General features: G+C 35.1%; 1 long non-coding RNA gene across 1 annotated transcript; it reads right to left on the bottom strand.

Moving 5' to 3' along the window:
• Window positions 1-40,014: 40,014 nt before the first annotated feature.
• Window positions 40,015-57,631, bottom strand: LOC118350756 (uncharacterized). Its single transcript, XR_007402270.1, has 5 exons — window positions 57,207-57,631; window positions 56,530-56,660; window positions 51,492-51,608; window positions 44,583-47,008; window positions 40,015-43,293 (listed from the first exon to the last, which is right to left on the bottom strand). It is a non-coding gene; the product is annotated as an uncharacterized LOC118350756 (long non-coding RNA).
• Window positions 57,632-72,089: the final 14,458 nt, after the last annotated feature.

Below are 72,089 nucleotides of genomic sequence, written 5' to 3'. Positions count from 1 at the left end.
TTCATGAGCGACACAGAGACAGAGGCAGAGGAAGAAGCAGGCTCCATGCGGGGAACCTGATGTGGGACTTGATCCCTTGTCTCCAGAAATACGCCCTTGGCTGAAGGCACGCGCTAAACCGCTGAGCCACCCAGGGATCCCCTTAAATGTGTTTTTAAAACAATGTAGGAAGGGTGCCTGGTGGCCCAGGTGCTTAAGTGTCTGACTTGATTTTGGCTCAGGTCATGGTATCAGGGTCGTGAGATTGGGATCCACTGGGTGTGCAGCATGCTTAGGATTCTCTCGCTCTCCCTCTCCCCCTGCCCACCTCCACCTCTCTCCCTCTGTAAACAACAATGTGGAAAGTGGTAAGCAAATATTCTTTTCAAGTGAACAATAACCCAGATGTAGGTTAACATTTCTTAAAAGAATAATTGGAAATCAAGTATCCTGCTAGGTTCAGCTATAAAAATAATTACTGCTATTAAGCCATTTTTCACTTAAGAGATTTGCAATTTCACTGCTCAAACCAACACTTGAACATGCATGAAATCAGAAAGTTAATCATTTACCATTAGAATATATCTGCTGAGTGGAGGGCTAGTTCCTGCGAAGAAAATAACATGAAGAAGGAAAATAAGTGTTTTTGCTCTTCAGGACTGAAAAGTCATTCTGTTGCTTTCTCTCTCCTATTTTCTTGTATTTTATGGTAAGGACTTCCAAGGACAAATAATTAATAGTTTGACTTGCATTATATTGAAGACACATAATTAAGCTCCAGGGTATAGTTATACATGGAGACATATCACTAAGTCATGGAGGAAAGAAATATAGTAGTTTTCTTTCAGGAATCCAGTGAGATGAAGGGTATTCCTTCAGGTTACAGCAAACCTTTAATTACATAGATGCAACTCACCGGTAGGAGAAAGGGGCAAGTAATTGCTTTCTTTCTAGCATGAGCCGATCCTAAAATCATGACTGTCTGTTTTCATTCCTCACCTGTTGAAAACTGAGTATATCTTACTTGATCCCATAAGCTCTTTTTCGTCAAGATATTGACCACCCACTGCTTTCATGGAGCTTTAGAGACAGAAATTTTAGGGTAATGATGCTAATTTGGTGACCTCTAAATTCCATTAGTTTTAGTTCCAGCCAATTCTTTTTCTCTAAGAAAAAACTCCTTTTGAGTTTCTTATTTTTACAAGTGACCTACTATTGTGTGGTAATCCAAAGGTGCTACCGTGGCTTTGTTGAAGTAGGACAGTAACCCCTAAAGCCTTGGAGGTCTTTGGTATTGTTTTTGTTGTTGTTCTTTGGGATATAAGGTCTTAATTACATAAAGTAAAAGAAAAAAAAGTTAATATATCACTCTGAGGGGAAAAAAATCCAGTAAATTAAAGGAAAACAAGGGTGAGTCAGAAAGAAAAAAAAAAAAAAAACAGTAGTCATAAAATTGAGAGATTGTGTAGGCAAAGACTAATCTCAATGATGTGCCAAAACCAAAAACAGAATAAACAATCAAAAAGGCTCTAGAAGAGATAAGAAATGGAAAGTCCCACAGATAAGCAATTTCTTTTAGAAACAATAAAATAGACTGTGTGGGAAACCAATTGAACACAATAAATAATTCAAAGCAATATTTAACCTTTACATGTAATAGGTGATGGAATAATTTATCTAACATTTCCTATTTTTCTAAAAAAAGAAAAAAACTTTTCAAGAAGTTTTGATTAGTCTTAGCTCTGGGTGATGATGCCTTTGAGGGTTAAGAAAAATTTATTTTGGAAGAAACTATACTTCACTAATGATAAATTGCTGAATGAATAAATGAATGAATGTGTTCAGGAAAACACCAGAAAAAATTTATTTTTCAAGTTCTATGCACAAATAAATTCATGCAAAATTACTTCATTTGATTAGTTATTGATTGCAGCATAACAAAGTATCTCAAAGCTTAGCAGCCTAAAAACAATACCGATTTATTATTTCACAGCCTCGGTGAGCAGCAGCCTGGGGAGCTAGGTCCTCCTCTCTTTCAGAAGCTCTCACAAAGCTGTAATCAACGTGATCTCTGCTGAAGGCTCAAATTGGAAAGGAAGCACTTTGAATCACTTGGTAACTTGGAAGAAATACAAATATATGTCATATTTACTTTAAAGTTACACATCTAACTCCAAGGTAGTCTTTGTCAAAATCATTTAAAATAAAAACAACAAACTTTGAAATGGAAATGATTGAAGTAATGACAATAATTAGGAAGTTATATTCTTAAATGCTCCATTAAAAATTACAGATGCTGCTCTTCTTTTCATTCATTCTTTCATCCAGTATATATTTTTGAGTCCTCATTTGTTTCTGAGGATATGGCAGTGAACAAAACAATGTCCCTGCCCTCATGAAGCTTATATTGTAGTAAATGGAGATGGAAAATAAACATTCAAAATATTAGCTGGCGATACTTGCCACGAGACAGTAAAGCATGTTACAGGAATGTGGCTAATATAAATGATGGTTAATCAGGGTCTCTATGAACAGGTGACATTTGTGCAGAAGGAAGCAAATAAGCAAGGTGTATAAATAATTGGGTGTAGAGCACTTCGGAGAGAAGAGACAGTACATACCCTGAATTGTAGGCATATGTGATGTGTTCCCAGAAGAGCCAAGAAGAGAAGAGTGGGTGGGGTGGAAGCATGGTGAAGGGTATTCAGTAACTGGGAATCTGAGAGGTAACTGTTAGGTTGTGCAGCCATGAAAGGTCACCATACAGGCTACAGTTTCTCTAAGTAAGTTGAGAAGACATAGGAAGGACAAAATCTAAGCTATGTTTTAATAGGATCCCAATGATACCATATGTTGAACAGAAAGCTGGAAGTGGGGTATACAGGGCAGTAAAACACAGTGACTAGGTAAGAATCCACGGAAATAATTCAAGTGAGAAATGGTGATTGACATAGGGATAGCCGTCAAGGTAATGAGGACTAGTCAAATGGGATATTCTTAGATGTTATGGTGAACTTTTTATTGAAAAACTAGAGGAGAGGGTACCTGGGTGGCTCGGTGGTTGAGTGTTTGCCTTCAGCTCAGGCAGACAGGGCGTGATCTTGGGGTCCTGGGATTGGATCCTGCATTGGACCCCCTGCGGGGAGCCTGCTTCTCCCTCTGCCTAAATCTCTGCTTCTCTGTGTCTCTCATGAATAAATAAATAAAATATTAAAAAAAAATTAGACGTGGTTCAGAGGTTAAACAAGGAGGGATTTTTTTGTTGTTGTCACTACAGTTTTTTGCAGATATTAAATTCAATAGATGAAATTAATGCCCAATTGTACTGAGGGAATTTTCATAAAAATAGGTTAAATTAGATGCTTTTTACTCAAAAATATTTTTTACTCAAAAAAACCCCCTGAATGTTGCCTTTTTTATTTCACACTCTTTATATGATTTAGAATTTGTTATAACTTTAAAATATTTACACATATTTTTGGAATATTTCCTTTCTCACGAAGTACTCTGAGAAGTATTCAGAGAAAGTGGTGTAAATCTGATTCACATTTATGTTCACTATTTCTAATAAAGGAAAAAAAATCTTTAAAAAGTCTCAGTGGATGATGCTCACAGTATACAATTATGGTAAATGTCAAAAGCTTAAGAATCAATTCTGTATCCTGGAATGTCATATTGAGACTCACTCTCTTTTTTACTATTGATTTATTCTCTGTTGGACAAACACAAATATATAAAAGAGAAAGATATCTATTTTTTACAGTGTTAAATTTATAGAATTTTAATTCCAGGGATTTATTGTTAAAAGCAGAAACAATAAATATGAATAATGGGGCAATCCCTGGTGGCCCAGCAGTTTAGAGCCTGCCATTGGCTCAGGGCATGATCCTGGAGACCCCAGATGGAGTCCCACGTCAGGCTCCCTGCATGGAGCCTGCTTCTCCCTCTGCCTGTGTCTCTGCCTCTCTCTCTCTCTCTCTGTGTTTCTCATGAATAAATAAATAAACAAAATCTTAAAAAAATATATGAACAATGGAACTTATACATAAATGGAAGCAATGACACTAATAAGATAATGAAGTAATTCTATGTAATTTAATTTATTATCTAATTTAATTTATTATTACTTTTGCTTGGATATTCCTTTTTTACTATTTTTGTTGTTGTTGCTAAGAAGGATGCCACAAACCAACTGTGTGATCTTGGTAAAATTTCATCATTTGGATACCTATACCATTCATCTGCAAAATGACAATATTGGGTTTTATGCACTGCGGTCAAACATAATTTATAATTTTATTATGAGAAAAAAGCTAAAAATATATTATTTTAAAGTTTATAATTGCATATTTGTTTAAATTTGCTTTATTTTAAAAGCTTGCTAGGACATCTATTAATGCATTTATTCAATTATTATATATTACTGTGTTAATATTTTGCAGAATCAGACATGAGGCACCATCGTCTCTCCTTCCCACCCCCCAACAAAACCCAATTTTCAGTCTTATTTGGGTAATAAAATAAATACAAGAGAAAATGAAAGTACTCTAATGGATGTGATCCAAAGGAGTCACTGTTATTCATTAGGGCTCTGTGGTTGTGAGTGACAGAAATGCAAGTAATTTACTTGTATGAAAAAAAAGTAGATATGTTGGAAAGACAAAAGAGAAGCTCTCACAACGGAAGGGAGATCTAGAGTAACACTGGTATCTCTGGGAACCTCAGTGTTTAGAGAGGAATTCAACTCTGAAAATACTATCTTTCTACTTGCCTTTCCTCTCTACTTGGTATCATTCTTTACCCTACAGACAAACTTTTTGTGATGGAGACTATGGGTACTGTCTGACTTAAATTCACATGTTTCCTGTCCTATGTGTCAGGAAAAATAGAGTTTTCTTGTTAGTACAGTAAGAAAAATATCGGAAAGGGACTCTGATTGGACAGGCTAAATCCATCCTAGACCAATAACCATTGTCAGTGCAGTGGGGATATTGTGACTGGCCAACTCGGGGCCATCTGGCTTTCTAGCTCTTGTGAGAGGTAAAGAAAGGGATCTGAGCAGGAAACAACAACAATAAAACAATAACTTTTCCAGTGGCTAATGCGGAATATGCAAATTCAGAGGAAGAAATATTTGACTCTTAGGGAATGAAGAGGAAGAAGAAAAGGAGATGGAAACATGAGGGCATGTTAGCACTTCCAGAGTTCAGGAAGCTGGACGCGGCACAGTGAAGAAGGCAGAGTGCTAGTGGAGGAGAGTAAGAAATAGGGTTGGAAATGTGGATTGGGGTACATTACATAATGCTTTTATATTTCAATGTAAAGTTTTAGAATTCATTGCTTTTGACAGAAGATAATTGAGAAAGGAGGCCAGGGGACAATTCACACAAAGCTGGTGAGAGCTTGAGGTGATGTAGAGATTGTGGAAAGAAAGGTGTAAGGAAGAGATGAAGTCTGAAGTATAATAATCGGGCTTTTTGCAAAGAGGTAGGGGCAAGAGAAAAAGTAAAGTCTAGAATAAATCCCTGGCTTGCCATTCATGCTGAGAGGATAATACCATTGATGTTGAGAGATAGAACATCAAAGGAGCTAACGTAATTGACTTAGGAAAACATGTTTTTGATGACTTCAGAATATGAAATTTTCTTAGGCATTTACATTATAAATCTTGTCCTGTGGTTTCAGCTTGGAAAGCATGGTAGTTTCCAGTACTAATTTCTTCGGTTTTTCTATAGTTCACACATTTCACTATTTTTTAAGTGTATCCTTGATTGGTTTGATATAATAGGATTTCAAATGGAAATATTTCAATCTTTGAATTTTACTAATCAAAACCTAAGGATGGGGAAAGGGTATACAATGGTATCAGAAGACTTACTAGTTGATTTTAACATGGGGTTAACTTGTGTGATTTAAGACCAATTAATCATTTTTAAATTGAGTAATTTTATCTGTAGAATGATAATTGAAATTACCTTGAAAATTTAAATATATTTGGAGTACAGCTGATCCTTAAATAGCATGGGTTTGGACTGCACAGGTCCATTTACACATGATTCTTTTTTTAATATAAATATAGCACAGTATTGTAAATGTATTTTCTCTTACAATTTTCTTGATAACATTTTCCTTTTTTTAAAGCTTTTTTGTAAGGATACAGTCTATAGTACACAGAACAAATACAATATGTGTTTATTGACTGTTTATGTTATCACTAGGACTTCTGAGCAACAGTAGGCTACTAGTAGTTTAGTTTTAGGTGGAGTCAAAGGTCAGTATGTGGATTTTCAAAGGCATGGGGCAGTGGTGGTGGACGGAGGGGTCAGAACTCCTAATCCCTGCATTGGTCAAGAGTCAAGTGTATTTGCTTGGAGCAGAGAATTGATAATATAAAACAAAACTACATTGAAAGTGGCCTCATACAATACTCTAAAAATAGGTGGGGAGGAGGAAAAAGAACAAGAAAATAAGAGTCTGGTCCTCAATCACTGTCTCCTTGCATGCTCCTAGAAGGTTGGATTTAGATGAGAATCACTACACTTACTAAGTCTATTTCCTTGAGATTCTCAAATTAACCATTAGTCACCCACATTTGTTTTCTCTCTGCTTCCGGCTTATGCCTTAAGCTTTATGTAAAAGCTTTCTTCCATTGAAAGATGCTCTGGACACCTGGACTAGGGATAAAAAATAGTATGACCACACAGTTCATAATATGAACCAGGTACTGTTTTAGAGTGGTTTTTGTTGTTGTTGTTTTTTAAAGATTTTATTTATTTGAGAGAGCACAAGCAGGAGGAGGGATGGAGGGAGAGTGAGAAGCAGACTCCCCGCTGAGCAGCAGGGAGTTAGATGGCTTGATCCCAGGACCCTAAGATCATGGCCTGAGTGCAAGTCAGATGCCTAAGGGACTGAGCCACACTTGTGCCCCTGCTTTAGAGTGTTTTGCATATACACAACTATTGGCCATTTCAGTAATGCTATGACGTAGGTTTTTATTTCATTTGTCTCAAGTCCTAAAGGCAGGGAGTGATAGAGTCAGTGTTTGAATCCAGGTAGCTGTCCCTAGAATCTGTGTGGCTAACTGATGTGGAATTCTGCTTCTGGACAGGCAAGAGTTCAATGCCACTGGGTTTCTGCAGGACACGAAAGGCTGGGGTATCCAGTGGCTTTGATACATTTAAATCTTTTATTTTTGGATGAAGCAATTAAGGTTACTCACCTACTACATTTATTTCTAGGAGGCTCTCAGCCAGAAGAGAAGAATATTTAAATTTACTCTTACAGGGAACTGACTCTTTGGTTCCAAGCTTACTAATTAAGATAATTTTTACTGTACATTTGAGATTTTTTTTTAAGATTTTATTTATTTATTCATAGAGATAGAGAGAGAGAGAGAGAGAGAGAGGCAGAGACACAGGCAGAGGGAGAAGCAGGCCCCCATGTAGGGAGCCTGATGTGAGACTCAATCCTGGGTCTCCAGGATCACACCCTGGACCCGAGGCAGTGCTAAACCGCTGCACCACCACCGGGGCTGCCCTTACTGTACATTTAAAAATTTGATCCAATGACTGACAGTTGTGTCTGAGTATACCTTAATTATTAGAATTAGAGAAATAGCTTCCTGTGCATTATAGGCATGATGGCACTGTGTATTACCTTAAGATTTGTCTAAAATACAGTTTTAAAGCACATATTGACAATGAATTATTAACAAGGTGAAACATGTAGGCTTCTCAGATTAGTCCAATGTTGTGGGAAAACTGAGGTAACTGATATATTTTAATTTTTTTGTTATTCTCATAACAGAGAGATTCTCAGTTGTGGTGACTGCACTTATTATTTATACAAACACTGTTTTCAAAACCAGTCTGACCCAAAGATAGGTGGGTCTAATGAACACACTGGGCATAGATAGGTATCTCTTGGTTTCTTTGCTTTTCCTTCCATGTTGTTTTGTGGTGATGACTGAGAACCTTCAAATGTCAGTTAAACCTGTTTTGTCACCATGTTAATACACTGAAATATCTAACAAACTGCTTTTTTTTTTAAAGGTTTTATTTATTTATTCATGAGGGACACAGAGAGGCAGAGACACGGGCAGAGAAAGAAGCAGGCTCCATGCAGGAAGTCTGACAAGGGCTCGATCCCAGGTTTCCAGGATCATGCCATGGGCATGCCACGGAAGGCAGATGCCCAACCACTGAGCCACCCAGGCATCCCTAACAAACTGCTTTAGATAACAATTTAATTAAAATGTATCCCAACAGTAATTTCAAATTAAGTTGATATGCTGAATTATTATCTGTTTATTATCTTGATACTAATACACAAGAAAGCCCACTATAAACCTGTTCAGCTTATTGTATGATGGACAGTACGATAGTGATGTATTATGAGAAAATGAATTTCCAAAATGAAGGTTATTCAGCTCCCACACATTTTCAGGGTCCCTCTTATATTGTTTCCACTAAACAGAATTATTGATATTATTTTCCAACTAATATATTTTAAAGGAAATGGAGATTTCAGATGATTAGCATTACATTAGGATACTACTTCACCCTTTTAACTATCATACTGCATTATGTATTATGACATTCATATATTAAGCAAGTTCTACACACCTATTATAATACAATTGGAGGTTATATTAGAACACACATCAAAGTTAAAGGGATATATTTAATTTTTTTAAGTGACAAAGAATAAAAGGATTTTTATTTTTTTTAGTTTGGTTTGGGTAGATTTGGTTTACGTTTCGGATTTTCATTAGGTAAATTACAAATAACTTATTTTTAAAAAGGAATTCTAAAAGCTAGATCTTCTTGCTAATACATAAGGTGACGTATTAATAGAGTTCTACTCAGATGCCATCTAGACAATGTCACCTAAACACAAGTGAGCCGGGAGGAGTCCATTCCCCCCTAAGCTAGAATAGAATTGTAAGGGACCTTGAAAGGCTAGTGACTTTCCATTGTGGCATTTGCATGTCCTTGTTGTCCAGGCTGTTTCCTCTCACCCTACTTCTCATGACCTTCGCCCCTCATCTTCCTCCTCACCATGCTTGAATTATTTGAATTGACCAACAAACAATGCTAACCTGCAGGAAAGTTTCTCCCTCTTTCAGAACTGATTTTGATCAACTATTCTCCAAATTAGCTCAATTTCATATAGCCCCTTACCAAACGCTCTGTCAAATTCCTCCTTCCTTCCTCAGGACAGAACCATCTTCCTGAGCATTCTGGTTTCTATCATTGTCAGAGGCCAACGGTATTTTGATTTTCTTCCACAAAAGGAACAGAAAATTGAGCGATGTGTTCACCGAACAGGGTTGGTATAAGAACCAGTATGACTTTGTTTCTTTTGATACAAGTTAGGAAATTAACCAAGAACAAGGCAGTCTTATAGTGAAATGGAATCACTGTCTCTAACTCTTCAAAAGGTAATTTATACATATTCATTGAAATGATTTTAGTGTATGTGCTGCTGAAATGAGCACTATTCATTGAAATGAATGTTAACATTTGGATTTTTATCTGTTTTGGGGCATGGTTGCTCTCAGAAGGCAGGCTAATGATCATACAGAAATTAAAATAACTAAAAGAAAGAACAAAAGAGAAAAAAAGAAAGAAAGAAATCAACCACAATTGGACCTGTTTAATAGATTTAAAAGATTTAAATACATTCAAGATTTTAAAACAAAGAAAAGAAAAATATGAATTTTGGTCTCAAACTCTGAAAGAGAATCTTTATTCACCTTGAATACTACCCAAACATCTCTAAATCTCAGGTTTCTCATTTGGAATAATTATGATTACAATTAATTGGACTAAATGTAGAAAACTATGTCCACTACAGTTTTGTGAATTAGGCCTCTCAAATACAAGTGAAAATATCCTACTTAAACTGCCTTTAGCAAATGCGATGATGACTGTGAAGAAACACTTTGCAACACTTTGCATGTTATCTATGCTCAGCTATTCCTGTGTGAATAGGAGAAAACTTTTAAAATTCTGCTTACTTTTGTGGGGAAGCTAAAATGTACCAGAAATCAAATCTGCCTATTTTGCTATTATATAGGATATGGAACACTTGTTGATTTGGTCTGCTCTTAAACCTCCCTCTTTGGGGAATATTTAAATTTCCAGTTCTTAAGGTAATGGTGAGGCTGTCAATCCTATCACCTACACCACTCCTGGATATATGAGGAGTCTGATCCGGGACCTCATTCAGATCTTCAGACTGGACTGACTTTTGTCCTATTGATGGTGTTTGTTTTCAAAGGTAGGCACATCATTTAAAGTGCTGAGATGTTTTGTCCTTGCAAGTGGGGCTAAAAGTTGCTCTCTTGCTTCTGAATTCCCAGTGCAGGAAGTATATGTTAGCTAAGTGTTGGCAGAGTCCATTTTCCCCACCAAATGGAGGAAGAGAATATGGTTAAAACACAGAGAGAACAGCGCAGGTAAGAAGAGTTCTAGGAATAATGTATGTGAGTCCTAGGCTCACATTTATTCCTCTCATCTCCATACCTGTCCTGCTTAGTTAATGTGAAATCCACCTTTTTTAGATTTCTCTACTTCAAGTTAATATTTGATACATATGAGATTAGGTAGACTGAATTCTCTAGTATAGTTTAGTAGTTCAGTACATCATTATTTAGTACACTTGATAATATTAATAATATCAATACTAATAAGAAAAATGTCTTTTGGGGTGCCTGGGTGGCTCAGTCGGTTAAATGTCTACCTTTGGCTCAGGTCATGATCTCATGACCTGGGATGGAGCCCTGCACCCAACTCTCTCCTTACTGGGCAGTCTGCTTCTCCCTTTCCCTCTCCCCCCACCACTCGTTCCCTCTCTGTCTCTCTCTGTCTCTCTCTCTGTGTTCCTTTCAAATGAATAAATAAAATCTTTAAAAAAATGTCTTTTATGGTATGTATAGGTGAAAGTGGGTGAAAACTGACATAAATTGAAATGGATTTACATAAAAACTAGAATCAAATAAGATCAATTAATGGGTATGTATACATAGTTAATAGATTCCTATGGCTGCCTTGCCTATTCATAAAATATCTACTTTCATCTTTCTGTTATTGTTAAATTACTAATATTATAATTAATTCATTTGGACATCCTAAGGAGAATAACCTTTAATAATCAATAGCATTGTATTATTTAGGAAGGGATGGGGTGACTGCATTTTTTACAATGTCTCTTTGGTATATCTGTCTTCCCAAAATTCATCCCCTTTTTGACACCTTTTTCCCAAGTATGTTACACAGTGTGTGCCATACTTATTCCGACTGACTTACAAAATACAAACTTTTAACCAGAGTATATATATTGTATGTCCTTTATCAATAAATAACCTATGGGATTGTTATCTTTGGAGCACTAATTTAGTAGTTCATCCTATTTCACTATGCAATTTGCCTTGAGGATTCCATGGAGCGGACACAAACAAAAGGAATTACAAAATTATTTCTTCACTATTAGTATACAGTGTTGATTTGTGGATCGCTGACTCTATGCATCAGTCAAGGGCATCTTGCAAAACCAGATTGCGTGGAGGCTGCCTAACAATGCAGCTTGTCTTTGTAGGGTTTTATAGGGCATCATTCTGTAGTGTTCTTTGAGGGCTGACTCAGTTCTGACTTTCTACTTTCTTAAAAGCAAATCAATATTTTCCACTGTGATGATCTCAGCAACCTATGATCTGTATCTTACAGAACATAGTAAATGATTTATAAGACTCACTTTGTTCTAGAACTATTCCACAACAGTCTTTTCTATGGCTCATCCCATCCTTCAAAAAAACGCCTAGCTTCTTTATTTGGAGAAGGATGAGTATAACCATTTTAGTGTAACCACGAACTTTTTAGTACAAGCTAGTTATTACACTGAAAACAATTTAAATGTTTTTTATTTTATTAAAGAGGGATTCTTTTTTTTAAATTTTTTTTAAATTTTTTTTTTTTTTTATTTATGATAGTCACAGAGAGAGAGAGAGAGGCAGAGACACAGGCAGAGGGAGAAGCAGGCTCCATGCACCGGGAGCCCGACGTGGGATTCGATCCCGGGTCTCCAGGATCATGCCCTGGGCCAAAGGCAGGCGCCAAACCGCTGCGCCACCCAGGGATCACTAAAGAGGGATTCTATTTCAGATCTTCACATTCCAATTCACATCTTCTTTTGTTTCCCTCGTTTGTTATTAAATTTTGAATGAAATTAAAAACAAGGCAGGCCCAAATTTTGATTGATTTCACTGTCTTCCCCTTTTCTTCCTCTCCACCTTCCTTCCTTTTCTTCTTCCTTTTTCTTCCCTCTTTTCCTTCCTTCCTTCCTTCCTTCCTTCCTTCCTTCCTTCCTTCCTTCCTTCCTGTTTCTCCCTTCAATGTACCCTCTTAGCTACGTGAAACAAGACTCAAACTCTAAGGGTTGAAGGTGAGGAAAGATGGGTAATTTTATAGGCAGTGATGTTCTAGTAAAAACAAAGCAAAACAAAAGCCTAATTTGTACCATTTGCTGATTTCTGTGGCATAAAACATACCTACCGAGGCTAATTTCGAACTACCAACTTGCTGTTCACTAAACACGGAACTGGAGATAGACACAATCGCCTTAACTAGCTGCCATGAGCCTTCTCCTGCATATCACTAAATATAAGCAAGTAGGGAGGAACTGGTCAGTAATTTATTAATTTCTAAGCTCCTTGTTTTCCTTCAAAGTAGATTACATTCTATTCAGTGAAAGGCCACAAAACAATTTCTAAAAGCAGTACCAAAATCTAAGGAGATAGACATAAAAGGAGTCTTACCGCACCAGCAATTCTGAGAAATCGATGCTTATATAGTCTCAAACTTGAAAAATTCTCAAAATATTGCCATCTTCAAATATAAGTCTAAAAATTACCTTAAGTAATAGATATAGAGTGTATTCCCAAAATCATATAACAGTTTCTAGGCTGATTGTAACTTAGAAAAATAATTGTTAAGTTCACTTAATCATTATTGTTATTTTTTAGAAATGGCAAGGTTTGGAACCGCAAGAGTCAGATAGTCTCATATGTAAAAACAGAGAAAGAGAAAAGATAGAATATATTAGGAGAAAGCGAAAGAATCCATTTATGGGAAGTGGAAGCATAAAGTTTAAATAAAGTAAAACATCAATGGTCTTTGAACTCCGCTAATGATAATGGAGAAGATCTTCAACGGACGTTACCAGAGTTTACCAGTATTTCTCAAAAAATAGTCCATGAACTGCCTATATCAGAATGAACTGTGATGATAGTTTAAAAGTTTAAAATAGAAAACTCTAGACCCTGCTCTACCCTACTGAAAAAGAATCTCTCCTTTTGAGAACTTGACCTCTATATCTTTAGTAAACTTTCTAGATGAATCAAGCATTCTGAATTTTGAAAACCTCTGCAATCATTATAATGTGTTGTAGCTCATTTTTAATCAAGAAGCAATACGATGGCAGTATATTATTTTCTTACTAAGAGAGCCCTGCTTTTATTTGGTTAAAACACACAGTTAAAAATAATTTCACTTGGGGTTGCTGTGTTCCAGCCAAAGTTATAAGTAAAGGTCCCTCGGTAGGACAGAATGAACTGCCTTTTGCTCTTCTTTCTGTCTGAAATGTGGTCAAGTTCCCCGGAAGAGGAGTGTTATCCAAAAATACATGCTAAGGATGGCAGCTCAGGAAGCCAGGATGTGTCTTGGTCTTTGATGATTTTCCTTAAGCAGTTGCACCGAACTTCAATTGCCTACTTTCTGACTCTTGTTACTTGAAAAAAAATAAAAATAAAAAAAATAAATCTTATTTGCTTTAGCCACTGTGGATAAGTCTGATAAACAAAATCCTAATTGATACAGGAACTACTGTAATACCAAACAACAGAGGCAATCACAGCAAAGGATTGGATTTGGTGAAAAGTAAAAAAAACAAACAAACATAAAAACATAAAATAACACTTAGTATCAATGTATGTATGCAGAATAAAAGTGTCTAGATAGTCCAATTTTGTTCATTTAATTCTTTAGAAGTTAGCCTATTTCTGTTTATTTTATTTTCACTATCTTCTTCATAGAATTTATATTCCAGAGTGCCTGAAAATGATATTCTTAAAAAACGAAGAGAAAAATCTAAGTACACAAAAGGAAACCAACTTTCTAAAGGGAGATTTTAAAAGGCTGTGAAAAAAAATAATAGTCACAAATTACGTAGCTGATAAAGAATTAATTGTAGCAAAATGTGGCAGGAGAAAATGTCAGCTTTTTGGTATAATCTCTTGAAGTAGTAATAGTCTATGTAACTTAATTTGTCAGAGACTGTTGAATACAATGCTACATACGGAAACTAAAAAAATAATCAGTGTGAAATACTGGGTTGCAATCCAATAAATTTATTCTTCAAAAATCTCTGGAAAATGTTTTTTGTATATAAAATATATATTCTCTTTAGTTTTCCTGATACAACTTCAAATAAGCACAACTGCTGAGAGGGTAGGTGAAGGAACTCAAAGAAATAGATATGATAAATACTACCAACATGGTGGCATGGACCCACCCAAAACTTTAGTTGGGAAAAGACTTATATCCGCAAAAAGATTAAATGGTGTATCAAAGATTCAGAACAAAAAAAACCATTATGATAGGACAGGAAGTGGACCTAGCATTTTTTTTTCAGATGAGAGGACATTTTGCAGATGTAAATATAAATCACCTAACTATATACCTTGGAAATTTGGAAAGAGAGGAAATCCCCAGACCAATCCTCCTCTGAGAAAGGTCCTCAGTTTTCTGTTTATATCTCCACTTCTTCTACTATCAAGTTGAGGAAAAATGATCAATTTCTTTAGATTTTATGCTCAGAAGGTAGTGATAAAGGAAAGGGAAAAAATCCCATCTACCATCAGAATGAAAAAACTGAAGATGAACAATTCTCTTGCTCATATTAATCTGTTCTTTGGGATACTTTAGTGCCTTATGAGGGTAGCAAGATTTAGCCTCCTGTCCTCAAAATCTTAACTGCCTTGGTTTGTTCTTAATTCTACTATGGATAAAGGAAGTACTCTACTCTAGAACACTGCCAGAAAGGGAGGAATCTTTGTTCTATCACATACAGTTGCTCTATTAAAAGAAGAAGAAGAAGAAGAAGAAGAAGAAGAAGAAGAAGAAGAAGAAGAAGAAGAAGAAGAAGAAGAAGAAGAAGAAGAAAGGAAGAAAAGAAAGAAAAAATTATTTACAAGAGGGATGTGGAAAAATAATAGAGCTTTCTCATTTCTCCTTTTGGAGGAAGAGAGAGACTACACACCTTAAGTGTTGTGTTAGGGGAGAATGCTTTATGTTGAATCCTCTTGATTCCACATGGAGGGACTTCTCTGGACAGTCCTCTTGTCTTTCAATCCTACCCAGAGAAGAAGAGGGGCTAATCCAATTGGAGAACCTAAAAAGAGCTGAGCTTGGGGCTCCACTGATCTTTAGGTCTGCCTGCCTGGCCTGCTCTTTGCCTTTTGAGGAGGCCTGTTTTTGAGTGGGTAAGCCTCAAAAACCCACTTTAAACCCACTACAACTGTCAGCTGAGTGGGTAAGCTGCTTTCCACTCTCCTACAACTTCACTGTATTTGCCTCTGCTTTAAAGAGCTATACACTCCAGATTCTTGATGTATTACTCGCTTGATGGTTCCAGCAGTCCATCAGAACTTCTGTGAATTGTTTCTCCTATATTTGTGTATAGAAAACTTGAGTCTCAGACTCTATTCTCAAATTACAAGTCACGTTTATATACTACTTTTAAAAAAAAATTCACAGATTAACCCAGTTTTGTGCCCTCCTTTGGGTTCATACCTAGTAATCTGGCCTTAAAATAACTGATCCCTAGTCTTATAGTCTAAGACTAACCTAAGCCTCCGTCTCCCTTCCTTCTTAACTTCCTCTCTCTGTCCTTTTTCCCAATGGACTTCATTTAATCTAACAGCTTCAAATTACTAGGTCTTAGCACATCCATTTCATCACTCTGTTGCTACACCTATATATATTTCCTACCACTTATTTGTCATTAGACCTGAAAGTAATACAGACACCTGGAGCTTAGTAAGACAAGTCCACTCATTATTTTCACCTGTAAACCTATATTATTCCTCTATCACTTTCTTCCAACTCATTTACTTTTGCCCCTTCCCAGTCGCTAAACATAAAGGGACTTAGGCTACCAAGGCTGAAAACCATAATCATTCTTGACACATCATTTTGCTCTTATCCCTAATTCCATGTTCTTGGCCCAGGATCTTATCAAATATACAATTAAATGAAAACACTTTTCTCTTAATACCAATTTATAAAGCATATTGTCACTGAAGGATGCCAAGGTAGATCTCAACCAAGTATTGATATTGGTCCTAGATTTATATGAAAAAGAAATATGAGATGACTTTAAATTGTTAATCTAGTTTTTTGAGAAACAGTATGTGAAATCATAAAAAAAATGCTTCAGGATTGTTAAGTACTGTGCCTTGAAGGTGCATGGAGAGCAAAATGGTTAAAGAGTAGAAAGTGGTCAGAGAGGATAGTTGATACTTAATACTTGGAAATAAAGTCAGGGAGTTCTGTGAAGAACCTGTTTAGTGAAATTTTCGGAACAAAGGTTACTTCTAAAGATCCAATACATTTTTTCCTTTGATAAAAATGGCCATCTGTGCTCTCATTTCTGAGGCATACAGAGGTGCTTACATTTTTTTCAGGTGAAAAATGAGTTGTTTATGCTTTGCCTTCTTTTATAAACTTTGCATATGATTTAATATGCTCTTACTCCATAACATTTGTAATTTTTATTTATTATATATTTTATTTTTAAATTGTGCTTTATTTTTAGTTAAGATACGGTTTAATATTAGTTGAAATTTAGTAACCTTTCATAGATTTCTGCCAAATGTAGTTTTTATTTTTCTTATAAAACAGTCACTTTTCACTAAGAGTACAATAATGGGGCAGCTCGGGTGGCTCAGCAGTTCAGTGCTGCCTTCAGCCCAGGGCGTGATTCTGGAGACCTGGGATCAAGTCCCACATCATGGAGCCTGCTTCTCCCTCTGCCTGTGTCTCTGCCCTCCCCTGCCCTCACTGTCTCTCATGAACAAATAAATAAAATCTTAAAAAAAAAAAAGGAGTACAATAATGACGGCACAAAGTATCTAATACAAAGTGACTTTGCAAAGTACTGTACTTTCAAAAAACCATCCTGTTCAAAAGGGTACAACAAAAGTTTAATTTCACAGTAATTCTCATAAAGTTTTGGCTGGAACTTGAAAGTTTATTAGAAATAATCATGTATCTTATTTGAAACATAAAGTGGCTAATATGAAAAATGTATAATGTTGGGGATTAAATAAATGTGGCAGAGACACAAAGGCAGCTATAAGAGGGCAGTTCAGCAACATGTGGAAACAAAGCAATGATGAAATGAGGAGTGGGTCTTAATGACAAAGGAAATACAGGGCAGGGTAAAGTATCAAGGAATAACGCATCTTCCAATTCTTTGAACACATACAAGGGGTATAAAGGTCCTACTACGATACAATTTTTATTTTACTAATAGTATAACTTAAACAGAGGCCATAGAACGTTGCTTCATTTTTGCCTAAAATAGCTTATAAATTAAGCATGAATAAGCTAACAAAGGAAAACAAAAGTGGAGAGGACAGGAAAATTTTAAAATTTAAACTTGAAGAAGCAATATAATGAAATAGAAATGACAGTGATTTAGGATAAGCAACTTACATGAGATTCTAATCAAGTCAAAGAAATTAACATCCTATTCTACATGACTGATGGAATGATGTGTTAAAGGTCACAAATAATGTTGAAGATTCCTTACATATTGCTATTTAAAATTATAACTGTAGAATGAGTACTGTGTCCAAGTGTTTCTTTATTGTTAGAATATTAAAAAGTCTGCAGTGTTCTTTTTTAAAGTTCAAACAACAAATGGAAAGTAGAGAGATAGCATATTACAAAGCCGTATGAAAACTAATGATCAACTTTTGACTGCATGAATATAATAACAACAATAAAAAAAGGGTTTTTCTCCCCTCTTCCTCTAAAACATAAGGAAATAAAAGATGTATAAACAATGACATAATCAGGTAAGCCCATTCTTTTATGTGAGGACATAAATACACCAGACTTGTATTAGGAGAAGTGGAGTAAAATTTCATCACTGCAAATAAGTGAATGATCTTAACCAAATAATACTTCTTAATTATTGCTCATTCCTTGAAATTCCTAGTGTACTCTAAGTATATAGTGAATCGAAATTCCAATCTCTAAGCAGAGGAAGGATAACACTCTACTATTCCTCTCCTTAATTAGCTGAAACAGGAGAAGCATATAATCACAGTTAGTGCATCTACGTTATATGTTATAACCTAGAAAATATATTTTACACATATCCAGCATGCACGTTTGAAAAGCTTTACAAAGTCAGGATCCATGTCTTAGTCACATTTGTATAATCAGCATCTAGCACAGCACCTAATACAAATGGTGGGACACCTGGGTGCCTCAGCGGTTGAGTACCTGTCTTTGGCTTGGGTCGTGATCCTGGGTCCAGGGATCGAGTCCCACATCGGGGTCCCTGTGAGGAGCCTGCTTCTCTTCTCCCTCTGTCCCTCCCTCTTCTCCCTCTGTGTCCATGCCTCTCTCTCTGTGTGTGTCTCTCATGAATAAATAAATATTAAAATAAATAAATACATAAATAAACAAAGAAACAAACAATGGTAGAAGCAATGAATTTTGGAATATAGATGAGGATTGGTGGGGTGAGGTCCAGAGCTGATGACCAAGAAAGAATTCTTGAGACCTCTTTGGTGCAAAATGATGGTTTTATTAAAGCAGGGGACAGGACCTGTGGGCAGGAGGAGCTGCTGCCCTGGGCCTGTGACAGGTGACTGATTATATACCTGGGAGTTGGGAGGGGTATGAGAGTAGCGTACTAAGGAACTTTTTTTTTTTTTTTTTTCTAAGGAACTTTGGAAGCAAGGTTTCCAGGCCCTTGAGGGGGCTAGCTGTTGTTGGGACTTTTATACCGTCTCATAAAACTTGAGTCATGAGACCCTTCAGATGTGTATCGGTGGGCCATGTGCTTGGGGGTGATTGCCAATATATATCTTCAGAGTGTAGGGATAAAGGAAATTTCTAAAGGAATTTTTGTATGTTAAAGTAGACTTACAGGATCCTGGAGGTCGGGCTAAGATTGCCTTTTGTCCTTAGCAAAGTATGAACATTGAGGCAGTTGAATTCGTAGAGGACTGTCACTCTCCTTGCTTCAAGGACTTGTCAATGTGCTGCCCTGGGCTCATGCTTTGCCCTCAGCTAGCCCTCTGTTCCCTCATCAGAAGGAATGAATACGTCAAAATGATTTCTAAGATTCTCCCTCCGGTTTTATTTCCCTTATTCTCTGATTAACATTTTTCCACCAATTTCACTTCTGAATCCTATCCTTCTGTCTTAAATGAGAAATACTATATTTTATACTTCAATGTGACTAAAGACGAAAGAAAAAGTTGAAAATTCAAAGAAGATACTTTGGTGCCATCATAAGTGGAAATACTAAATATTGGCAAAAAGTGTCTTACTGGTTATTTTTGTACAATAGAAGTTTTAGTAAATAAAAATATAAAATTTTCAATAATGATTTTTGTCCTTTTAAAAACTTTCCAAGAGTAAAAAAAGCATTAGCACTTTTAAAAAATTTAATTTTCTAATCTGTAATTAAGATGCTTTTACTAAATCATTCTTAGTCCTAATTATCTGTTGAAAGACTTATGATACACCTCAGAGAATTATCAAACATAAAAAACATTCTAAATTAGTAAAGGTGGATAGTAAGAGCTGTAACTTTCTGAGATGATACATAACATTTTTGGATTTTATATTAATTTTGCAAAGGATGAAAGCATCAGTTTAAATCAGTCAAACACATCAGACAGCCTCATTATCATAACACATGTAATACTGATGAATGATAGCTCTCATATTATCTTGGTAATGAGAAAGTGATTCATTTTTATTAAGAAAGTAATTTATGTAATTTAGCAATTTAGAACTTTAAGTGCTCTTCAAAAAAAACCAATAAGACAAAATTAATTTTCATTCACCACAAGACAAATGTACTATACTAATTTGATGAATTGAAACACTTCTAAAAGATACTTCATAATACAATTGTCTTTTTCAAATTGGCACTTTGTGAATACTTAAGAAAGAAATATAATTTATTTATTCATTATGTGTTACTACCATTTTCTGAAACTATTTTCAAGAAAATGAGAAATGGAGCATATCCCATGCTTATGAATTTCTTAATATCCAGGAATATAAAATAATTCTATCTAACCATTAAGAAAGAGATTACAAACCAATACTTGTTTTTAATTCTTACAGAATTTATTACTGGATAAATTTATTATTGAATGAAAAACCAAAAGATTTTTTCCTATTATGCCTTTTATATATACAATGATTACTTTTATTGGCTCATGATTTATGTGAAAAAATTAAAGAGAAGTTGAGATTTTATTTTTATTAAAGACTTTACTTATTTATTCATGAAAGACACAGAGACAGAGGCAGAGACACAGGCAGAGGGAGAAGCAGGCTCCATGCAGGGAGCCCGACATGGGACTCGATCCCGGGTCCCCAGAATCAGGCCCTGGGCTGAAGGCAGTGCTAAACCGCTGAGCTACCTGGGCTGCCCTATACTCCATTTTTAAATGACTAATCCCCTCTGGGAAATCTTAATTCTCTTAAATATATGATATATATTCCTATTTTCTTCCTAATTTTCTTATTGCTCCTGTGTTTTCCTCTCACTATCTGAAGTTTTATATTATTCAAAGTCTTGTTATGCCAATCTTAGTCTTTTTCTAAAATTTTAATATTTGTGAACTCAGAATTTCAGTATGCTCTGGAGATGATTTTCAAATATATAGTTTCAGTCCTGGGCTAGGGCTAAGGTTGTGAGATAATTAAGGTAGCTTAATATATATATATAGATAGGGATACAGAGGTATATGAATTTATGAAACACATGGATATATATTGACATGTATATAAGCATGTGTGTAAATACACATATATAATATGTTGCATTATTATATTAATATATAGTATTTGTGTGTATATGTATTTAAATTTTTATACCAATGACCTATATGTGCCCTGTTAGAATTGTTGTATAGCCTCTAGCTACTTTTTAAAAAAATTACTTTTATTTCTGAGGGAGATAACATACTTTTTAAAAAAAATTAGCATCTTTATTGAGGAATAATCTACATGTAGTAAATGGCACATACTTAAAGTGTACATTTGATAAGATCTGACACATGTATACACCCTGGAAACCATCAGCAGCCAAGATAATGCTCATACTCCTATCTCTACCAAACTTTTTGTGTTCCATTGTCATCCCTCCATCCTGCCTCTGCCCCTAGCATCTCCTCACCCCATCATCAGACAACCAACCGATCTACTTTCTGTTCCTGTTGATTAATTTATGTTGTCTAGAATTTTATACAAATGAAATAAAAATGAAACTATAAAATATGTACTCTTTTTGGTCTAGCTTCTTTCAATTAGCATAAGTATTTTGGAATTTGATAATATTTTTTTGGTGTCAATAGTTTTTATTTCGCTAAGTAGTGTTCATTGTATGAAGACAGCACAGTGTAGTGATTGCTTCACTTGCTGAAGGACATTTGGTACTTTCTAGGTTTTGACTTTTACAGATAAAGGTGCTCTGAGCGCTTGTGTATAGGTTTTGTATAGACATATGCTTTCCTCTGGGTATGGTTAGATGCATATTTAACTTCTTAAGAGCTTCCACTTTACACATAGTATAATAATCTTAAAATAGTATACTTTTTTCTCCACCTCCTGGGCTTTGTCTATTTTTTCACATGTGTTATTAAAAACCGACAGACACTGTTAGTGAAAGTCAAGCAGCTGAGTTTAAAAATTACTTTATTGATTTGACCACAGGCATAACATAGAACTCTGGCTAAATTTATTTCTGTTGAATTCGCTATGGCTGTACTCATCAAACTGATTCATGTAAGAGTTACAACTCAAAAGAAGTTTGTAGGTGTGTGTGTGTGTGTGTGTGTGTGTGTGGTGAGCCTCTCTAAAAACCCTACAGAAACAACTGTTGTACTTCGATCACATCGTTTTGGTTACATTTGATCAACAATGGTCATTGATAAGATTGAATTGCTTGGAATTGGAATTGCTTTTAATTTTATTGGTTCTGTTTATTTTTCTAAACCATTAAGTGCACCTGGCACTGTGTCATAGCTTCAGTTAAAGTGAACTTAGAAGGCACTCAAAGATTGTTTAGCAACTCATGAATCTCCTTTTTTTCATAATTAAAACAGGACAAAAGGCCTTTGATAAATCAAACACTTATTACCAGGCAATGGTTCTCAAGATCCCCAAAGCAATCTCCTCTACATCAGACCCTGTGATGTGAGGTTTTAACATGTGTTAAATGGAGATGCAGCCTCTATACACTAGACAAAGAGTGTCCAAAGGTTTTATCGCTCTAGTGAGGGTCAAAGGTTTGACTACTTTGTAGTTTTGTTAGTGGGTGCTTTAAAGGAAGGAAGGCAGGAATTATCATCAAGAGAATGTTCAATAGTGTTCTGGGATGACAGTGTAATACTATGACCATCTGCTGATTGGGCAGCCCTCGACATATCCAGCTTCGTAGGGGGAAGTAAATAAAACCTTCCAAGAATACAGTCAAAAGTCAGAAACAAAATTTAAAAAGCAGATTTGAAATGATCATGTAGCCCTAAGAAATGATAGTAGTACAAAATATGGCTGAACAGAAAAATCAAAAGCTTTCTGCAAGGAAAAAAAAAACAGCTACAGTAATAAAAATAACAGGTCACAGAGGGCTTGGTCAACATGAAATCATGCAGAAGAGGAAAAAAAAAGATGGCATAATAATGCATTTCAAGAGTAGGACTGAGGAAGTTGGCAGCAAGTGCAAGTTATAGAATAAATGGATACTGATGACACTGCAAAGGGAATCTATAAGACTTTATAATTTACCTAAGGAAACTATAGCTTAAAAAAATATACTGGATAAACACATAGACTTCCCAGGTTAAATAATTATTTCCACTGAGATACAATCAAATAGCCTAAGTATCATTATATGTATAATTAGTCCTGTTTTAACTTATTTGTAAATTTAGTTACTTTTTTTTCAGACACTGGTCTCATATTCTTAAAAAATCTGTTTTAGAAACAAAGATCCTTTTATAGAAGAGCAACTTTTGAATTCAAGTGAGACCATCCTCATTAATTTGTATTGGGGTGAATTTCCTCGTACCCCACTATTGGCCCCATGAGAGCTCACATACACAGCACAACTTTCACAAAGACAAGTACTAGTATGGATGTGCAAATATAAATGGGGACACCTCGCATTTTTCAAAGTACTTTCCAAACATTTTCCCCTACGCTTTTCATATTGTAGTCATGACAGTTAGTACTTTAGCTACTTTATTTGATAGCAATACATTATAAATCAAAATTAATCAAGTTTTAAGTAGTTCTAAAGCTCTCTTACTCAGTAACTCAGTGTACCACATCGATGGCCCTTGATTAATTTAATTGCACACTATGTAACTTTCTTAAAACTATAATTTTAAGACATTCACAAAATAGAAAAAAAATTCAAGTGCAAAGACAAATTTTAAAAGAGAAATAGTTCAAGAAACTATAACACTATACTACACAATATTCTACAGATTCTATAACTCAAAGAAGGCATTTGTGTGGATGAGATAGAACAGAATCTGAAATGTTCTAGTAAATTTTACCTATTCCAACATATTTGAGAAAAAGTAGATTAAAATATCTACCTGTGAACTTGAATAGGTATTACTTTAACAATAAGTAAACAGAGAGCTCTGTAACAAATAGTTGGTATAAAATGTGCTGCATACATAATGTAATAGAATTTTAAAACACACCGCACCAAGTTTTTTTTTTTTTTCTTATGAGAGGAAGGGACTGACTGAGAGAGAGAGAGAGAGAATCTTAAGCAGGTTCCATGCCCCCAGTGTTGAGACCTAATGAGGGCTCCATCTTCTAACCCTGACTTGAACTGAAATCAAGAATTGGACGCTTAACTGACGCCACCCAGGTGCCCCCAAACTGTGTCTTTTATTTTCAAGTATGGGTATTTTATAAAGGATACTTATAAAATATTAAGAATTAGATGTTTCTCTGGATTGTCTTTTATTATAGATATTGGTGCTTCCTTTTGCAGTTCATAGGATATTTCAAATTAAATATTTAAATTATAGAAGTGATACATGTAAAACATTATAATAGGACATATGAATAAATATGAATAATTTAAAAATAAATAATTCCATTACTCAGAAAATTCCAATGGTTAAAAAAATTAGAAAAAAATTCCAACAGTTTAAGGAGCTCTATGCCAAGAACCAGGGATCAAAATCAAATATATTTCTTATCATGCCACAGTTATTAACAATTATATTTTATTTCAGTAATTTTCTTAAGTCTTTGGGGCTTGATTTGATTAAAAAACTCAAATGTAATAAACAGCATTTAAAAAATTTTTAATACAATTTTGTATTTTGTAGTATAAAACCATTAGTATGACTGGAGATCAAATAAAGGAAATGTGATCTTAATGAAATTTCCTGCAGGAACGAGAATCTTCCAAGTGGCAAAAGCTACCGGGGTCTCTTTTAATTATTTCAGATTTTTTTTGTTACATCTGTGTTGTACTCAAATGCTACTTCTTAAACGTTGGGTTCTACTTCTTGGATTTCTTTTTTATTTGCCTTGGCATGGCCTTGAGCCATATTTTCATACAGTTCGCTTTGGTAGTAAATTGTGTATGCATATTTCAGAAAATGTTTACTTTTTCTTCACATTTTATTGATAATTCAAATGTGTATAAAATTCTAGGATTACTTGGGGTTTTTTTCCTTCAAAGCTGCGACCTTATCTTTCAAATATATACAGTTATTGAGTTATTAGTATTTTTCCCCAAAGGCAATCTGATTTTCATTCATTTATTCATTCACTCTGCAAACATTTACTGAGTTTCTACCTCATATTAGGAATTTTTACAGATGCTGAGGAATCACCAGTGACCAAACCATAAAAAATTTCTACCTGGAAAGTTCTGTTAAAAATACTGACTGAGTCCTGTGGAGACTAACTGAATCATAATGTCTGAGGAGTCCAGCCTGAGAATCACTACTTTGTGAAGGCTCCTTATCTGACCTCATTGTGCCACAATGATTGAAAACTACAGCCAGGAGATTGAGGCACATTGCTCTATCATCTCTATCTCTAAATAGCTTTTCTGTTTGCATGGCAATAAGGAAAAGAAGGACAAGTGTCTAAAATGGAGTTCCTTAATGAACATTTATAATGATTGGTGTTGCTGCAATTGGGATTTGTTAATACTGAACTTGGAACTTATCTGAGACTCCCTTATGGGACATTCCCTGCTTATTCATGGATGTCTTCAACTGCAGATGCCTCTGTTCTTTTTTTTTTTTTTATGTCTCTGTTCTGATATAAGATTTTATCTAATTCCATTAGAAATTTTTTTTTGGAATTTTTCAAAATTTTTGTTTTGTTAATGGTACACTTTCTGTTCTCTAGTATTTTTTTTTTTTTTTTTTTTTTTTTTTTTTTTTTTTTTTTTTTTTTAAATTTTTATTTATTTATGATAGTCACAGAGAGAGAGAGGCAGAGACACAGGCAGAGGGAGAAGCAGGCTCCATGCACCGGGAGCCCGACGTGGGATTCGATCCCGGGTCTCCAGGATCGCGCCCTGGGCCAAAGGCAGGCGCCAAACCGCTGCGCCACCCAGGGATCCCTGTTCTCTAGTATTATAATGGCTTTGAACTTTGTTGAGTGGAACTTTCCCATTGATTATTCTGCAGCAACTAGGTTACTCTTTTAACCTGTTCAATAAATATTTGGTGAATAAAGTTAATAAGTAATCCTTGAGAGTTAAAAGAAAATTTTGAAATATGTAGAATTTTAATCAAAGCTCCTCAAAATAAATCTTCCATGCTATCCTCTCGCCTTTTAAGAGATTTATATGAGACATATCCTTCTCTAAAAAGTAACTTATACTCAGGAGGAGAGTACCAAAAGTTATCTAACCTTCCTAGGGTCTTTATTATTAAAAAAATTCTCTGGGAATGCTTAAGAACTGTTAGAGCAGCCAAATCCCTGTGTATCCTGAGATTTAGCATGAAATGGGAAAAGGATTCTGTTTCATTAAGTCATAGTAATATTTTATTGCATCTAAGGAGTTTAAATGCTTCCTCCTTTGCCCTGTCTTCTGAATGTGCATTTCCACCGTCTGAAATTTTCCACATTCATAGCAAAAATTATGTTCATCCTCTTCATTTGACTTTAAAATAATAGAGATTCAAATGGTCTGTCAGCCTGCCTGATCTGCTCATTATTCCTACTAGCTGCCTTTCAATTTGCTATGCTCATTCAAAACTTGAATCTGTTTTTCATCCATTTCAATGTTAATATGCACTCTTGTGGCTCCTACTTTGAAGTCAATGGGAAAATCTTTGTGTGAAAGACATGCCTTTGGGGGATAAAATAATTCAAGTTCTTTCTCGACTGAACATAGAAAAATTGGGCACAGCTCAGAAATTTGAAATATAGTCAGCCCTTTCTCTCTTTGATAAAGACAAAAAAAATCCTTCAAGTATACTTTTTAACAATTTTAGTGCTGTGAAGATGGTGAGGATGCCTTAGTGCTATATTTAAAAATGAAAATTGACATTATTTTGCTATACAAAATGTTAATTTGAAACCATTATCTGTCTCCTAGGTAAGATTAAGAGTTTACTTTTTTCATCATTTTCTCCTTCAATTATCATCATTAGTATTTTGGTTAAGTAGTTAGACACACTTTCAACAGGAAATATTAATAGGAGAAAGTAGACACTGTTTTATTCTGCTGATGATCTAATTTCCTACAATTATCAGAAATACTAAGCTATCACTGCAGCAAGCTTAGGCTTAATTTACTCAATGACTAAGAGAAATGAGTTATTTGTATCACTAAAATGAAAATCAGAGACAAAAGAGATAGAAGACATAAATGCAATTCATTTGTAATACTAACGTTAATTATCAGTTAACCTTACGCTATGTAGCATTATTCCTTTGAGGTTGATTGGAATAAAAATCACTTTTATATCTATCATTAATGTTAGCATATTATTATTTTCATACCAGCTCAGGACACTCCCTCTGCAAATAGGTATAAGTGAGAAAGAAATCTGGAATATTTAATGCTGAAAGAGTCCTAACTGAAAAGGAAATCTGCTCTGTCTGCTAAGTGCTAACACTCCTTCAAACATTTTTAGTATGCCAAGCACACCATCTGTGCTCAATTACTTGTTATTTTGTAATGTCAACATCTGCTTATAAGAAAATATATGCTTGCATATATTAAAGATTTGCTTTCCATACAAGAATGTGAAAGTTATTTGTGTCAATCCACACATAATTCATTCTTCATTCTTCTTTTTGTTCTCTCCTGAACAATGCAAGCTAAAATATTAGAACATCAGAAAAGAAAAAGACATATACAAATCTAACACACATAAAGCAAGGATACAAGGCATTGAATATATGTAGTCTTTATGCATTTCACTATATATAGACTTACATTTTATGTAAGTAGTCTGATAATGTCAGAGATAATTGAATACAAAATTATATTTGCACTCAGTTATATTTGTAATTCAATCAAATTACTTATTTGAAAGATAGAGATTGGATCACATTATATTTTTTCTATTAAAAAGCCTCTGCTTCTCTTTTCTGTCAAAGAAATGCTGAATCTCACTGTAGGTACCAAAACAAGTATTACCTCAACTAAGAATAATTCCCCAACTTTACTCACATATGTTAATCCTGCTCCTACTATGCACACACTATGTGGTTACATTTTTCTTCATTTTATTGGAAACTATTTAAAAAAAAATTGTCCATAGAAATGCATACAGTTGAGAAATCACTTAAAATGAAGACTTCTAGGGATCCCTGGGTGGCGCAGCAGTTTAGCGCCTGCCTTTGGCCGGGGGCGTGATCCTGGAGACTCAGGATCAAGTCCCACGTCGGGCTCCCGGTGCATGGAGCCTGCTTCTCCCTCTGCCTGTGTCTCTGCCTCTCTCTCTCTCTCTGTGTGACTATCATAAATAAATAAAAATTAAAAAAAAAACGAAGACTTCTAATGAAAACTAAGACTACACTCTTCAATTCTCACTCAACCTCGACCTCCCAACGGCAATTATTTTCAAATATTTCACTTATTTTTTTCAGGTATTTTAAAACAATATTTTTTGAAAATAATATTCTTAAAGTTTTATTTCCTAATCTATCAAATTTCGATACCATCTATTCATTTCCTGTTACATAGCAAGTAATGATTTAGCCCTCTATGATGTAGCTGCATCATAAGCATATATTAAATTAATAAACAGTGCTTATTTATTATGATATATGAATGTGACTTATGGGGCACCTGGGTGGCTCAGTCGGTTAAGCCTCTGCGTTCAGCTCAAGTCATGATCCTAGGGTTCTGAGGAGCCTGCTTCTCCCTCTGTCTCTGCCCCCCTTACTGCTCGTGCTCACTCTCTTGCTCTCTCTCAAATAAATAAAATCTTTTAAAAAATTAAAAAAAAATAAATGTGACTTATTATCCATCCAAGCATTGTATTGTATTTATTTTTATTTTCATATAAAATAGTTTTGATTTAATAGTTTTTGACATTTTGGCTAAATAGTTTTTCCTGGTATTAATAATTGCATTTTTCATTTGTTTACTTTTCTATATACCTACAGCTATTTTTTTCTAAATACCCAAAAGATCTGTCAAAGCATGGGAATAATGATCTAAAATGATCTTTTATATAAATAATATATAATTGCACTTTACCATTTTTCATGTTGCTCTTTCTGAATGATTACCTACTATGATTGATCTTTAGCTGTTATCCTGGAGCTTTTCTGCTTGCTCTCCTGCAGCAAGGGAGCAATGGATCTGGATGGATCACCTATTTTCCAGAAACTTCATATTATTCCTTCTGGGTTACTCCTTGTTTTGTTAAATATCCTATTTCAATACCTTCCTAACTGCTTAAGTGTTTAAAAAATAGGAGTACTCTCTCATATCAGAAAGAATGTCAAAGACCTGGAAATGATTACTGGGTGTCCTTTTAGTGGAGTTCTGGACATTATCTAGCAAACCCTTCTGGGATTTTTGATCTATAGGAGTATGTTCCTTTGATAATCTTCCCTTGACTAAACTGTTCTATAATTGTGTAGGGGTATAAACCAAGTGTACAAACTTCATAGTATTCAAATGATTGTCTCTGTAGTAATGCAAAAGAGATGCATCAATCTAGCAGGTGGAGATAAAATTGATTTTGCCTTGGAGAAAAGATGATCTCAAACATCACTTCATATTTCTACAGTTATTAATATTTTTCATAATTGCATATTAATTTTAGCATTTCTATTAAATATATATTCAAATTCTCCTTTGAACTGATTTTAACATCAATTAATGAGTGAAGGGCAGCCCCGGTGGCCCAGAGGTTTAGCGCCACCTTCGGCCCACGGCGTGATCCTGGAGTCCTGGGATCAAGTCCCACATTGGGCTCCCTGCATGCAGCTTGCTTTTCCCTCAGCCTGTGTCTTTGCCTCTCCCTCTCTCTCTCTCTGTGAGTCCGTCATGAATAAATAAATAAAAAATCTTTTAAAAAAATTGAGTGAAATAAAATCTTTGACTTATTTCATAAGTTCATAATAGTCATATTTTGTCTTAAAATAATTAACACATTTTAAAATGTCTTTGGTATAGATTCCTACTAAATTGATAGCTAAATTGGGTAGAGAACTTTAGGTTGCAAATCATTTTCTGTCACAATTTTGAGGGCATCATTTCATCATTTCACTGATTTCTAGCAGATCAGAAACCTTATATCTTTCCCATTCATGCAACCTAGTATATCACTTTTTAAAAAATCCTCTTTCTCTCTCTGAAGCTCTTAGAGTCTTCTCTTTTTCCACAGGATAAGATTTCAGAAATTGCTGAGTATTCAGTAGTTCTTTTTAGCCTAGAAATTCAGGTTTTTCTGGACAATGTTCCTTTGTTTCTTTGAGATAGCATGCGGTAATGGTTTTCTGTGTGAGCATTAACATTAGACTTATTTTAAAAATTTTTCTGTAATCTTATTATTAATTTACAAGAATTCTTTCTTTTAATCTGACTTTCCCTTTTCATGGCATAACCCTTTTATGATAAGAAATATACTGTGTATAGTTATGACTAGGATAGTAATTGGACAAAAAAGAACAGGTACAAAGACTCAGCATCAAAAGAGTTTGCAATTTGCGTAACATGTAAAAATGTTCATTTTTGACCAGAGCATTTGGGAAAAGAAGTGGTGAGAAATGGGGATGGAGAGAAAAGATATGGCCAGTAATTTAATGAGCTCTGCTACTATTATCTATGGTTTTTTAGTAGACTTACCCTCTCCTGTATTTTGTTTCTTTAACATAAACAAATTTCTCCTTATAGTTGGTTTTCCATTCTTAATTTCAATATGAAACATTTTTCTCTGGCTTCTCCAAACTCAGATTCATTCCTGGCATACTTATCCTTCTCTTCAAGATAATGTTTTTCTATTTGAAAACAAACTTTCACACTCCCTGACCCCACCAACCCAACCTATTTTCTGACATTTCCTGAGTGCTTTAGGAATTTATATCAATTTTGTACACCACTAATGGTGTGGGCAGGCAAACTACTTAAATCCCTGGATTTATTTTAAACATTTGCGAAATAAGGATAGTAATTCTTACAAATGGTAGGTGGTATTATACGAAATGATGGGCGTTGCATTAACACATGATCAAAATCACCATAGATTCTACACACTGTACATCAAAAGATGGGGATAATCAATTGGATTACATCAACTCTAAACATCACAAACATAAACATCACTTTAATGGAAAAAGAGTCTGGAAAGAAATTCCATTTTGAAACAGATTTAGAAAATTATGGTTCTATTAGTATGGGGTGCTCAAACTACTTAAGTCATTTCTGTCCCTTGAAATATCTATATCAAGGGCAGGAGCCCAACCTGTAAGGGCTGTCAAAGTCCTTAGAAATTATCCCGCCTCACCTCTTCTTTTTTGTTACAGTTAAATTCTATACCATGCAATTTAGCAACTAATTATATATTGTTTGCATTTTTCTCTAGGTATAATTATATGTCAATCTCATCTGTTCGATTCTTTAAAGTCAAGAATGTAACTTTTATTTTTCTATCTATCCCTCAAAGTGCTTTGCAGACAATTAGCACAGTCAGTTAAAACAGTATTTACTAATTAGTAGGTGATATTCATCTGAAATCAATAAAAATAATATATTATCCTTCTGTCTTTAATAGCAGGTGAAAGTTTATTCTGGTTTCTACAGTATACAGCTGTGGAACAGTTTTGCTGGTAAAGGAAGATCAACTTGACTTTATGATGAGAAACAGATGCAAGTCATTCAGTTCAAAGGAACATCCTCTCCTGTCTTCTTGGAATAGAATGGGTAAAAGGTGAATATTGTCCCCTTCAAGGCAAGAATGGTGGTAGCCATGACTCAACACCAGCTGTTTAGTTGGGTCCAGTAGAGAGATTTTTTTTTTTAATTTTTATTTATTTACGATAGTCACACACACACAGAGAGAGAGAGAGAGGCAGAGACATAGGCAGAGGGAGAAGCAGGCTCCATGCACCGGGAGCCCGACGTGGGGTTCGATCCCAGGTCTCCAGGATCGCGCCCTGGGCCAAAGGCAGGCGCTAAACCGCTGCCCCACCCAGGGATCCCGAGAGATGGTTTTATAAGCATGATTTGCAACAGAGTCAGCATGAGATCCACCAAGGAGCCTTGAGGGGAAAAAGTAAAAGAACTGTTCTAAGTATTCCACATCCTGAGAAACCCTCAGAAAAATACTGACAATCATTTAGGGAAAATGAAAAATTTCTGAAATAAAACTAAACAAGTCCAATGAGATTATTACATGGAAACTAAAATTGTGTATGTATCGATATCTACCTCTGTTAACTAGAGTAATTAATAGATGTAAAATTTTGCATTCTAATGTTTTCCTCTATTAATATAGCATGTTTCTTAAAAACTGTCTTTAAGCATGATTTCTAAGACTGTATAATGCTCCACTGAGTGGACACTTCATAATTTATTTAATCATTTACCTGTTCTTGGGTATTTAATCTTAAATTACCACTAACCTTTTTTTTGGAGGGGGCTAAAAATAAACTACAACTAGATCAGTGATTATGTTATTAGGTAAAAATGTATGTGAAGTTTTGGGGTTCATAATACATATATCAAATGGTTTTCTCAAAAAACTCAATTATCTCAACTATCTTTCCTTAACTATAATGTGTTTCCCTGTAAGTTCACTAATACTTAGAGTTAAATATGGAAGCATTTTTACCCACTTGAGAAGTTTAAAATAAACTTTTATCTTAATAAAAAGACTGGATGGGATTCTGGCATTATTTTTCCTTGAGGAAAGTTTTAAATTGCCCATGGGTGGGAAGAAAGGGGCACATATATCTTTGAATGGTTAAATGGGCAGAGGGTAGCAAAGACTGCATCCACTAATTGCTATTCTTTTCTTCTGTTGCAACAAGTACATTATCCGTTGTGCACATTCTGCCTAAAGACCATATTTCTTAGACTTTCTTTCAGCTGGATTCAACCATGTGTTTATTTTTGAGTCAATGGGATATGAGCAGAAAAGGTATGTGTAAGTACCCTCATCACTTTTCCTCCTTGTCCATGATTGAAATGTAGATGTGAAGGAAGTGACTAGAATAGCCCTTTTGGAATGTTAGAGAGGAACTGCCTGTTCAGGATGGCAGGATATTAGCCCAGAAAGAAGCCATTAGAATCCTGATGAATGTGGAGGTGCCAATGAGACCTGGATTGCCTGTTCAATTTTTTACCTAAAATAAGAAATCAATCTGTATCTTATTTAAACCTCTGAGAATCTGTATTTTTCTATTACAGCAGTAGCCAGATAGCTTAAGTAGAAAAAAGGGGAAAAACTAGAGACGGGAGGCTTGGTGAGCCCTGGAATATGATGATTCTTGGTCTGTGTGACTATTCTTAATCTGGTAATATTTTAAAAATAATTTATGATTTACTATCTATTAGGACAAATAATCCTCATTATTTTTCATTTTCAAAATGTTCTTGGATATTTTGCCCTTTACTCTTCCAAATGAGCTTCAGAATCATTCTTAGAATGTTCAGGCTGCTGTAACAGAATACCATAGCCTGGGTAAGTAATAAATAACAGAAGTTTATTTCTGACAGTTTTGAGGTAGAAAGACCAAGATTAAGGCACTGGCAAATTTCATATCTGGTAAAGGCTTGCTTCCAGGTTCACAGAGGACTATCTTTTCTCTGTGTCTTCATATAGTGGAAGGGGAAAGGGAGCTTTCTGGGGTCTCTTTTACAAAAGCAGTAATCCCAATCATGATGCCTCCACTTTCATGACTTAATCATCTCACCAAGGCCCCATCTCTTAATACTACTGCAAGGAGTTAGGATTTCAACATAGGATTTTTTTTCTTTTTTTGGTAGGGGGCATAAACATTCAGTCCATTGTCAAATCATTTGCCAAATTTGCTTTGTATTTAATTAAAGTGTGATTTATGTAGAGTTGACATCAGCTTTTAAATATTGTCTTCCTAACAGGAAACAGCACATATAATTTGTTCATGTTTTGTTGCATATATATTAGCAATGTCTGAAGTTGACTACTCTTTAGTTGTGAAAGTTATTTTTGAACTATTTTCTAAATGTTTTCTGGGGTATAGATGAAGAGTACTCAATTTGTGTATATTTATTTTTTGTCCAACCTCCACTTGAAATCATTATGAATACAAAATTTTCAGTTAACTGTTCTAAACAGTCTAAAGAATATTTTGATTGCAAATATTGATATCCTTTTATTCCTAGTTTTTAAGGGTTGCTTTGGTCTTTTTGGTTTCTTTGATCAGTTTTGTTTTTACAATCAGAAATGGATCTTAAATTTGATCAAATAATTTTCAGGTTTATTAAAAGGCTCATTTTAAAATGTGGCCTGTTGACATTTTAGGACATTTCTAAATGTAATAATAAAGTTAGACTGAAATAAAAATTACTGAATGCATGAGAAAATGATGGTATTATTAAGATAAAATAAGTCATTTATAAAATAAGAACTAATGTGACAGAAATTCTGACTTTGGTTTAATTTTGTAATCTTTGACATGGTGGTGAGATATGTGGTGCAAATATCTAGTCGTGATGTTAAACTTTAAAAAAAATCCACATATATATAGCAATAAGAAAAGTCTGGAATTCCAGATGGATATAGTTACTGGAGACAATATATTAAGAGTCATTTATATCGAAATGATGACTGAAACAGAGAAGAGAATATGATTACTACAGATAGAAGAGGGAAGAGAAGGGTAGATGATCAAAGATACAGCCTTAATCAAGACCTGCACTGACAATGCTAGATGTGATAGGAGGTTTGGAGAATGACTGGACAATCAGCATTGAACAGCATCGAGGAAGTTTAGAGGAAAGTATTTCAGAGTCTGGAAGAGCATTTTAAAATGTTAAAAACAGGACTTTTTGTTATTAAAGCTAAACCAAAAATCATGGTAATGTTCTACTTTTATCCAGGCCAGGGGAAAAAACTCCCTAATAAGTAGACTCATAGGGACTATGAGGTTTAAAATTAAACTTTTTTATTGTGGCACCTGGGTGTTTCATTTGGTTAAGCATCTGCCTTCAGCTCAGGTCATGATCCTCAGGTCCTGGGTTTGAGTCCTGCATTGGGCTCCCTGCTCAGCAGGGAGACTGCTTCTTCCTCTGCCTCTATGTGTGCCTCTCTTTTCTCTCTCTCTCTAATAATCAATAAAATCTTTTTTTTTTAAATCAAACTGTTTTTTATTATTCATTCAGCAAGAATGATGTTTATCATCTGTGTGTGCATGCACATCTGTCAATTACAACTACATACAGTAATTTTATTTTACATTAGTAGATTTTTCCATAGTATTAATTTACAAACTGTACAATTACACTATATTAAAGGAAATTTATGTATGGAGTTAACAAATCTCCTTTAATTTAAAATATTTCAAAGTATCACATTATTTGTTCTTCATGGAAAGCTAACATTATCCTACTGATAATTGAAGCTTCATAGTGTTAGATCATGAAATGCAAGTATTAGTTTAAAATATTTGTGTTGGTATTTTTCATAAACTCTTATCAAATTGGTGAAAGAGACCAATGAAAGCAAAAGTGTGTGAAAGGTGTTGGGTTGAATTTAACTTTTGTAGAAGGATCTGAAATTTTAATTAAATTGTTAGAAGTAGATTTGGGGAGGTATGAAAGAAGGGGCAAGTTCTGGTCATATATTCAAATCTGATCAGCTATGTTAGTACAAATGAAGTTAGAAATTAACGTGAGAGAGGAAACACAGGACAGCTCCACCTACTGCAATAAATAAATAAATAAATAAATAATAAATAAATAAATAAATAAATAAATAAGTTTGCCAGTAGCAGCTGTGTTATTATAGAAAGACTTCTAGTTCAAAGACTGATTTTGAAACATTTCTTCCAACATGACAAGGCTTTATTCTACTTCATAATTTCACTAAAATTATATAGCTGTCACAAAGTCATGGTCTGTGAACTGTAGTAATATGTGTTAGGGGTACATTGTCATCTTCTTGCCATTAGCAATCATTATGGCTGCTATTTTTCACAAGTAACATTCATTTATTTAAGACTTTTAAAATTCATAGGGCTGTCTGATAAGACTTTTATGAAACCAAGAATTCCAGTGCCTGAGGTTTTGATCTTATGATCCATCTTAAAGCATTAACTACTATACATAAACACACAACATGTATATGTGTATATATATTTACATATGTGCATGTATATATACATACACATATATATGTGTATGCATATGTATATGTATATATATTTGCTAAGTGTTTAGCTTTGACGAAAAATTCTCTAAGTTCTAGATAATATGTATGTCTATTCTAACTATCTACTGGATATTTGGGCCTGGAATTTCTACTTAATCCTCAAACTCAGCTTGTTCAAAATGGAACACCTTATCATTTCTAGCTAATCTTTACCCCCATAATTTCTTTTTTTTATTTTTTTAAAACTTTTTATTTATTTATGATAGTCACACACACAGAGAGAGAGAGAGAGAGAGAGAGAGGCAGAGACACAGGCAGAGGGAGAAGCAGGCTCCATGCACCGGGAGCCCGACGTGTGATTCGATCCCGGGTCTCCAGGATCGCACCCTGGGCCAAAGGCAGGCGCTAAACCGCTGCACCACCCAGGGATCCCCTACCCCCATAATTTCTAATCTAGTAAGTCACAAATATCCTATGAACCTTCCATTACTTCAGATGCCGCCATCTTGTTCTTCATTAGTATCCAAATAGATTTAGATCCAGATGATCTCTTCTTCACTGCCATGTCATTATTCTTTTTAGATTCTGGAATATTCTCTGAATGGCTCTTCCTGTTCCCATCCTTTCCAGGCCACCTGAGTCAGACAAGGCCACCAAAAGTTGGCTAATATTTAAGACTGGTGAGAATAGGAACTTGGATAGGCTTAAGTTGTACTGACCAGTAAAAGCTAAGATACAACCAAATGGATACCACTCCCACTGCCTAACTCATTTCCTATTAAGGCAGAAACTGATTTCAGAGGCCAAGGCATGAAGAGAAGTAAAACAGTTTGAAAGCTAGGATTGATTAGTACTTGGGATATATAATAAAAGCATAAAACAACACGCATAATTGAGTATAATTCCAGAAAGTGTGAAGTGTGAATCAGGAGTTCTCCTTAATTACATGAGGAACTATAACAAAGAAGGTGACTGCATGTTCTGTACCCTTACAAATAGGTCTAAGGAAATGCATGACAAGAGCAAGAGGTCCAAGAAAAAACATATGTTGATAATGATCTTTACAGGATATAACAAATAAAAACTGTTGAGCTGAAATATACATACATTTTAATATAAGCCCTTTTCCTTTTGTCTCTCTCTAAGCACTACTTTCAAATTTTTATAGTAAAAGCTAGAAGTTGTGACCCTAAAACATAGATTATTCCATTTAATTCAAAGCAATTCTATAATAAATGTAGTATTTATATGTTAGAAGTTATACAACTGGGGTCCAAGATCACATAAACTGTAAGTGATGGATAAGTTTGGGTATGAGTATGTCTCAGCTATGGTGACTTTGCTCTTCAGAGAACATTTGGCGCATCTAGAGATACTTTTGGTTGTTACAATTGGGAAAGGGGAGTCTGCTACTGACATCTAGTGGGTAGAGAACAAAGATGTTACTAAATATGCTACAATGCACCAGACAGTCTTCCACAATTATCCCACCCATACTGATTAGTGTTGAGGTTGAGAAGCCCTGGAATGGCTGTATGTTGTCCTGTTACTACGATGAGAACTATAAAGGAACAGAGAGTGCTGTGTGCCTTATAACTTGGGAGGTGTATAGAAAAAATAGGAAAAGAAAATATGTTGCCGACTTTGTAAAAATAAGATGAAAATGAAGTTCAATAAGTTTGCTTATGCTTTATCTGTGATATATGTTTTGTTATATAAATGAAGAGGTCAAACAATCATCTAAAAAATTTCTACCTTCGCAAGATAACAAATGTGATTTCAATTATTTTAGAAAGAACATTTACAAAAACAATGGGATTTGAGTTGGTATTTTGCTTTGGGAAGTGTTAAGTACCATATAGGTACTATCCATTAAGACATATCACCTATTTTCTGGAAGCTCAGTGAAAAAATTGACGCACGTCATTTAATATAAACATTTAAAAAGACAACTATAGCAGAGTATTTGTTTCCATATAGTCACAGACTGTTTTCATTTTTAGTATCATGAAATTTAAATCTTTTCCTTATTCAGCCTAAATCATCTCCTGAGTCACTGCTATGAATATGCACAACATCAGGTGACTTCTGCTCACAGTTTTTGTGCATGATCTTGAAGTTATTTGCAACCCAAAAAACTATCATCTTACAGCACATCAAAAAATTCTAGGGTCTCCTGGCTCACCCATATGACTCTTGATCTCTGGGTTGTGAGTACAAGCCCCGTGCTGGGTATAGAGATTATCTAAATAAATAAAAACTTTATTTTTTGAAAATTTAAATTCAATTAATTAACATATAATGTATTATTGGTTTTAGAGGCAGACGTCAGTGATTCATCAGTCTAATACCCAGTGGTCATTACATCTTGCGCCCTCCCTAATGTTCATAACCCAGTTACCTCATCCTCTCACGTCCCCCACCTCCAGCAACCCTCAGTTTCCTATGATTGAGTCTTTTAAGGTTTGTCTCCCTCTCTGATTTTGTCTTTATTTTTTCCTCTCTTCCCCTATGATCCTCTGTCTTGTTTCTTAAATTCCACATATGGGTGTGACCATATAATTTTCTTTCTCTGATTGACTTATTTTGCTTGGCATAACATTCTATAGTTTCATCCACATTGTTGCAAATGTCAGGATTTCATTCTTTTTGATTGCTGAGTAGTAGTAGTGTGTGTGTGTGTATGTGCCCACATCTTTATCCATCCATCTGTTGATGGATATCTGGGCTCTTTGCATAGTTTGGCTATTGTGGACATTGCTGCTATAAACATTGGGGTGCAGGTGCCCTTTCGGATCACTACATTTGTATCCTTGGGGTAAAAACCCATAGTGCAAATGCTGGTCGCAGGGTAGCTCTATTTTCAACATTTTGAGGAGCCTCCATACTATTTTCTAGAGTAGCTGTACCAGCTTGCATTCCTACCAAAAGTGTAAGAAGGTCCCCTTTTCTCTGTATCCTCGCAAACATCTGATGTTTCCTGACTTGTTAATTTTAGCTATTCTGACTGGTGTTGAGGTTGTATTTCATTTTGTGGTTTTGATTTGTATTTCTCTGATGATGAGTGTTGTTGAGCATTTTTCATGTGTCAGTTGACCATTTGTCTTTGGAGAAATGTTTGTTCATGTCATAAAAACTTTTTAAAAAGTTCCAGAATGTTATGTGTGTTTCTTCTTTCATAACCTCTTTCCCCTTTTTATTTTATTTCAATGTTGGAAGTTAACCCGTTTCTTTTAAAAATCATCTGGAAGCTTTCTATAGACATTTCTTCAATGCCTAAGTGATAGATATTTGTGACACATCAATGAATCTTCAGTCTTTTCACCGTTTGTAAATTCTCTGGTGGTCTGAAGGGGCTTGACTAGTTCTATCCCTAAACCAATTTGCTGGGCTTGAGTATAGGTCTTTAGTGTTGTCCTCTTCCAATTCATTTATAGACACACACACACACAGAATGACTATCACTATTGACTTCTTAGATAGATAGATAGGCAGGTGTCATATTCTGATTGCATTTTTTAAAATATTTAAAAATTAAAATAGTGGATCTAGAAATTGAACAAATAAGTTTCCTTATCTTTTCATTATATTAGAATAATTTTTTAAAAATTTTTAATTTTTTTTGTTTTTTAATTTTTTGTTTTTTTTAAAAACAAAATTTGTTGTTTGGAATAATTAATTACATATTCTTCAAAATAAACTGCAGCCTTAAATCAGATATAATTTATATTCAGCATTAAAATTATTCCAAAATAATATGCATTTCCACTGTAAGCGAAGCACACATCTTTAAAAATAAACCATCAAAAGTTATACAATCTTCAAATTATGTAAATAACTAATTGATAACATTTAGATAACAAAATTTATTAAAGTAATTCTGGCTCAGAATTAATTTTGGAAAAAAAAGAATTAATTTGGGAATATTAAAATTAGTCTCAGAAACATGTTAACAAATTGACACAAGATTTGCACACTTCTAAAATGTAATCTGACAAACATTTTTTCCAAATTTTTCTTATCAGCTTTTTTTTTTTTGCTGAACTGCAAGATTGCTTTTCTTGGTTGCCATTAGTAACTGTGACAGTTATTATAGCATCAACCTGATAATTATGTATTTTTAAGAGATACTGGCAAATGCAAGAGTGACTAATTATTTAAAGTCATTTAAATTATACCTTTATAAGGTTATTAGCAGCCATGCTTTTGATATATATTTTTTGTCATATTTAGCATATAAAAGACATGTAAAGCTATTAAATGAGTCATAAAATCTATATATAACATGCCTTGAGATAAACGTATGTATATATACCTAGGGATATATAAATAATTGGATGATTTTAGTGTTATATAGTCCTAAACTATACTGTCAGTACAGTTGATCTTGCAAAAACACAATCTCTCATTCTAGGCCAAATTAATTTTGAAAAATAGATTAATATAAATATCTCAAAAGAAAAAGTTTCTGCCTTATCTGTTTTATAAACATAAGTTAAACTTTAACTTTTTTTAATTTAAACTTTATCTTAAGTCAAATTGTCACCACAAACCTTCAATAATCACAATTTATCATCTTGCCTTATTTTACTGCTTTTTTGTAGTTCCTTATAGGCAGGACATACAGAGATGAGAATTGTTTGAGGACAGAAAATGTAATATAGTTAGGAAATACCTTCTGCACTATTGAAAAAGCACTTTACAACATGAGAAATTTGATGACTAACAATCTAAATTATCTTTAACCCATCCATGTACTTCCAATAAACTAAGCACTCTTTGTATCAGACCCATCGAATAAGTGTGGCCTGGAGGAAAATGGTCTGTTTATTTGTGTGGTAAACAAGATGATGGTTCTAATGAGCTATGTCTATCATCTTTCATCATTAATTATAAGGAAGAAGACTAAATTACCTGAAAATTATTTCTCCCTTGTTAGATGAGGCTGATGATAAGTTGTGTGGGGATGCCTCTACCTGGACCATGATAAGGATGAACTGGCCTCAGGTAGATTTGTATGTCAGGTGTCTTTCAGATATGAGAAATGGAATGCCAGCTAGACAATCTATATGTTTGTCCAAGACTTAGACCATTTAGGGTAACTTTTAAAGATATGTAATCATTTCTGGCTGGCAGTATATTAAATCTTATCCAAAATTATCCTCTCTCCTCACTCCTACTCTCAGGGACTCAGCAATGTGACTTATTTTATCCAACAGAATTTTACCAGAAGTGATACAAGCAAAGCTTTGAAAATTGTTTCATTGATGTCCCTCTCACAACAAGAGGATGCTCAGCAAGCCAACTACTGCAGAAGAAAGAAGATTAGGGTAGCCTCCAGCCTGTGGGAAAATAAAACATTGTTTAAATCATTCAGTTTGGGGTGGTTTGTTCAATACTGTTTCATGCATGTACATGTGTGTGTATGTGTATGTATGACCATACTAAACTGACACAGTGTTGGAAGTGATTTGAGAACTTATAAAACAAAAAAAATATGAGAGAGATATACAGGATAATTTATATGTCAATGACCATAAAAATATTAAATATATTTGACTTCTGATGCTGTGGGTAAAGGAACATGGTAGGAGGGCTAAATATGCTTGAAGGGAGAAAGCAATAACTAATCAATGAGAACAGAGTTCTGAGTAATGCAGGACAATCTTAGAGATAATACTAAATTTGAAAACTATATATTTTTTACATTTAACAGTAAACTATAATGTCACTTCAACATTACCAGAGATGTTTGTAACAGTTATAACTGCAAGAGCAATCTTTTTGGATGTGTTTATATGGAGTGCCCTATGATAAAATAGAAAGAACTTGTATTTGGAATGAAATAGAAAAATTAAAGTTGAAGCTTCCCAATTATCTACCTATGTATTTTTCTGAATATCAGTATTCTCATTCATAAAATAATAATTCCTTAATATATTCATTGTCAAGATTAGTCAGATATGCATAGGATCTTTCTCAATAAATAGTAGATATTGCTGTTATTATCCCTGAGACTATACTTTGCCCATAGAGAATCTTCAGTGAAAGGCAGTGATATTATAATTTTTGTTGTTAGGAAAGAAATGACTATAGCAATCACAATGCTGCAGATGTAAATTGCATATTTGAGTTTGAATGAAAGAATGATGCAGAAGTCAAACTGAATGATAACAAGACTTTTCCACAGTAGTGTACTTGCTCTGATGACAAACAAAAGCAAGCATAGTATAAAAAGAAGGAAAAACTGTTTTATTTGAAAACAATCCAGACTTACCACGGGGGCATAAGACAAGATCAATAAAGCAGCAAGATAATAAATAAAATTATCAGCCTCTCATTTTATACAAGTCTGGACTGTTGAGGGAAGTAGGAATGATAGAACTATAGTTTCATAATGCTCACATAGTAATTGTATTATATATAATAGCTATTAATCAAGTTGTATATGGTTCACATTCACATGTGGACCAGACCTTATTTAAAATTATGTTATTATGAAAACTGCTGAATTAGAAGACCTTCTCATTTATATGCACAGACATTTAATATGGACAATACACCAATTACAGCTGCCATTCATGAGGTACTCATTATGAACTAGGAACTAAGTTAAGAGCTTTACATAGATTATTTAGTTTATTTCTTATAAACTCTACGTTTTACAAAGGGGAAAAATGAGGTTGCCAAATAGTAAGTAATTTGTTTAATGTCATAGAACTATTAAGTAGGGGAGGCAGGATTTGAATTTAGTATGTTTCTAAAGTCTGTGCTCTCAAGGATCAGCATTTGCAGTGTTTACCCAAGAGATGAGGTTTGTACATGAACAATGCCTATTCCGTTCTTTATCCTTGATCCTCCTGGATTTTGTTATCATAAAAATTCATCTAAACAGCTACAAATAAGGATAATGCATGTATGTACAAAGAAAGTTGAACAGGTAACAAATCTCTTATAACAATGTACTTGGACAATTATGAACTCCCACTGTACCTTTCAGTAGCATCCAGGTGCCATTTATCATCTGCTCTTTCTTGGAGCATGTTGCCTTCTTTTTTTATTACACTTTTCATTTAAAAAATTTCTTTAATGTATGTTCTCTCTTTCACTGGGGTCAATTTCCTCTGATTATCAAGATATATTCCTCTCTTTCAGACTTTTCCACAGGCCTGATAATGTTTCGCAAATATATTAATGATGACGGCTTAAGGTCTCTAAGATGGGCTATATCAAAATTTTTACAGATTACTATACAGTTCCTTAGGGAGATAAAAACTGAACTTGCTGGAATTTCTTTGTGCTAAGATGGGACAATTAGTCTATTCATATAATGAAAGCACTGGCAAAAGCTGTCAAAGTCAACTGTCTTAGAGCTCTGGAAGCTAACCAAAAGCTTGCAGCAATCTAAGGACATTTATTCAAGATAAATAGCTAAATCTAGGTAAGTACAACAAATCATTTGGTGTTTGTAACTTGTCCTATTTCCATTCCCCTTTCCCTAGATCTCTAGTAGCCTTAGAAACCACAGCTGCACAATCATGGTGAACACAAGCAACCTCTCATCCATTTTAGAGCAAAGAATAGGATTGGAGTTCCTCCAAAGCTTCAGTTCTAGAAAATTGTCACTATTGACCTGTTTGCAGTTCCCTGGAAAATTGCATTCATAGGCCATATCTCCATTTGACTTAATTCAGGCCTCACCCAGGATGAACAACTTTTCCTTTGGGCATTTAGAAAAAACAATTAGTGATAATTCTTTAACACTGTAGCTTCCTGTGGCAGCAATAAAAGTTGGAGCAAACAAGTTGACCAGCAAACTTAAAAGGAAAAGCTGATAGATGAGATACCCGTAACAGATTCTGAAAAGTGCAAAATATATTTCTGGGAATCTAGATTTTAAGACAAAAATTATTACTAAAAATTGCTAACCAAAGATCCCCAAAATATATGAAACTAAAATTTATGGAATTAAAAAGATATATAGAAAATTTAAAAATAATAACTTGAATTTTCAATATCCCACTTTCTGTAGTGAAAAGAATAACCAAAAAAAGATTCACAAGGAAAAATAGAACTTGAACAACATCACAAACCACTATACTGAATAGATATTTATAGAACATTCCATCCAATAAAATATACAACCTCTTTAAAATTGCATAAGGAACATTCTCCAGATTATGCAAAACAAATCTCAATTTAAAACTGTAGAAATTAAACAAAGTATATATATGGCCATAATAGAATGATGTTAGAAATCAGTAACAGAGGAAAATTTATAAAGTCACAAATATGTGGAAATTAGACTAACCCACTCTTAAATAACAAATAGGTACAAGAAGAAATCACAAGGGAAATTAGAAGATATTTTGAGATGACTTAAAATGAAAATAAAACATACACAAATATATGGAGTACAGCTAAGGCGGTGCTTAGAGAAAAAAATGTAGCTAGATACCTTTTTAAAAAGAAGATGGGGATCCTTGGGTGGCTCAGCGGTTTAGCGCCACCTTCAGCTCAGGGCGTGATCCTGGAGTCCCAGGATCGAGTCCCACCTCGGGCTCCCTGCATGGAGCGTGCCTCTCCTTCTGCCTGTGTCTCTGCCTCTCTCTGTGTGTGTGTAAATAAATAAAATGAATAAATAAATAAAATCTTAAAAAAAAAAACAGAGAAGAAGAAGATCAGTGTTATTCCTAAGAGTAAGAGCAGGGTGGCAGAGTAAACAAATCGAAGAGTGACAAATTAAGAAATGAGTTAGGTCATAGATTGTGGGATGTTGTAAGCAGTTTAAAGTTTATTCTAACTGTGATAGAAGCCGTTGAAGAGTGTAAAGCAGGCTGGAGGTGGAGGACGATAAGGCAAATGATAGGTCATGTTTGGTGGGATATGACCAATTTACATGACTTAAAAGTTACTCCAGTGACTTAGTAGATATAGGTTGAGAGTAGAAATAGAGACCAGTTGTGATGGTATTGTAGAAGCCAAAGTGAAAAATTAGAGTAATTATAGGTAAGTGGCAGAAAGACCAGTAGTCAGAACTGGCATACTTACTGATGTGTTAGATTAGGGATGTTAAGAAAGGGATAATGATTCCTAGGTTTGGGACCAGAGCGCACTGTCAAATTGAGTGAAAAAATTGAGGGGAGAGTTTTGGAAAGAACAGTAAGATGTCTAGAATTATTCCAGTAGAGGTATCAATTAGGAGGTTAATTTAGTAGTCCGAGTGACACATGATGATGGTTAAGTCCAGAATGTAGAGTGGTGTCAAAATTCTGGAAGTCACATAATCAGAGAAAGAGAAAAAATATTTTTAATGCTGACTAAGGGATCCCTGGGTGGAGCAGTGGTTTGGTGCCTGCCTTTGGCCCAGGGCGCGATCCTGGGGACCCGGGGTCGAATCCCACGTCGGGCTCCCTGCATGGAGCCTGCTTCTCCCTCTGCCTATGTCTCTGCCTCTCTCTCTCTCTCTGTGGGTGGCTATCATAAAAAAATTTTTAAAAAATGCTGACTAAATTCTTGGATAAGGAAAAATCTATTTTTGTAACTTATATTCATGAAAGTGAAGTGGACTGGAAATTGTCTCCCTAGATGGTTAAATCCCTGGGAGAAAAGCACTGTGAGTTGTTTATTTCTGTGACTTTTGTGTTCAATATAGAACACATGAAATAGTAAGTTTTAAAAAGTCATTGTTGAATAACTTAAATGAACACAAGGCTATAAATTCATATTTATTATGATTGCCAAAAGGGGATTTCTTTGCATATTTTTTATATAATTTCATGTGCAATTCAATGTAGAAAAAGTGTTTTATAATAACCTTTCAATGTTTTTCTGCATTGAAATTTAAGATAGGAAACTTACAGTCTGCAAGAAAACCAGAATATTTATATTCATCAGCCAGAAACATCATAGTTGACAGTCATATATTTTGCTTCCTCCCTTTTACTGTCTTCTAAGAGTGACTGACCCCCATAAACTCTAGAGTGCTAATAATCATGTGACTATTTCCCTTCCATGCTGTTTAGGAGATACAGTAGGAGATACAGTAGACAGAAAACTCACAGGATTCATAGTTACAATAGTTGAATAGTGTTTTCTGCTGTAATCCATGTCTAATGAATTTTAATAATAAGAATGTTAAAGTATAAAGGCAAATCTACTTGTAGGAGAGAAAAACTTTTAAAAAACTAAAATATGTATTAAGAACAAGGAAGTTCACTTGAGGTTGTAGCTTCTTCCTCTGGAAACACAACAATGTGCTTGAAAAATTCTTTTCAACGTGCTTTTCAGTACATTGTTTTGATTTGTAAATAAAAGCCAAGGAGGAAACCTCAAGTCAAATCTGATTTTCCCAGAATAATCAGATATCATTCATTGTCTGAAAAATAATACCCATGTAAAACATCTACAAAGCTGAGGCTAAAGTAACTATTATATTTGTTACTTTTTAAAGTGAATGCCTAGACAAATGTAGTAGGTTATCAAAATAGGACCTGTGAGTCTGTTAAAACCCCTGGGAAAGGAAAAACTTGGAACAAATTGGTATTTTTTTTAATCTCAGGATTTCTGTAATAGAGACAAACATTCTGATTTTTTTTTTAAGATGTATAACACCAAGCTGAATATGCACTCTGAGCTCATGCAGTCAAATTTTAACTGGATTCTTTGTGTCCCTCAGATGGGGTAACAGCTCACATTTACTATTTACTATGTTGTAAATAGCTAGGCAGCTCTGCATCTTGTTGCATTTCTTCTACAGATCCTTGATTGATGAATCTTATCATCCCCATTTCACAGATGTATAAATGCAGCCTGAGAGGTTAACTATCATGCACATGGTCACAGGGTGAGATGAGGCCAGAATTCCTATGCAAGTCTGTCTGCCTGATTGGAAAAAAAAAAAAAATGCTCTTTTTGTTACTTGGCACTATCTTAAAATATTTTTAACCTTGATCGAAGGCTTATTATGTTATCTTAGCAACAATAAGAACTGAATTTTATTCTAGAATTCATTACTCTTCCCAGATCTTCAACATCCACCCCTTTACCACTCTAGGCAGATGAGCAAGGATCAATCTCACTCTAGGCTCAGACGGAGATCAAATCCTTCTCTCAACTTCCCTCTACATCATCTCAAATTACCTGACATCTCCCAGCAATCCCTCTTTCTTAGTTTTCTTATACCCAACTTATCTACCACTCACGTGTGAGGGCTGTCCCTGAAGTCAGAATGACATCTCTGTCCCTAAGACCAACATCCCATATCATTTGTCATGTTGCTTACATTTGAATTCTTCCAGAAGAAGATCCTGAGACAAATTTGGATTTAAGGACACAAAAAAGGTTCATTTTGTAGAAGATTGCAGGAAATGCTACTAGGAAAGTGATGAAAGAGAAGACAGGAAATAAAATGTTCTTATCATGCAAGGGTCTCCTGAGAATAAGTTCAAGTTAATGATGCCAGGAAAGTGCCACAGCCAGTTTAGAAGATGTACCTCAGTTATCTTGCTCAAGGTGCAAGGGAGCAGAGTACTTGCACACTAAGGTCACAGTCATTGGTTGAGGGCTACTGGGGTTGGCAGGAAATTCTCTGATAAGATTGGCCTGTCATGTGAGCAAGCAGGTTTAAGTTCTCAGGCAATGTCATGCAGGTTCTGGGAGCTGGAATTTGGGCAGCCATATGCTACTCTGGTTAACGTGAGGGGATACGGGTACACATTCACTTTATCATATTATTTAAAAATATTTATTGTGTTTGCAACCAATGATTTTCTTTACATAAAAACCTTTTGTGTCCCTTCCTACTTTTCTAGTCATTCCTTTATTTTTGTATCTATATTCTTTTTTTTATTCCTACCACTTTATATAAACACTTAAATATTAACCACTTAAATATTTCCTAAGAATCTGTTCATGATTCCTCTCATTTCGACTCCTACCTGTGGCAATCTCATGGTTCTATTATATCCGTGCAGATGATTCTCACATTCATAACTCAAATCCAATCTTGTTTCCCCTGTCCAATGTTCAATATTACACTTTAAACCATCACCTAGAGCTCACCTCCTTCATTTAGCACCTGAGGATATCCAAAACTGACTTTGTAATATTCCTTAGAAATACTTCATATTTTAAAAACTACTCATATCTTCTTTCAAGTCAAATTGTTGAAAAATTCTTAATCATCTTTGACACATCTATTTTTCTTTCCCCAATATTCAGTTAGACTATTCTGCCAATTCTCTCTCTATAATATCTCTTCTCCAGTTCTTCCTCTTCAACTTCCAACAACTACTTCCATTCACAAGGATTTCATTATTCTTGACTTGGTCTACTTTAATAGCCTCCAAGTTCTTTCTTCTTTCTTTCTTTCTTTCTTTCTTTCTTTCTTTCTTTCTTTCTTTCTTTCTTTCTTTCTTTCTTTCTCTTTCTTTCTTTCTTTCTTTCTTTCTTTCTTTCTTTCTTTCTTTCTTTCTTCCTTTCTTTCTTTCTTTCTTTCTTTCTTTCTTTCTTTCTTTCTTTCTTTCTTTTTTTCTTTCTTTTGATTTTATTTATTTATTCATGAGAGACACAGAGGGAGAGAGAGACAGAAACACAGGCAGAGGGAAAAACAGGCTTCCCAGGAGCCCAATGTGGGACTCAATCCCAGATACCAGGATCACATCCTGAGCCGAAGGCAGAGGCTCAACCACTGAGCCCCCAGGCATCCCAGATTCTTCTTTAAAAAACAAAAACAAAACAAAACAAAACCTAAAAAACTTCCTTGTCAGCTATTGCTAAATTGTCTTTTTTTGAAGATTTATTTTATTTTAGAAAGAGAGAGCATGAGTGAGGGGAGGAACAGAGAGAGAGAACCTAAAAAAAAAAAAAAAAAAAAAAAACCCACTGGGCATAGAGCCTAATCCAGGGCTTGATCCCATGACCCTAAGATCATGACTTGAGCTGAAATCAAGAGTCAGATGCATAATGGACTGAGCCACCCAGGCACCCTAGGTGCCCATGCTAGGGTTTTCTTACAGTACAGTTCTGATCATGTCATTTACCACTCAAAACTCCAAGAGACTATCTATTCTTGTAGACTCTTGCTCTAATGGAAATAGCATAAGCTTTAAGTCAAACAAAACTAGTCTAAATTCCTATCCCACTACTTACCAACTTTGTGTCTTTGATCAAACTACCATATATTGTAGGCTTTAAGTTCCTCATGTATAATCCAAGCATAATAATACTGTTAATGATGATGGCATATTAAATATGGTCATTTATGACCCAGCCTGTAAACCACCCAGCACTATGTCAGGCACGCTACAGGCACTTGGTAAACTTTAATTAGTTTACTGACAATCTAACAATTCAGTTACATTTTTTTCTCTTGTTTTTCAAGATTCATTAACCTGGCATCAAAAGCCCTTTAGGATTTATAGGATAGAATATAAAAATTGCTGTACAAGTTAAAAACAAATGGATTCAAAAATATATAGATGTTTATTTTTCTAATTATGGGAAGGGCTTAGTAGACATATAAACAAATGGAGGAACAAGACCACCTAATGAATGGTTTGGAGTACATATAATTTTTTAAAAAGCTCTTTATCAAAAATGTCAAGAATGATGTGAAAGATTTTAAAAATAGAGCAGTAATATATGCACTACATATAGGACTAATATATGTACTATATATAGGAAGCAAAAGCTAATGACCTTCCTGAATAAAAGGCTAGTGCAAATTAATAAGACTATACAAACACCACAATAGCAAAATTTACAAAAAACCATGAATTGGTAATTCACAATACTTATTACATATAAATACATATTATTATATATGGGCTCATGACCTGAGCCCAAGGTAGATGCTGTAACCAACTGAGCCACCCAGGCACCCCAATAATGACATATTTAAATATATGTATTTTACATATATCAGGTGGCTCAGTTGGCTAAGCATCTTCCTTAGGCTCAGGTCATGATCTCAGGGTCCTGGGATCTAGCCCTCTGTTGGGCTCGAACTTCCTGCTCAGTGGAGAGTCTGCTTCTCCTTCTCCCTCTGCCACTCCCCCTGCTCTCTCTCTCGCTCTCTCTTTCTCTCTCTCTCTCTCTCACCCCCCTAAATAAATAAATAAATAAATAAATAAATAAATAAATAAAATATTAAAAAATAAATCCATCATTCCTATTGGGGGCATTTTTGTCCTCCAAGGGACATTCAGCAATGTCAGGAGATTTTTTTGATTGTCACTATTAAGGGGTTATGCTACTAGCATCTAGTGGATAGAGACCAAGGATGCAGGTAAACATCTTGCAGTGTATAGGCAAGCCTCCTTCACCAGAGGGAATTGTTTAATTCAAATGGCAATAGTGCTGCTTTTGAGAACCCTGAGTTAAATGATAATTTAAGTGATTTTATTTTCACAGGAAAGAAACACATTTTTATTTCTTAATTCTTAGTAAATTTTTCTGAGGGAGAAAGACTCTATAGATATGAATATTGTCAGGCTTTGAAAAAGATTATTCTCTGAATAGCTAACCAGCCATTAAGAAATTTCCCACTGGAAGTTCTGACCTCTGCTATGAGTTCCAGGTTGCAAACGTTACTCTCCTCACAAATACATTTGCATTCAGTTAGAGAAATATTTCATTTGCCTCATCATCTTGCCTATGACATTATTTTATATTTATATTTCTAGAGTGATATGTAGACTTTAAAAGGAAATTGGTTTTACATCTAAGGGATCAACAGAGCAACGATTTTGTACTGAAAACGATTTGAACGCCGGAATTCTTGTCAAATATTCTTGTAAAAATTATTCTACCTGAAAATTACCTCAGTTATTTGACTGTGAGGAAAGATATAATGTAAGATGAATAAAAATACACACATACACACCTTTGTGCAATCTACACAAAGAATCAGAGTCACAGTATTAATTTAACATATCATAAACACCATTCCCCCAGATTTGGGGAAGAACTCATAAAAATGTGGAGAAATATATGTATGCATTGTTTTTTTAAAAAAGTAACCTGAGAATATAATAAAACCTTATTTTAAACCAATGGTTTTTTTAACAAACTTGCAGTGTAAAAAAATCTCCTGTTGTCTTGATTCTAAGGAATGAACACTGATTCATAGGAACAGTGCCTGTGGGCAGCAAGAAAACAGTGGGAGCAAAATCAGAAGGGAGCAAAATCAGAAGTGCAATAGTGATGCCCTTGCTTCTTTTCTCTGGTAATAGTTAACAGTTTAACAGCACTAGCTAACCCCCTTCTTTAACAGCATTAACTAACCATATGGCAAAGTGATAATCAAATGGAAAGATACCAGCAACAATAAATTCCAAGAAATTCGCAATACAATATGAACTACCTGGGGACAGGTGGATGGCTCATTTGGTTAGGCATCCGACCCTTGATCTCAGCTCCGGTCTTGATCTCAGGATCCTGAGTTCAAGCCCTGCTTTGGGCTCCATCCTGGGTGTGGAGCCTACATTAAAAAAAAAAAAAAAAAAAAAAAAAAAAAAAAAAACCACACACAATAAAACAACATAAAAGTGAACTACCTGAGTTCTCTCAGGAAGAAAAGGGAAGATTTGATGATGGATCAGTTGGAGTCCCAATGGAGATGGTGTCAATTATTTGCTTCAAGTCCAGCAGAGAAGCAAAGCAACCTGAAAGATACTTGGGAAAACAGAATGTTAGAGGAAAAAGAGAAGTTTGACTACTTCAAGCCTCCTATCAAATGCCCTAGGCAGTGGTGAAGTGTAAAATTCTACTTCATCCAAAAAACATAGTTAGAAAAGGATGATAAATAGCAAAATTATATACATAGGGACAGTTTCTTATGAATGTATATGAAGTTAAGAAAGTATGTGGTGGGAGATATCAAAAAATCTTTTTGGAAGCTAAGAAAAGTAAATGCTAGTACCTGGATAGAAAGCAAATCAAATAATCACTGACTCTCTTTAAATGAAATTTCAAAAGCATCTTTTCTGAAATATAAGCTGTTAAACTGATGATTATTTTACTGACAAGCATCCAGTTTAGTTTTATGTGGACACCATGGAGTCATAGTCAAGAGAAATTTACTAAGTCTATTTCTTTTTTTTTAAAGATTTCATTTACTTATTTGAGAGAGAGAGAGAGCTAGAGAGAGAACATGAACATGGGGAAGGCCTCAAACTATACTGGCAGCTACTTTATTCCTCAATACCAGGCATCCATAGGATGGCCAGTGTCTTTTACAAATATCCTTGATTAAAGCATAATAAGTATAAATTTTATTATATCTTTATCCTTGATGTCTTTTTAATATTTTATATGATGATTTAAAAAGAAGATAAAGGTATAGTATGTTCACTAGGGATAGTCCTTAAGGAGAAAATGAAAGCAGGAAAAAGGAACATTAGGGCCCAGAGGTAAGGGAGGATTGGAATGTTTGACTGGGTTAAGAAGTTAAGGTGGAGGAGGTGAGAGAGTAAGTGACATGGGCAAGCATAGTTGTTTTGTTTGAAGAAACAGCAGGTACACAGGCTCTGCTGTGAGAGAATATCTGAAATATTTGAGGAAGAGCAAAGGGAGTCAGTGTGGGAAGAGGAGAGGGAACCAGGTAGAGAGTGATAGAAGTTGTTAAAGAAATCAAGTAGGGCCTATAAACCTCATAGGAATGTAGACTTTTATTTTTTTAAAGATTTATTTATTTATTTATTTAAAGATTTATTTATTTATTTATTTATTTATTTATTTATTTATTTGAGAGAGGGGTTGAGGAGGCGTAGAGGGAGAGGGAGAGAAAGTCTTAAGCAGACCCCATGCTGAGCACAGAGCCCAAGAGGGGCTCTATCTCATGAACCCAGGTCATAACTTGAGTGAAAACCAAGAGTCAGACACTTAACCAACTACACCATCTGGGCACCCCTAGGCTTTTATTCTTTTTTTTTGGATTATATTTATTTATTCATGAGAGATACAGAGAGATGCAGAGACATAGGCAGAGGGAGAAGCAGTCTCCCTGCAAGGAGCCTGATGCAGGACTTGATTCCCAGACCGAGGATCACACTCTGAGCCCAAGGCAGATGCTCAACCACTGAGCCAGGCATCCTCATAGACTTTTATTCTTAATGGGTGGAAAATCCGAAGAATTTCAAAAGATGATCTATGTTTCAACAGAGGATCTAACTATGTTTTAAAAGGATAACTCTAATTTCTGTATAGAAACAGACTAGAGTAGTAAAAAGTAGTAAAAAGTAGTAAAAAGTAAAAAGTAAAAAAAAAAAAGTACTAAAAAGTAGTAAAAAACTTTTACTACTGGAAAGTTGCAAAATCCAGATGGATCAGAGTGGAAGTGGGAAGGCCATAAAAAGCAGTGAATTTATGGCTATGTTTTGAGGCAAATAAGATCTTCTTTGGGATACGTGATATAATCAGATAAAGAATGATGGAGTTTCCATATACTGAAATGGACAACTATAGGTAGAACATCTTGACATTGGGAATTTGGGGAGTTGAAGTTGAGGGGCAATGTTGTTTGTGAGGCAGTAGAAGTGGGAACAGTGTTCAGAGGGGAAAAGACCAGGAACTCAGTTTTGAACTCAGTTTTGAACTTGATTAATTTGAGATGCTTTTTAGACATCCAAGGGCAGATATAAAGTAAACAGTTGGATGCTTATGTTTGCAATTCAGGGAAGAGGTGTAGGAGTGGGAAAATAAAAGTTGGGAATAATCTGTATGTAGATATTAGTACACTATGAGACTAGATGAGATAACAAAGGGAGTAAATATAAGTAAAAGAAGATAAATATAAGGAGAAGTTCAAAGATTGAGCCCTGGGATATCCTACTGCCCCAGGAGGAGGAGGCATGGAGGATCAGAACAATGGATTAAGATATAGCTACCAGAAACCTAAGTGTAAACACAAGTAAAAGTAGTGTTCTGAAGAAAAAGTGAAAAAATATAGTATTTTAAGTATTAAAAACTGAGGATAAGTCAAAAAATAAGGTGACCAAGAATTCATCTCTAGGTTAATACAAAAGTCAATGGTGATACTGGTAGTTGCGGTTCTGATGGAGTACTGGGGTTAAAGACCTGAAATGGGTTGAAGAAGAAATGGAAGACGACAAGTTGGCACTGATTAGTTATAGATAAATGTTTTATAGGAATTTTACTATAGGAAAACAGGGCAGCATGTGCCAAAAAAAATGGTGTTGGGAAAATTGGACAGCCACAGGCAGAACACTGAAACTGAACCGTTTTCTTACACCATACACAAAAATAAACTCAAAATGGATGAAAGACCTAAATGTGAGACAGGGTCCCATCAAAATCAAATAGAGGAGCACATAGGAAGCAACCTCTTTGACCTCAGCTGTAGCAACTTCTTGCTAGACATGTCTCCAAAGGGAAGGGAAACAAAAGCAAAAAATGAACTACTGGGACTTCATCAAGATAAAAGGCTTTTGCACAGCAAAGGAAATAGTCAACACATCTCAGAAACAACCTATGGGAGGGGAGAATATATTTGCAAATGTCTTATCAAATAAAGGGTTAGCATCCAAAACTATATAGAACGTATCAAACTCAACACCCAAAAAACAAATCATCCAGTTAAGAAATGGGGAGAAGACATGAATGGAGGTTTCTCTAAAGAAGACATGCAAATGCGCCAACAGACACATGAAAAAATGCTCAACATAACTCAGCATCAGAGAAATACAAATCAAGACCACAAGGAGATACTAGCTCACACCAGTCAGAATGACTCAAATTAACAACTCAGGAAACAGCGGATACTGGCGAGGATTCAGAGAAAGGGGAACCCTCATACACGGTTGGTGGGAATGCAAGATGGTACAGACTCTGGAAAACTGTATGGAAGTTCCTCAAAAACTTAAAAATAGAGCTACCCTACAACCTAACAATTGTACTACTACGTATTTACCCAAAGGATACAAACATGGTGATTTGAAGGGGCACAAGCACCCCAATTTTTATAGCAGCAATGTCCACAACAGCCGAACTATGGAAATAGCCTAGACGTCCATTGACTGATGAATGGATAAAGAAGATGGGGTGTATATACATATGTATATATAATGGAATATTACTCAGCCATCAAAAATAATGAAATCTCACCATTTGCAATGACATAGATGGAACTGGAGGGTATTATGCTGAGTGAAATAAGTCAATCAGAGAAAGACAAATGAGTGAAATAAGTCAATCAGAGAAAGACAAATATCACATGATTCCATTCATATGTGGGATCTAAGAAGCAAAATAGATGAACATAGGGGAAGGGAGGGAAAAATAAAATAAGACAAAATCAGAGAGAGAGAGAGAGAGAGAGAGAGAGAAACCATAAGAGACTCTTAACTATAGGATGCAAACTGCATACTGCTGGAGGGGAGGTGTGCAGAAGGAAGGGGTAACTGGGTGATGGGCATTAAAAAGGGCACCTGATGTAATGAGCACTGGGTGTTGTATCTAACTGATGAATCACTAACCTCTACCTCTGAAACTAATAATACACTATATGTTAATGAACTGATTTTAAATTTTAAAAAAGGGAGAAAAGAATGGGAGTAATGTGAGTTTTTTTTTTCTTTTTTGAAAGGAGATATAATAACATATTTGTAAGTTGATGGAAAGCATCAGGTAGAGAAGGAAAAACTGATATGGAAGGGACTGGTTTTAGTGAATACACCATGACATTTAAGCCTAGTAAAAAGGAGATGAGGATGTGAGAATGTATGGGACTCCTTCTGCACCTAACAGCACATAATATCAATTAAGGGCAAGACTAGGGGAGCCGGATCACTGGGTTTGGAATTCCAGTTCTGCCACTGGCTAGCAATGTGACTTAGGCAAGGTATTCTCTTCTCTGGGTCTCATTTTCCTCCCCTCCCAAATGATGATAATAATTTAACCTTCTTCAGAAAACTAGTAGGAGAAGCAAAAGTTATGTTTGTAAAAGGCTTAGAAGGCCAAGTGTTTCTCATGATTGTTAAATACATGCATATGTACATATATATTACATGTGTAAATAAATATAACATAAATAAATTCCTACTGAGATTCCACTCATCTGAACTCCTTTTGTTCCTTTGGTCAAAATAATACTCCTGACCATCTGCTAACTGTCCCTACATAACACTTGTGTTAATAAGAATGTCAACTAGGCTCATGAACTACAAAGCATCTGTTAGAATGCAGGCCTGGTACTGGCCTACTACTACTGCATGTTCAATTTTATTATAACTCTAACTCCTCAGCTATAAAAAGAGAGTAAAAGTAAACTGATATCCTGGGAGTTTTGAGTAATAAATGAATAAGGCCTAGAAAGCATTTTTCTCAGTACGTGTAACCTGTATACACTCAGTTAAGGATGGCTTTTAATATTGTTATGTTACCTTTAGTTTCTGGCACCATGGCTGACATGGATATACTGCGAGAAAGAGAGTGGAATCCATTGAAATTAAGCCTCTTTATTTTGCTGGCCTCTCCCATTCTTCTTATCTATAGTTCATGCTGAAAGATAAAACTTCAAAAACATGGTATTCACTGCAGAATGAAAGGATTTAGGTCATAATAACAGCAACAGATTTTTTAAGTCCAAAAATGATCGTTATCAATGACGGATCCTGTAGCGTTTCTGGCAAGTAGGTGGGCAGGCAGGCAGCCAAAAACATTTATTGACAACAAAACTGTATTAAACACTTGGCAATTTTTACATGTTGTGTGGTATAGTGTATACTGATTGAAGCCAAACACCTATAAAGGACTCCAAAATGTGAGAAAAAAATAAGATTCAATAATCAAATGTATGTACATGGAGAGAGGGGGAAACATATTAGGGAAATATGTGCAATGGATGGAAGGTTTATCTTGAATGTCCCTATGTTGAAATCCTAAGCCCCATTGTGATGGTCTTAGAAGGTGGGAGATGATTAGGTTATTAGAGTGAGCCTTCCTGATTGATATTGGTACCCTTATGAAAGAGACCCCAGAAAGCTCCCCTCCCCCTTCTGCCATATTAGCCACGAGGAGAAGAAGACTATTTATGACCAAGAAGCAAGCTTCCCCCTACCCTGACTCCGTTGCCTCCTCGATCTTGGATCTTTAAGCTTCCAGCGCCGTGAGAAATCAATGCTTGTTTAGCACATCCAGTCTATGATACTTTGTTATATGGACTAAGACAATAGAATACCTACAGGGATTACCAAGTCACAGAAAAATAAATGGTCAACAAAGGGCCCTCAACTATGTCTATACAAATAAATACTGCTGGACTATGAGTCATCATAGCCAAAAAAAGGACCAATTGGGCAAGGTCTTTAAGATATACTAGTTGTGCAGCCTGAATGCTTCTATGTTGGGATTAATTTAATTTGACTGATTCTAGGTTACTAGTTTGGGGGAGAAATCCTGGGTTTGCAAGGTTATAGATAATTAGGAAGTAAAAATGAACTCTCTTAGGTAAAAAGGAAACAATTAGAATTTATACTTAGACGCCATCTGAAAAACATTTGCAAGGACTTTTCAGGCCTGATTTTTTTTTTTTTTTTTTAAAGGCATGACACTAACTTGAGAAAAACTAGAAAGAGAATTCAGAATGAGAAATTTAGGCAGTATCTTTTGTTCACTGAATAGAGATAGTAAGTCAAAAGCAATCCTGCAATTATGTACTATAATAAACACCATGTGGAAGCATCTCCATAATAGAGATGTTACAGTTTAACATAATTAAAAACCACTTGCTCTAAGTAGTAAACAAAATTTTTAAAAACATAGAAACATGAGGTGGGATTGTTATAAACTGCAGTTGAATTTGATCTGATAGAGGATAATGAATATCCACATCAGACAAACCTGGTTTTTAGCTGAGCAATATCAGCTATAATGTACATCCAGAAAAACATACTTTGTGCATCAGTAAAATAATTTGAACAATATTTGTCTCTGAGTGTTGTTGCAAAGGTTATAAATCACTCTAAATGGGTCTAGCATAATATTTGGCACATAGGAGATTCTGTGGATATTTGTTTTGTGGAGCAATATTTTAACACAATTCATAGATAACAGGAGAATCTAAAGTGGAAGTCAGCTATCTCCTACAAAGGAAATTAAATTGGAGCAATATTATTTTTACTCTCAGCCTCTGGTGGTCATAGCCTGGTTGTATAACCCAGGTATGACGAAGTGGATGCCCTGTCCCATATTTGAATTTTGAAAGAGTAAAGTCACTTTTAGAAATATCTGCAAAGCACAGTGGTCTTCAGCTGGGTCCTTTTTATAAAGTCTGGAGAAATTTTTGATATCAGGGCTCAGGAAGTGATATCAACAACTAATGGGCAGTGGCCAGAGATGCCACTGAGCATCATACCATTTACCAGAAAACCCCGCAAATCAAAGTTTGGTCCAAAACGTCAACAGTACTTAGGACGAACAGCCCTGGAGTAGCACTGGGGCAGAGTGGGCCGTGCAGTATCACAGCAGTGGGTGTGGGGAGTCAGGGAATGTCTAGCCAACTGACCAGGGCCAGTGTCCTGAGCAGATGGCTTCTGTGGACAGTCTTTCGGCATCTTGAATACGCCTTGACTTCTGGAACTCTTGCCTGATCTCAGACTCCAGTTTTTTAATTCAATTTTGTAAGCTATACAACACACTCTTCCAGTAAATTCCTTAATGCTTAAGTTAACTAATTTTCATGTTAGCCATCAATTAGCCATCTAATTAGCAGAGACGGTCCCTCAAAAGCATTTGTTATTACTAGTATTATCATTATCATCATCTTGAGTAATATAATTAATAATAATTAAATTAATTAGAAGGAGGGTGATCTAAGCTGCTCTTTAACGGTATCAATAGCTACCATTTATTCAGTACTTATAATTGGCTAACGGGTATACGCATGATATTCAATTTATTCCCTGAAGCCACTTTGTAAAGAAAGCATTAATGTCTCTATTTAAGAAATAATAACACTGAGGCAACCCAAAGTCACTCCAGCTAATAGTATCGGGCCCAAGTTTCAGACTGAGATCTTTTTAATTCTAAAGATTTTTTCATGTAACTATAATTATATACATATGTATCCGTATATATGTATACATACAGCTTTTATAGAAGAAAAACAGCCATTTTCCAGAAGAAAGGCTGTATATATACACACACACACACACACACACACACACACACACAAATTATAGACTATGCATCCAGAGCCCAAATTACTGCCTCTTTTCCTCATCTCTCTTTAACTTCCATCCTACATCTCACTCTATTCTGGATTTCTATCCTTAATATTTTATCACACTCTCTTCACAAATCACCAATGGCATTGTTTTCTAGGTATGAAATCCAGCCAATCTGGGTGCTTTCTTCCCAAAATTCCATCATCCCTCTATTGTCAGAATTTCTCTTATATTTTGGTTTCCTTCTCCATCTACCCTTTCTCATTTTAATTAGCAGCTGTTCTAACTCAGTCCAGCTTTTGAAATTTGGTGTTCACATGGTCACTATCTTTGTCTCTTCTTTTTCACACACACACTCTCTAGATAGTCTCATCTGTACTCTATGTCTATAGGGTCCTACCTTATCAACTGAAACCATAATATTCCTTGCCTCCAAGGTGGGGCTAATGTTTATGCTAAAAGTTTTATGGTTCTCCAGCTTAGAATAGCACAATAGGAGGTCCTTAAAATTAAATCATTCCATGCTCCAGTTCACAGGTGGAGAGAATGGCTTTATTTCCTTGCCTGTATTCTCTTTCCTGTCTGGAGGCAAAAATGGAATATCATTGCTGAGGGATATAAAGCCAGAAAGCCAGCCTAAGTTGTCAGAGAATCCCATTGTGCTGTGATTATAGCTACACAGTGAGAACTACACGCTGGCAGCAAGTAAACCTGGAGAGAGCCAGACAGTCCTACTTGCTGGTCTACAGCAGTTTCTCTGGGACAGCATCACAGTAGGTTAGGGAAGTTCTCTTTCTCCCCACATCCCATCCTGTGATTAGCAATTGTTACTCCACGAATCAAGACAGGTTAGGCTTCTAAAATAACAGTTCAATTTCACATGATTCTACATGCTCAGGTATACACATAGCCGTTTTCCAGAAGAAAAGCTGTATAGTGCCAGCATGGCTAGGCCAGAATGGAAATGTGGTCTCAACCACACAGTGTTCTAGGGATTGATTCTGAGCCCACATCAACAATCCCTATTTTACCCCCCTTTAAATGAATTCCCCTTCATGAGTACCTGCTGTCAGTATTTGCAAGCTGACCTTTGTCAAGCCTTCTAATTTCATCAAAGGTATTTTAATAATATTGAACTTCAAAAGGAAAAAGGTTAAGCTCTATATTGCTTTCCTTTGAGTAAAGGGGATCTGCTCAAATTATTCCCACTACCAGAAACATAAATGGCTGGCAATTTCTTTTAGAATTTATTTATTTATAGATTTTATTTTTTTATTCATGAGAGACACAGAGAGTGAAGCAGAGACATAGGCGGAGGGAGAAGCAGGCTCCCCACGGAGAGCCCGATGCGGGACTCGATCCCAGGAACCTGGGATCATGACCTGAGCCAAAGGCAGACCCTCAACTACTGAGCCACCCAGGTGCCCATGGCTGGCAGTTTATAAAGTCAGTTTATCTCGCTTGGCAGTTGACCATAATATAAAACACCCTTTTATAGAAAATAGTTCTGCTTAGGGTTTAATAAATAATAGTGAACAGAATGATGATCTTTGACATCTTCCTATAAGCTCTGGCTTTATAAAAGAGGTCTGTGAACAATATACTTAAAATTCCATCTTTATAAATATTTAAATTCATTTTCACCAAATTACTAAAAATAGTTCAAAATATGTTATTTTACATGGATTTCATCTGGATTCTGAGACTATTTGACTAGGGATAAAAAGAAAATGACACGAGTTTAATATCTAGGATGCCTCATGTTGTGAAAAGATGTTATGTTGTAACATTTATAGTTTTATACTTTATCTGAAATACAAATTGGGCATTCAAGATTTACCTGGCATCATGAGACACAGGGCCAAACATAGTCACAACGCAGTATTTTCTATATGTTCACTACTAGAATTATAAGTGCACCACATTTTACCCTTCTTTCATGGAATTATACAAAATACATTTTATCAAAGTTCTTATATTTTTAGGGCATAAACCTATGGCACGGCTACAAATGGTGAGTTCATCTGTGTGTGAACTTACATTTTTTTATGTATTACAATTATATCTTAGTGTATCTGATGGATAATATACTTAGTTTCATACATCACATTATTTGGGCGTCTTTGACACGCTTCCCTTTTGACGGCTGGCTTTGGTGTAGTCACAGGCATTTTGGGGGGATCTGGATAAAGGGAAATTGAGTTGAATTGATAGTTAATTTGGTTCAGCAGTATACTATTATTTGATTTACAGTTGCTTTTGTGTATAATTTACTGCTAGCTGCAGTTAGAATGGCCTCCAGAAAGACTTCTATCACTTATCACAAGGACTCACAAAGGTGCATGTCAGGGGTTATGTGGCAATACAAGTACATCCTATATCTCCTAGCACTGGATTTATGTGGGTACTGGAGAAAAAACAGGTTTGAAATATAAAGAACCAGAATCAGAACTAGTGTGTGAAAAACTCTTCTAGTCATTACACGTGCAAAATATTAAACTGTGGACTTTAGTTGTTTCAAAGCCTTGCCAAAACAGAAGTCCTCTCATCAGGAATATATTCACTTAAGCAGCAAATGTAATTATATGTGCATCCCATTTTTTAAAGGGAATTGTACAAATTGGGACTACTCAGAATTATACTATGTTTGTAGGATAGGTGCAGACTCATCATAGCATTACAAGTCCCAAATACATCAGGAAGTCTCAAGTTTTATGTATAGGGAACATCTAACACATTTTGTCTAGCAGCTTCAGATAAAATGTGTAAAACTGATACCAGTGCAGCAAAGAGCCTGAAGAAACAAATGCTCCAGTGATAAAACTGCTATACATTTGTCAATAATTCAAAGTAACATAGTGTAAGAGTTATTTGTTTATACAATTCAGTAGCTCAGTGTCACCCAAGATAATCTAAGCATGCATTTTTAGGTGCTCTGGGGCAGGCCTTAATTTCAGATTAATTTTTTACATTTTTTTCAGAACTACTGATTTTGCTAAAATTTAAGTATAACAAAGAGAAAGTATTCTAGTGGAAAGCCAGACAATAAATAAATAAATAAATAAATAAATAAATAAATAAATAAATAAATAAAAGAGGCTCCTGGATGGCTTAGTTAAATGTCTACCTTGTGCTCAGCTCATGATACTAGGATCCTAGGATCAAGCCCTGCGTTGGGCTCCCTGCTTAGTGGAGAGCCTGCTTCTCCCTCTCCCTCTGCCTCTCCCCACTGCTCATGTGCTCTCTCTCTCTCTCTCTCTCAAACAGGCAAAATCTTTAAAAATAAATAAATAAATAAGACCAGCAGAGTTTCAGATGTCAAAGCAATTTTATTACATCAGAGTGGAATTTAAAACTTCTGATGGTTAAAACAACAAAAATTGTTTTCTAAATTCTCAATCTATAAAAATAAAATTTGATTAACTACCTAGAAGAAAGACTAAATTATCTTTATATTGACACTATAGAAAATGATGCTTCAAAGTTGTGGTTATATGAGCGATAATAAAAGACTGTGCTAGGATACATTTTTTAAAAGTATAGACAGATGAGTATTCTATAATATTATGTAATAATATACAGTATTAATAAAAAATATATTTTTCTACTTAAATTCTTTGAACATTTTTAAATGTTCAAAAATCAATGTAGGCTTCTGAGAAAATAAAGATTATTATCAATCACATTTGTATCCATAACCTAAACAATGAAGGCAAGGTAAATGATCTGCTTATTATGTCACAGTTAAAAGAGGAAAAATTCAGCTGGTGGCATAAGTATCATTCTCATCCAGACCTCATTATTTTTTTGTCAATCATATTCTTCATAGATTCTGAATAATACTGTCTAAGAGGTATAGCCATCAATTCCAGTATAGTTTTCAGAAATGACTTGCTTGATTCTCATGTCACAAATGACACATATTTATAGTGGGCAGAATGATGGCCCTGACTCCTCTCTTCCAATTGCTTAATCCAAGATCCTTCGCAGGATTCTTCACCCATCTCTTTGCCTTGTCCCTTTACCTGGTCCATTGGAAAATTTCATCAAGTTTACCTTCAGAGTATAATCAGAATCTACTCACTTCTCACCACCCCAAAGCTATCTTCCTGGTCTAATCTGCCATCATCCCTCACCTGGATTATTCCACTGGCTTCCTAATTAGTGAGCCTCCTGCCACCCTTGTCTTTCTTTCCTCCTATAAGTCAGGGAGGGTAATTCAGGTTATTCACCCAGGGTAATTCTGTTAAAAGTAAGTCAGGTCATGCCACTCTGGTGTCAAATGATTCCAATGCTTTTCCCCCTTACTGTGAATAAAAATCCAAAGTCTTGCCATGATTTATTTACAAGGGCCTGTGTGACCTGAACCCTGCAACTCCCATAAATCTCTGATCTCATCTTCTATTGCTTTAATTTCCTTTACTCCTCTCTAGTCATGGTGCCATTCCAGGAAACACCACTGTCTTGCACAGAGTTATTTCCTTTGCCAGAAATTCTCTTTCCAGTGTGTTTGGCTTCTTTATTTCCTTCAGGACTTTAATCTAAACCCACCTTCTCAGCAAGCACTTCTTTGGTAGTGTCTACATTTTCAGCTCTCAAATACCTCTAACCCTTCCTTGTTTGATTATTCCCCATAGTATTTATCAGTATCAAATGTAGAATATATTGTACTTATTACTATTGTCAGTTTTCTTTACACTCTCACCTGGAATGTAAACTTCATGAAAGCAGGAGATTTTAATGTTTTGTTTGTAACAATATTAGCAGTGTTCACAAAAGTGTCCTGCATGGGGTACCTCTATGGTAAGCATTTAGTTTCTTATTAATCTAAAGTGAACATCTCTGAGTGATTTTTAAAAAGTGGTCTGGCTATGTGACTTGTGTTGTAACTTCTCAATCTACCTTCTAACTTGCAGTACCTTTTAATTATCTTTTAATTAACTTTCTGCTGTGTCTGGTCTTAGCTTCACCATTCTCTGCAGAATTACTGCAGCAGCCTACAAATTGTCTCCCTGCTTCATATTTTGCTACTTTTCACAATGTGCTCTTTTCCAGATGCATATCTATCCCTACTAAATATACCTCAGTGGTTTTAATTGTATATGCTCACTGTAAGGTTACTAGCTTCCCTCCCATTCAAGGAGGAATATTGGAAAGATGTAAATGAGAATAATGTATGATAGTATGGGATGAACTTAGGTCCACATAGAGTTACTGAAAAAGGCAATTATTTATAAATTTGATACTTTAGTTTTTGTTAATACAAAACGTTTATGACATACATCATAACTCATGGCAAGTTACAAATGTCTAGAGAAAATGACATGGAGAACTGGGGTTTTAATATATAAAAGGAAAGCTTTCTATTGCTTCTCTTGTTGTGGAATTGAACAACTTGAATCATTTGTTTTCCATTCATGATGTTTGGACCAGCTGTGAGAGTGAGGGGTGTAACCCATCGTCTTGGATCAACTTAAAAGTAATTAACTTTTTGAAATAACTTCAATCTTGATTTCATTTGAACTAGCTAAGCAATGCAGGTGATTCATATACTCAACTGATTATGTGGTTTATACCTAATCCCTTTTAAATTCCTCAAATTGAAATTTTCATGTATGGGAATGCTACATAATCTCTTAATTTTGTATGGTAAAAATTCCAAAGCTAAAGCCTAGGCTATGTCTATTTTGAATATTTAGGTGTATCTGGGCCATTTATAAGTAACTATGTATAACTATTTATAAGTTTCTTGGCAGGGATTTTATTTGCCTGTCAACATCGTGAGCTCAGCAAAAAATGCAAAGAACGAGTGCTTTGAGACTTGAATGAAAGATAGTGCCAAGGTCTTGACAGTGTAAGATGCCTATTTTGCAGATAAACTCCAGAGTTGGAAACAGTCATTTTTCTCATGTCAGTATAGAGAATATAGCATAAGTGAGGAACTTCTGCATTACTGTGGACTAGAAGGGGAAAATAAACTGATAAAGACAAGAGAGCAGACACTGGGCAATAATTAATTGTCTTTAGAAAAAACTCCCGTTGGGCAGCCCTGGTGGCTCAGCAGTTTAGCACCGCCTTCAGCCTAGGGTATGATCCCGGAGACCCGGGATCGAGTCCCATGTCGGGTTCCCTGCATGGAGCCTGCTTCTCCCTCTGCCTGTGTCTCTGCCTCTCTCTCTCTCTCTCTGTTATGAATAAATAAAAAATCTAAAAAAAAAAAATAGAAAAAAACTCCCCTTTATTCCAGAAAAGGCCTCTCCCCTTTTTGGTGGGAACAGACTTCCTCCACTCCATTCTGAGGTAGTTTTGGGACATTTTCATCATGGAAATCCAATCCATTATCACGGGGATGGACACAGACTTAGGTCAGGCAAATCAGCATATTTACCCAATGGATTTTTGTAATTAAAGAAAAAAGAGTCAGTTTCTGATGGTGAAATGAACGAGATCCCAGAGCTGCCAGGTCTAAGCCACCAATATCTTAGAGCTTTGATAGGATAAAGCCAACCCACAGAGGAAAAAAAAAAAAAAAAAAAAAAAAAGAAGAAGAAGAAAAAAAGAAAAAAAAGAAAAAGGAGGAGGAAATGTGAAAAAGAAAAACTGGGTTATGGTGGCATTAGGGTTCTGTAATTGTTTTAGTTGTTAGCATAGTCTCTGACTTTCCTGTTCTGGGTTTCTTAAGCATGCTAGTGACCTTTCCTTTTTTTTTTTCTTTTTTTCTGAGCTGATTTTAATGGAGTTTCTGATGCTTTTACCAATAGAATTCTAACCACCACAAGGTCTAACTAACATTAGACCTTGTATGGAGAGGCTGTATGGATTGTATGGAGATTGTATGGAGACAGAAAGACTAGAACACAAATCAAAATAGATGAAGAGAGCTCATAATAGGCAGAATTTCAGTATACAGGTCTTTAGATGTGTTGCCATATAGTTTTGATGACCCACATTTACTTTATTTTATTGTCAATGCATTCATAAAATTTGCAGATTTTGAGAACCCTGAGTATATATATATATTCTTTCTGGATCTTTGGAGGCATAGTATTGGTAATTACTACTAAGAATAACAACTTAAGTTAAAATTTCTTTTATATATGGAGGTAGAGGTGAAGGGAATTTTACCAGCTAGGACAAATGTGAGATGAAAGAATCTCACAGCTGGTGGGAATTCTTTCTTTTTTTTTTTTTTGTTAATATTTATTTTATTTGAGAGAGAGTATGTGAGCAGGGGGAGGGACAGAGGAGGGAGAGAGAGGATTCCAAGCACCCCTCTCCACCACCACAACCCACAGTTAGTGCAGAGCCTAATGCGCGGGATCCCACAACCCTGAGATCATGCTCTGAACCAAAACCAAGAGCCAGATGCTTAACTGATTGAGTCACTCTGGCACCCCAGGGAATTTTTGATTTAAGGAATATAAGAACAGAATTGTGAGGCAGATCTCTTGAGAGCAGAAATAGTGGGAACGGTCAAAGAAACCTTGGACCTGAAAATGGTTAAACAAATAACTGTAGCAAAAAACAAGATCATAGACTTGATTTAAGATTTTATAATAATAAATTTGGGTTGTCCAGTTTACAATAGAATGGAGGTTCTTGTATGACCAATGCAATTATAAGTTAGGTGATAATGAAGGGTAAGTCTGTAACTGGAACATCCTGGGGTCCCCTTTAGGCTTATAGCAGGAGCACATGGTTTACTGAATATTTATAAACCTCTACTCATTTCTTGGCTGTCATGACTAATTATAATCAATTGGGAAAATACTGACAATTCTAGTGATTCATATTTGGGTTCCAGAGTTCTAATGAATCTTGAATTTCAATAGCCTTTTGAGAGACTGTCTCATATTCTTGCAGGCATGACTGGTGGGGGAAAATGATGTGAAGTAGAGAGCACAGGCTCTAGAGACAGTCTGCCTTAGTCAGAATCTTGGCTCAGCTACTCACTAGTGGTATGACTTTGGGAAAGTTACATAAACTCTCTGTGACTCTGTTTTCCGATCTGCAGGATGAAAACATTGATGATTAGGTAAAGCAACACTTAGAGTTCTTGGAGCTGTCTGCAACACATAGTGAGTTCAAGCTCTTTTTGACAATAAAATACTCAGGTGAACTAAATAAATGGCCAGATCCCAAAATGTTAAATCTACGTGAAAGTTCTGTATCATGTCCAAGACACACAGCATCAATTAGAGGTGGATGCAGATAACATGTTAACTGAAATTTATTGATGAGAAAACACTAGGAATAATGGTGATATGCAAAGTTGGGAAGACTGAGTGCAAGATAATCCTAGGTGGTTAAAACTATAAGGGACAAAGTCTGAGAAGGTGATATTTAAAATAGAAATAAAGTCAAAAGGTAAAAAAAAAAGGCAAAAGGTAAAGTAAAAGAACAAACATATATATGTGATTTACATGACTAATATCAAAAAGGTGCATCTAAATAAGAGTAAATGTAGGAAAGACTTAAAGGATTTTGGTCAACTGCAAATACAGTGTGTCAATGACGTATTAAAGATGCCAACAAGCTACCTAATTAGCATGGATACAGTGTCCAGAAATGCAGGCAAGATTTTTGCTTTACTCTGTACTTATAAGACCACATCTAGAATAATATGCAGTTGTTTAAGAAAGAATATACTTCAAAACCATAACATACAAGAAATTCCCATAAAAGTTAATGATGTTTAGCTTTACTGGAAAGAGATTTCAAAGTAAAATATCTGCCTAACCTAAAGAATTGTAAGTGAAATAAACACTAGACTTATTATATGTTGCTCTACAGAACATATTTTATATATACTTAATGAATGAGACTCAGAGGAAACTATTTACCAACTCATTGTGTCATTTCCTGCCTTCTCAAATTCCACCCAGTTTCTAAACCTGACTTGTTTAAGTCAGAAACAATACTGAGAATTTCTCCTTGAATGCTGAATGCATTCTAGGATAGTGAGCCTAGCATTTTCTTTTAAGGGTCTGGAATGCTTGCGATGAGCACTGCATAACTTCACACCCTCTTAGTGGTTTTGCAGGGCACTTAGCATCTACTCTCTTTTGGTAACAATATCTTGATTTACTTTGAAATTACCCCTTCTACAGTCTCCATTCACTGTGCTTCGTATGTGGTTGATTCAACAACATACTGTGGGTAACGGCTCTGTGACTGGTTTAAGTACAACTATGCACCTTTATTTTGTCCAATGACTCTAAGACACAGATTATTTAAATTGTTAGATAAAGATACTGGGATCCCCCCTCCCCACACACACAGTACATGCTAACTGTACCTGACTCTGGGAAGCTATTGTCTTCACACAAAATCTTTGACAGAAGCCAACATGAAAGAGTACAGAATTAAGACATTTCTTAGAGTAGGTCCTAGTAATGTAACTTGAAGCCATGGTACTAGGATAACGTTAGACATTTAACTTGAGTGAGCCAATTAATTCCTTTTTATTTTTAAATTTGCTTAAACTTTTATGTTTATATAAAGTAATTAAAGTAATTACATTAAAGTAATTACAGACTCATGCAAAATTGCAAAAAATATACAGAGAGGTTTACTTATTATACCTATCACCCAGCTTCTCTTAAGGGTGACATCTTATATACCTATCATGAATTATCAAAACCTGGAAATTGACAAGTGTGGTATACTTAACTAGACTACAGACCTTACTCAGATTTTCTATATTTTGCATACACTCATTTTTTATGTTATTGTGTATAAGTCTGTGGTATTTTTTCATATGTATAAATTCACATAACCATCATTATAATTGAGATAAAGGATTATCATTATATCATAACATTCTTAACATTCTTAACTTTTTTTTTTTTTTTTAAATTTATGATAGTCACACAGAGAGAGAGAGAGGCAGAGACACAGGCAGAAGGAGAAGCAGGCTCCATGCACCGGGAGCCCAACGTGGGATTCGATTCCGGGTCTCCAGGATCGCGCCCTGGGCCAAAGGCAGGCGCTAAACCACTGCGCCACCCAGGGATCCCCATTCTTAACATTCTTAAAAAGCAACTCTCTTGGGTTCCCTGGGTGGTTCAGCGGTTTAGTGCCTGCCTTTGGCCCAGGTTGCGGTCCTGGGGTCCCGGAATCGAGTCCCACGTTGGGCTCCCTGCGTGGAGCCTGCATCTTCCTCTGCCAGTGTCTCTGCCTCTCTCTCTCTCTCTCTCTCTCAATGTCTATCATGAATAAAGAAAAAAAACAAAATCTTAAAAAAAAAAAAAAGCAACTCTCTTGTGCTGCCTCCTTATAGTCATCCCTTTTCTCCCTGCATCCCCATCTCTGCTGGCATCTCCTGGCAACCACTTGTTCATTCACTCCAATATAATTTTCTCATTTTGAGAATATTTTATAAATTGAATTGTATAGTGGATAACCTTTTGATATTAGTCCTCTATTTTAGCAAAGCCAATTTATGTTTTATATCATTTCCATCTATGTTCCAGTTGACATAATCACCAAGTTAGACATTTTTTTAAAACCTCTGTTGTGTTTGCTCATTCAGTGTGACCACGATTCCTCCTCTGTTTCTTTAATTAGCTTCAGTCTCCTCATAGGAAATGAAATCTTATCCTGAAACCTAGTTATTTGACTGAGATCCTAATGTTTTGTCTTTTGCCTTCTCCTGCTTCCTCCTTTTAGAAGTTGCAGCTCTCAAACATCCAACCAATGTATAGCATGCTTTTAGAAAGTAGTAAACCTTCTTTAGAAAAATGTCTATTCAGGTCCTTTGCCCATTTTTCTTTCTTTCTTTCTTTCTTTCTTTCTTTCTTTCTTTCTTTCTTTCTTTCTTTCTTTCTTTATATTTTTTTTCCTTTGCCCATTTTTAAATCAAATTTTGTTGTTTTTTTGGTGTTGAGTTGTGTAAGTTCTTTATATATTTTGGATATTAACTCCTTATCACATAAATCATTTACAAGTATCCTCTCCCATTCATTAGGTTGTCCTTCTGTTTTATTGATGGTTTCCTTCACTGTGCAAAAGCTTTTTATTTTGATGTAGTCCTGGTACTTAATTTTTACTTTTATTTCCCCTACCTTCAGAGACATATCTAGAAAAATGTTGCTTTGGCCAATGTGAGAGAAATTACTGTCTGTGTTCTCTTCTAGGAGTTTTATGGTTTTAAGTCTCACATTTAGGTTTTCAATCCTTTTTTATTTTTGTATATGGTGTTAGAAAATGTTCCAGTTTCATTCTTCTACATGTAGCTGCTCAGTTCTCCCAATACCATTTATTGAAGAGACTCTCTGTATATTTTTTATCTTCTTTTTCATAGACCAATTGACTATATAAGTAGATTTATTTCTGGGTTCCCTATTATATCCCATTGATCTCTGTGTCTATTTTTGTGCTAGTACCATACTGTTTTGATTACCATAACTTTGTAGTATGTCTTGAAATCTGGAATTGCAATACTCCAGCTTTGTTTTTCTTTATTAAGAAACATACAGATGGCCAACAGACACATGAAAAGATGTTCAATATCACAGATCATCTGGCAAATGCAAATCAAAACCACAATGAGATATCACCTTATACCTGTCAGAATGGCTAAAATAAAAAAAGACAAGAAATAACATGTTTTGGTGAGGACATGAAGAAAAAGGAACCCTTTTACACTGTTGGTGAGAATGTAAATTGGGTGCAGTCACTTTGAAAAATAATGTGGAGGTGCCTCAAAAAATTAAAAGCAGAAATGCCATATGATCCAATAATTCAACTACTAGGTTTTTACTCAAAGAAAACAAAAACCTAATGTGAAAGGATATATGCATTCCTAAATTTACTGCAGCATTATTTACAATAGCCAATGCAACCTAAATGCAACCTAAATGTTCACTAATAGATGAATGGATGAAGATGTAATGAGCATGTGCATGCATGTATGTACACAAACACACACACACACACAGAAACATAATGGAATATTATGTAGCTGTAAAAAAGGATGGGGATAAAAAGGACGAGATCGTTTGCAACATTTGCAACAACATAGATGGACCTAGAGGGTATTATACTAAGTGAAGTAAGTCAGAATGAAATAATTAGCATATAATTTTACTTATAGGTAGAATCTAAAAAAGGAAAAAAAAAATCCCACAAATGAATAAACAAACAAAAAGTATAATCAGACCTTAAATACAGAGAACAAACTGATGGTCGCCAGAGAGGAGGGTGGAGGGGGTGCTGGGAAAAATGGGTGAAGGAGACTGGGAGATATAGGATTCCAGTTATGGAATGAATAAGTCAGGGGAATAAAAAACACAGCATAAGGAATATAGTCAATGACACTCTAATAGTGTTGTATGGTGACAGATAGTAGCAACACTTGCAAACATACTATAACACATAAGCTTGTCAAATCACTATCTTTACACATGAAACTAATGTAACATTGTGTGCCAACTATATTAAAATAAAAACAAATAATAAGAAAAGAAAAAGAAAGTAGTAGGTCATATAGAAGTTTAACACTTTTACTTTTCAAATTTCTATTTTAGCAGCTATTAGGAAGATATGATAGCTGAATTTATCAGTAGACTTCTTTCAGAAGAAGAAATAGGAAAAGTAATACAATAGCCCTATATCTGTTAAAATTAAGTTGACACCTAACATCTTTTTCACAAAGAAAATTTCAGGGTCATATCCCATTCCTGGTAACATTATTAAACATTTAAGGAAGACACAGAAGGAGGGACATTTTCCAGATTGTCTATGACATCAGCACACACTTGATAACAAATTTA

This window comes from Canis lupus, chromosome 15, assembly GCF_003254725.2.
Source record: "Canis lupus dingo isolate Sandy chromosome 15, ASM325472v2, whole genome shotgun sequence".
In the NCBI taxonomy this organism is placed as follows: Eukaryota; Metazoa; Chordata; class Mammalia; order Carnivora; family Canidae; genus Canis; species Canis lupus.
This window is presented reverse-complemented; position numbering and strand designations above follow the sequence as displayed.